This window comes from Hippoglossus stenolepis, chromosome 3 (assembly GCF_022539355.2).
Source record: "Hippoglossus stenolepis isolate QCI-W04-F060 chromosome 3, HSTE1.2, whole genome shotgun sequence".
Taxonomy (NCBI): Eukaryota; Metazoa; Chordata; class Actinopteri; order Pleuronectiformes; family Pleuronectidae; genus Hippoglossus; species Hippoglossus stenolepis.
Window position 1 is genome coordinate 22,286,192 of NC_061485.1, and position 72,089 is coordinate 22,358,280.

The following is a 72,089-nucleotide window of genomic DNA, read 5'->3' on the forward strand; positions in this document are numbered from 1 at the left end:
TACTATTTCTTATTCTACCTGCTCCACTATATTGCTGATCTGCTCATATACTATAAATAAAGATGGACAACGCATCTCCACTCCTTCCCACTTTCCAGAGGTGAAGCCAAAATAGCCTGGATACGGATGCCATCATCTTTCACATTTGGAACCACAGTGGTGATTGAGGGATGGAGCCATGATGGTGAGGTTCTGTCGATACACCCCGTTTTTATAAATAACCAAATAATATTTTATAATAACTAATAAAAATTAAAACCAAATTGACCAACAATAATTTGACATGTGCTGTGACTTCTTTAGTTCGGCCCATGTCCCATCAACTAACATAAAGGAGGTAGGAATGACAAATACTAAAGCCAGCCACCAGGTGGCGATCAAGATGCTTTGGCTACAGTTTTGGACAGCAGTCATGTCGTCCATCTTTATACAGTCGGATTTTACTCCACTATGTTTATTCCAGAGCTTTAGTTACTTGTCACTTTGCAGACTGTATTAAGAAAATTATATTATTAATATACACTGAAGCAGTTGAAATTAGGTTCAGTTCAACATTAAAGTGCCACTTTTTAATGCTTTAGTGATAATAATTGAACAATGTCTTTTGCACATGCTATTGACCTTTTAAACAACCAGACCATTATAAGATCCTGTATAAATAAGTTTTGTCTGTGTAGCCAAACCCTGGTTTGTATTTGCTAATCGTTTATTTCCAGTCGATCTCTTAGACACACTTTCATGTTGCTTTAAATACTTATTAGTGCCCCAAACCATCAGCTAATGACAAGAATCCACACACATCTGGACTAATGCTTTGGGAGTATAGCTTGTGACAAATACACTTTTCCTTACTAACTCAATCAAACAAATAAAATCCAGCACAGACACAAATGAGTCAGAGAATGATCCTGTTCCAGCCCCATGTCCTGGCAGAGCCCGGAAAATGTCCACGACGGTGTTCAGTCTTTTAAAGACTTGTATTAAATTAACCATATTTAAAAACAGATCACTATGAGAACCGTGCCTTACGGTAATTTATTCATTAACATATTGCCATAACATTGGTTTTGACAGTGCAGTTTAATAATACAACCATCCAGTTGCGGCTGCTCCGATGCTTTGCTTTCAAATTGCTCATCAAACAAGGCTCGGGGTAGAAATAAATTAATGCACAGATTGTTTAAAGTAAAGACTGTTCCCAGGAAATATACAGTCTATGGTCAAAACTTTAATTCATCTTTAGTATAAATCCTGCATGTGTTCCCTTTATTTTGTCCTAAAAACGCTGTTGGCAAACATCACCAAGCTGTTCTGACAAACAAATAGTGTTTGGATAAATCTCCTGCTTCAACAACTTTGCCCCTGCAGTTTCCACAGCACTGTTAGGCTGCCCACTAACTCAGTGATTTGGCCTGAAGTCATGGGATTAAAAGAGATAAGCACTTGTGAATATTCCACTCCCTCGTCGATGAAGGTCCCTCATTTATCACCCAGCGAGACCAGTGAATAATACATGGGCTTGTCCTGTCCACACACAGTAAAGCAAGGGCACTTGCAGTAAAAAAGTATCACCCTTGTCTAACCAGTTAGGCCTCCCCGAGGCTGATTCCGACAGGTCTATTTGGAACAGTCTTGTTTGACCTCTCCCTATGTCTTCCCTTGGAGCCATGTGTGTAGCCGATCAATCAAATGATAATACACACACCTCCTTTCTATGCATGCACACACACACACACACACACACACACACACACACACACACACACACACACACACACACACACACACACACACACACACACACACACACACACACACACACACACTCCCTTTTGACTGTCTATAGCTTCCTTCGGACACACATCAAGTTACTGTATCTGTTCCTGAGCAGACGTGAACTCTGCGGCACTGAAACATGAAGCAGTGATGTCCGGTGTGCATGCAAGCCAATATCAATAAAGCCCAGCATCAGTCTGCTTCGGCATGCATGGTCCTCCTGAGTGGCACAGCAGTCATCACACCAGAAAGACTCTGATTACCGTGCACTCCTCAGTGAGGAGTCTAATCTAAATGTTTCAGCAGGTGTCGGCAGGTAACATCGCGTCCAGCTGGGGTCTTTTTCCGCATGAGCTGAATTGACATACGAGTGCAGTTCTGAGGCAGAGTATTTGCTGATCTTCAAATGTGAAGGTGGGGGAATCGGAGGGGGAAAGCCCTCAACCATGGGGGGGATACACAACAACATGCCCACCATGAGGGATCTGGTTTCATATTGTGTGGAAAACCATCCCATAGAGCGGTGCAGCAGCTCTGGGTGAGATGATTAAGTGCTAAAGTTGCATTTTCTCCTCTGAGCAGGCAGCCCTGAGGCCATGAGAGGCTGCATGATTGCCTCTGTGTGCTACATTACATTGACATGATGGAGAATATTCTCCTGGGGCCTGAAATAATGTAACAGGAAAGTGGGAGGAGGGAAAAAAAGCCTTTTCTGCTGGGACTTTAGAATTCTCTGCCTGCAATCGGATTTGCTGATAGATCTCCCCATGCCTCTGCCTCAGTATTGATGACAAGCAGAGCATTCGTGCACGGGTGCATGGCAGCACACACCAGGGGAGTCCTTTAATCCGATTCTGCTATTAGAGCTTCAGACCTCCCCGCTGGGTGTCTTGAGCCTCCCGCCCCGCTCTGGCTCACCCTAAAACAGAGAACACAACCCTGCTGTGGACGCACAGGTCTGCAGAGAAAACCTCAGGAGGACAATTTAGAAGGAGGAAAAAAGAGGCTAGTCAAATCTGGTAAAAATGTATAAAGTGCATGTTTTTTTCTCTCTTAACTAATTAGGGGGAGGCTATAAAAAGCTGAAAATTTATAAAACCAAATCCATCAGCTGGACAAGTGGAACAAATGAGTTGACCTCACAGTGGGAGGCAGCACAACCTTATTTGTTTGCTTTTAGAACTTGAAGGGCAGCCGACTGGAACTGTCACCAAAGTTACAGCGAATGTGAGTCTTGGCCTCCTACTAGTCACTGTAGTTTATGGCAGTCGGCAAAAAACACATCTGCTTTTATCCAGTGTTTTCAGTGCAGTTATATTTTCAGCACAGTTTCAACACAGCAGGACGTTTCCTTTTTGGGTCTATATCGGCTAAACCATGGGGTTTGTCTTCCATCTTCCATCTATGAAAGCATGAATGGTTAATATCGCCACATGAAAAGCCCTCCCACTATGATCGCAACAGACTGGATAATATTCAGGCTTCTTCCAAAAGACTCTGATATTTGTACAGTCGTATATCTCCTCTAATGAACTCAACCTTGAGGAATGCTTGCTATTGTCTAGGCTGGAGTTTTAAATATATTAATTGACTTGTGTCTGTTAACCTCTTGGCACAAATAAAGAGTAATTTAAACTAGACAACATTTAGCCAAAATAACAGTATGACATGTTGGTCTTAATAAAATGAAAAGATTCCTACTACTATTACTACTACTTATATTTGTCTGTTAAATATTTACAGCGACCAACTTGTTAGGCTAGCTCATAGACTTTATTTAAAGATAGACGATGTGTCTCCACTTTCCTTCCACTGTACAGAAATGAAGCTAAAATATCCCGGATACAAAACAATTTATAGCATCAAATAACTAATATAAAAAAACTCACTGGAAAATTAACACTTGAACATACACCACTGTGATGAACTACCTAAAATGACAGAATCCATCTTTGATAAAAATGTATTAGATGTATGTAACTTTTTTGTTTGGTCCATGTTCCATCTACTAACATGGAAAAGACATGGTTTATAACCTATAGTACAGCCAGCCACCAGTGGGCGATCAACATGTTTTGCCTTCACCTTTGGGGAGCTGTTATTTCGGCCATCTTTATATCTTTTTTAGGTTCATATAAAAAGATACCATGCAATAGCATTGTTGAGCTAACTTTAGCTACATACAAATGTGTTGCTAAAAACATAAAATTCTGTTCTGCCAATTTGCAGCCAAACGTTGACCCAGCATTTAGGATTAAACATTAAAATCTTTGAGAAATATGAATTTGAACCGTACCTTGACTTTTTAGTTAAGTCCTAAAAAGTTCTAAAGTTCAACCAGACACAAGGTGGCGATCAAGTGCTTTGGCTTCACTTTTGGGGAGCTGTCATGTCGCCCATCTTTATATAAAGTCAGTGTGTTCGCTTCCAAACTTCCAAATCTAGTAATGCAGCTAAACAACAATCATTAGCAAACACCTTTGTCAGCAGTTTCTACTGTTTTGGTGGGACTATGTGGAAATTAAGCTGCACTGTGGGGGACTCAGACAATCTGCTTATCAGCTCCACAGGTGACGTATGTGAGAAAGAAAGTCAGAGTGAGAATGGGACTTTCTAAACATGGCAAAGGACTTTCAGGTCTGCATTTACAGCAGCCTCCCATAGTGCTCCTATTTGTCTCCTCCTGAGTAGCAGGTTGGGGGAGCTTGTGGCTCCTTGCAACATCTGCAGGCATTCTTCCACTGGCCCCCGGAGGCATATAATAACCCATTACCGCCATCTCTGACAAAAACACACATTTAAACTTCAATTACACCCCCTGCCTCCTCTTCCTCATGCATCCAATCTCTTCTCCTTGTTGTTGCACCTGGGACTCCACCATTTAACATCCCATTCTGCCTTTCTCTCATCCTCCCAAGAGATCACAAGAGACAAGCTGAAAACTGAAGAGCCGCCTTATGAGAACACTTATTATAAATGTATACCCTGTCTTTGATTATTTATGTACTACACGGAACAAACACTCACAAACACAATTCATTACTTAGATATATCACACATTTTCAACAGTGAACATTAGCGTACACATTTACTTTCAGTGGAACCTGATAATAATGTACATTAAGTCACACACACATATATATTACAAAATAGAGTTTGAATTCATTTTTCCTTGTTAGTCTGAATCAGAATTTATGTTTGCAAATTTATTAGAAACAAGTATTCAGACCCTTTGAATTTCAGACACTTGAAATTTAGATCAACTGCCTCCCTTTCTTTGTCATTGAGATGTTACTATAGCTTGGTTGAAGTCCACCTGTGGTGAATTCAGTTGATATGACATGACTTGGAAAAGGCACACACCTGTCTATATAAGGTCTCACAGCTGACAAAACATATCAGGGCAAAAACCAAGCCACAAAGTTGAATGAACTGCAGAGCTCAGGCAGGAATGTGCCAAGGCACAGATCTAGCTACTAAAAAAAATGTTGCATTCAAGGTCCCCAGAAGCAAAAAAAAAGGAACAACCAGGACTACTCCTGGATCTCGCTGCTTAGCTTAACTGAGCAACTGGGGGAGAAAGGGCCTTGCTGAGAGGGGTCACCAAGAACCCAATCCTTGAGTGGCCCAGCCATAGTCCTGACCTGAAGCCAATAGATCATCACAGGAGAGACGTGAAAATGTACACTGTCCAAAAATAGCCCCCATCCAACCTGACAGAAGAGCTGGAGAGGATCTGCAAAGAGAAATGATAGAAAATCCCCAAATCCAAATCCAAGTTTTTCCATTTCATACCTGTGAAAATGTAAGGAGGTTATCTGTGCCGAGGGTGCTTTGACTAAGTACTGAATAAAAGGGTCTGAATATTTATGCCAATGTGATATTTCATTATTTTTCATTACATTTTAAAATATTTATTAAATTCCTATGTCAATTGAATGGGGGTAGATTGCATGAGGCTGCACCATAAACTATGATAAAGTGAAGGGGTAGAATACTTTCTGAATGCACTGTACATGGGAGGAAACACCAAACCGTGGTTGTGTTTCTGGATCTGAGGGTGATCATCAATAGATGATCCGGTATATCCCTATATCGTCACCTCTTCTAATTTCATTGGTCGCAGCCTTTCTCGCAGTTTTCCGGCCTGAAACGGTCTCATATTGTGAACCACACTATAATAATAGATCTCTCGTTCATACTGCTGTGACCAGAAAATTCTTCGCGAGATGGGTAGAAAGCAGAAAGTGCAGATATCAGGTTATCAGTTTCAATGTATCAAAGAAAAGGGGGACATCTGTGGAGGGGTAAACAGAAACCAGAGCTATCATCAAATAAAAGCGGCCCCAGGAAGCCTTTTTCTCTCATTCAGCAGTAGCCGGGCCCAATTTCACAGGCTGTGCTGTGGCTGAATGGGAAGAAATTGGAAAAAAAATATGAAATCGATTGCTTAGATTGCAGTTGTACTTTTATTTGTCTCTCCTTCTGTCGTTTTAGTGTTATGCAGTGTTAGAGTGCATTTCCAGCCTACACAGCAGTGATAATGGAACTGCAACAATGGCGCTACTTTTAAGTTTGCAACAATCTCCTTCAGCATGCAACAAATACTGCTGAAATAATGCAGGAATCTATCTACTAATTCCACAAATGCCTGTCTGCCTTAATGTGGCTTGCATATCTCGAAATCTTTTCTGAAAAACTGAATTACAGAGCTTTTTTTTTTAGCTTGGGTCTGAAGTTTGTGTCGTTCAGACCTCAGACTTGCAATGTATGAGACAATAACACCAGTTAAGTAAATCATTCAGATAGGTATAAGCCACACATGTGAACAACAATTAAAACATTACGTTTCATTTTATGAAAAAACGCAGACTATAAAATATTTGTAAAAACAAAGGCAGAATCGGGTTGATCATAGATGCTCAACAGCTTCATTTCAGACAAACAAGGTAGGATGGATGCAACGTTTTCAAACTTCACTCTGCACCATAGACTGATTGAGTGTTGACATCATGCATGTTTAAACAGACACCGTCAAATCATATATAAAATGTAACACCATCATCAAATCACAAAGACGTGATAGACATTACCTTCAATGATTATAGTTACTCTGTTGCCAAAACACACAGTGCAGCCCATAGGTCATTGGACAGTGTTGCATTTTCTATTGCTTGACTTGACAGTGCACTCCAGCTCTCTGGATCTGAAATGAAACAATATATAAAAGTGCTGACTGTTTGAAAGTGTTCAAATTCATAGATCTTTTTCACAGCAGACATATTGTCATGTCACAGTTGGAAAAGCACATTAACAATGGTTCTGTTCTATCCAGAACCACAGTCAAAGTCGGACACGGCTGAGCAAGCATGAAAAACACCAGGGACCCTGAAACTGAAGTAGCTAAATGGAATTCAGTCGTCATTCATTTTGTTATTTACACTTGTGCTGTGTAAATAAAAAGACTTTATATTGGATAAACAGGTGAACAATGTACAGTGTGGTGTATACATAGATTTACATAGAGTCCTGTATTTTTGAAAAGTGACAGGGTCAACTTTCCAAGATTTGAGAGTCAGCACTTCACCCTCAGTCACTGAGTCACTTCATATTTAATATGTGCTGAAGTACAGAGACAGCACACTGAAAAATGTCACTGCCCAAGTACTTTTGGACTGCACTGTGTTATATTTATAAGTAATACATTTATGACAAGAAAAAGCAAGGTTTTCTAAAGAATAGTTACTTGTGAAAATTAGCAGTTGAAACCATCTGATATTCTGAAGACCATATCAGAGGCCACGTTTTAAAATAGACTCCACCTACTGCTAGACGGTGAACCGACATTTAAAAAGGGAAAGCTGGAAGAATGTTCAGATGAGGTGAAAGTGCTGAAAGGAGTTGATGATTCAGCTGAAGTCCAAGCACTGAAAGGATATGATGGATATGTGTCAGTATAGGAGCTGAATTCCTGACAGAAATTCATGTGTATAAACTTACAGACAAAATCAGCTGAAGTGCAAAAACCAAAGCAGTTGGAGGGAGGAAGCGTTCTTGTTTCACTGGACGAAGACGTGACACCTGAAAGGCTTTGAAGCGTAAGTTAAAGTGATGAATGGTGTTGAGGTGTCAGATGAAGTGTAATCAAGGAAAGCAGATAGTGTGTGTAATAATACAATGATAACTGGTAAAGGCATGTGGTGCCGTGTTTAGTACTATCGCCTTACAGCAAAAAGGTTGTTGGTTCAACTCCTGGTTTGACGTAGGGTCCCTCTGTGTGGAGTTTGCATGTTCAGGTACTCAGCTTCCTCCGACAGTCCAAAGACATGCAGTTTGGGGTGGGTGAATTGGAGACTTGCATGATTCTTGCTGTTCTGGGTTTGTACCCTCATGGTTGAATGCACTTATTATAAGTTGCTTTGGATAAAAAAAAGCATCAGCCAAATGTTATATAATGTAATGTAATGACTATAACTTGATTGTGGATGTGAATATTAGTGTGAATGGTTGTTTTTCTCTGTATGTTGACCTGGCAATATGCTGTCCAGAGCGTACCCCGCCTCTTACCTAAAGTCAACTGGGATTGGTTCCAGCTGCCGCCATACAACCCTTAAAAGGATAATTGTATAAATAATGGATGGATGGATGGAATAAGAGGTAAAAGCAGTGGAGCTCTAAGATGTCAAGAAAAATTAAATAAATATGTTGTATTTTGTAAGCTTCATATTTGATGTTACCTAACTGTTATGGAAAAAACATAATTACTTTATTTGACGCTCCATATTAGATTTACACAACACAGTTATGATATTATTTGAAATAGATATCAGCAGCAGGATAGTGCATTGGGTATTCTATGAGCACATTGCTCGGTGCTTAACAATACCATCATCAGCAGGACTTATGTAATTATATTTACAAATCCATTAGTGAATGATCTGTATAATCAATACAGATTAAATGATAACATGTTATTGCACACAATCTATTTGTCTTGACAAGATGAGGTTGCAGGTGCAGTGTTGTGAATGTCAAAAGACCCACACCAGCAAACTCCCCAATTCGACTCTGTTAGCGAGTTCAAACTGCAATGAATTATCAACTGTCATCACCACAAATGAGCTTGAAATATGCAATCAACATAATAATAGAACATTTTAATGAAACACTTAGGTTGGAATTAATTGTCAAATGAAAAATGCATGTTTCCCTGGGCAACTATAAATATTTAATTTTAAAATATACCTTTTCAAGGAGAGATTTAGTAACGTAGCTTCTTTGTTAAAGCAAATCCATTCCTGAGAGTCATGTTGTACATCAAGCATACAGTTTATCACAAATAACATATGTCAGTATTCTTCCTTCTTCTGTCGTATTCAAGCCTTATTTATCTCATAAAAAACTACAGAGGCATCTGAGAAAGGGTCGGGCCTTTTATAATCACTGTGTTAAATAAATCTATAAACACAACAGGCACATTATACAATCTACACATGATTGGATGTGAAATCACTAAGAAAAAGTCAGATAGATATATACAATTGTCAAGTTTGACCGAAAGATAATTTTTACTTCCTCTGTCACCGTTAGTACAACTTAAATATTCCACCTTCTTTTCAAGGTTAGGGCAGTGATGCCATGCAAAAACCTACCAGAACTCAATTTGTTCAACTTTAATAACAGAAAATACAGTTTACGTGTTTACACAGCCAGCATAGATACGATTAGATAACTGAACAAAAATATGAAAACATGCTGGAGGCATAACAAGTCTACAGCCATTTAAATTTCACTTGTTTTTATTGCTGTGAGGTATGAAAACCAACTTAATGAGACAAGTCAGAGTAAACAAGGCTTGTTTTTTGTAATGTAGGAAAAATTGTAGACTGTGGAACAATACAATCTTTAAAAATGTCCTTCGAGCAGCGCATCAAATAATTGACCTATGGTGCGAATTGGACTCCGACCTGTACTAGTGATAATGTGTTCCTGCCAACTAGGCCACACAAGCACACTAGGCTAACAAAGTTGTAATTGACAAGAGTTGTGCAGGGCCACAGCGCAGCACATATCCTGAAGCAAAAATATTTTTTAAAACTGTTATTTGAGCTAGCTATTCTGAGCTAGTGAAAATAAATGCACAATTAAGTTAGTCACCACAAACAAGATAATTTCTATGCATGTTGAATTATGGAATTATAAAATCATTAAAGAATGTAACACATTGTAATAGTGAATATACACTATTGGTAAAGAATGTCACATTGGTTTTATATTAGCTCATTCAAAGCACATTTTGCTTTGAGGGTATTTAACGTCTTTAGATATTATTCTATAGCAGATCAGCAATTTTCTCTTTTTGACATGTTGTCTTTTTTCGCTTGGAAGAACTCTTTCATTTTCACTATTATTATTATTTTGGGTCTGGACTCTGACTACACAGATCCAAATTTTGCTCAGGCACGTTTCAGACGCACATGCTTGTTGAAAAAAATCGAACTATAGAATTTCAAAGAGGAGCAAGAGTCCTCCAAAAATATCTCTGTATCTGCAGCTATTTATAGCTTTCTCCCCTCTCTCCTGACTATAGTCATCACCCCAACTCCGAAGAAACACATATCTGGAGTGTAAGGCTGTTGCTATCATTGTGAGTTGTGTGGCTTAAGACCAATGTTCGTCCTTATATATATTGGAAATACAACCGCAGGATCTGCAAAGGTTGCAGTGGAGCAGAATAATGTTTGAACTTTTGTTATTTACGATTGAATAACTTGCTTTTAAACAAACATGAATTAGTCATAAGCAGCGAATATTACAGAGAAATCCCTTGTTTGCCAAGTTACTAAGCTATCTCCTGAATCAAATTGTGAATAACATAACTTCTTAAGTGAAATACATTTATCTCCCTTACATTATAGATAGAAAGATAGATAGATTGATCTATAGTTAGATAGATAGGTAGATAGTTATATACAGTATATGTATATAAATAGATATATATAGATATATCTATCTATATATATATCTATCTCTATATATAGATAGATAGATAGTTAGATAGTTAGATAGATTGAGATGTTTTATTGATCTCGAAGGAAATGTAGGCATCCTATAGATTAAAACACAAATACAGGACACTCAAGAATTACAGGGGTCAAAGTATGTGTCTATAGAGGCTGTGCAAATAGTCAACAAATTGTCGATTATCATATAAGAAATACTAAACTCAAGTAAAGAAAAATATAACCTAAATTTTGCATTACTAATTGTGCATCAGTATCAATGCTGGGGATCCTGGCCCTGGAAGGTTTGAAACTGAAACCAGTTTTGTGGTGTCACACACCCATATTGATTATCTCCATTTGATTTGCCATCTAGCCTATATGAGTATGTATATAGTAGAAAATGGACTTGTCATAGGAGTGGTGTCTCCCTGACATGATCACACACAGCTTCCACTCAGAGTGCTGTGGTTTGTACCACCTGTTCAAACCACAGGTTAAACCGGGCTGTCCTGACTGGTTTGGCTTGATTTCCCTGAGAGTGGTTCCCTCACTGGTCATCATTTACCCACACACATTAACTTTTTCCCTATTTCAGACGACAGCGCGGTGATTGGCTGCCGGATCTGCTCTCCGCTCCCTGATTGGCTGCCCGTTGTTTCCGGGGCTCCGCTGTGCGCTCACTGACGTTTCTCGGTGTGAGCCCCCGAGACAGACTGGAGAGAATGGCTGCCAGTGGAGGTTAGCGAAATCTTCCTTGTTTTCGTCTTTCAATCAGACTTCAATGACGCCGTTCGAGCGTGTGGTTTGTGTGTCGGTGTGTTAGCGGGGTGTAGCTCTGCGCAGCGACGGGCAGAGTCGTGACGTGTTGGCTTCTTGTTGAACGAGGTCAGCCTCTAAAACGACTCCTCAAAAGTGTTGCTTGTCGTTAGCCGGGCTCCGCTGCTAGCGTTAGCTGTGTAGCTAACTTTCGGCCGGTTAGCTCGCAGTCCACAGCTGATTGTGTAAACACTTGTTTGTGACAGGAGACAAAGGGTAGACAAGTTGTTCTTACAGCTACTATCATCGGTATTAACGGCCCAGCCACTGCGCTAGTCACTGTTGTGTTTTTAAGAGTTAGAAGTGAAGAGTTGGGAACAACCGAGGGCTTTATCGCCCTTTATATCTCGCAATGTTGTGTCAAAGAAAGCTTGCTAACATTAGCTCGGTCCGTAGCTGTCTGCTAAAAGTTAAGCTTGCATGTCAGCTAGCTCACTTAACCACGAGCGAGCTCTGCTGTTTTTCGTGGTAAACAAACATTCAGAGGGTCATTTTTGCAGACTGACTATTTAATATTCTGTATATTCAAAGTTGGCTGTAGTCTGCGTAGCTACCCACAGTATCACTGTGTGTACCGGGCACTCATGCGAGGAGTTAGCAAGCTAGCTACCACCTGGCGAGGCAGTGGTTCTCTGCTCACTCGTCGGGAGTCTTTGTCCTGATAAGGAGTTAGCCCCGTTCAACACGAGGTGTTTGTTGGGAAAGTTTCTCCTCGTGTGTCTCCGAGTGTACTTGCGTGTAGCGGCACATTAAAGGAGGTATTACGTCGGGATGCCATTTGTATATAAGTTGCCATGACACGTCTGATAAGAAACATGTTTACTTTGTAGACCCTCGGTGTCGGGGAGCCACACGAGTTTCTAGGCCCACATGTTATCCCTATGTCTTAAGTCGCTCTGTGACAATGTGGGCAACTTCAGCTCAAAGTTACAAACAAGCAGATTTAGAGGAAACGACTGTTTTGCAGTGGCAGTTCATCATTATTATAACTGGGTCAGATATACTCGTGGCCCATATTGTAAATCAACTTTGATAATGTGTATTTTTGGAGATCAGAGTAGATACAGGACCTTTCTCACTTAAACACACTGCTTCAGTAACCTTTTGTCAGATTATTCTACATTGACCTGTCTTGATTAACATATTGCAAATCTTTTTTTGAACGCAGTGTAGATTAATAATCACTGCATTTATCATTTAAAGTAGTTACCTTTGTGTCATGTATCATGTTTTCTGATAAAAGGTAGGACAGTGTAGATATGTTGTCATCAACTGGTGTTTTCACAAGACTGGACAACTATATACATTTATTGAGTGTGTCAAAAATGCTTACAGGAATATTATAAAATGTCTGTTTTCCGAATAGGAGTCTGATCAAGTCTTCAATACTTTGTTGTCATCATAGGTATCAGTTTTTGAAATGAATGGACAGTGTCTGTCAGTATAACACTTTTACTTCCTCTTGTGTTGTTTTTTTTTGTTGTCACAAATACTGGAGTCCTTGCATAGTGCATATTGTAATATTTCCAAGTAACTAGTACACAATTAAAATAAAATTGTTATCATAAAAAAAGATGATCTTGAAATTGTCAATGATTCCTCACTATATGTTTTTAGGTGCATTATCGCCACCCATTGATCTAGAGTGTGGACTCACATTAGTCTGTCTTTTTCTCTGAATTCTATTTTCTCACCAGATGTGCTCTCAGGTTCAAAGGTTTTGTCCCTGACAATTTTGAAGTTAATGAAAATTAGTACTCTGATTCAAAAGTAATATGCTAACGTTGTTTATTTTTCTCTCTCTCTCCCTATACTGTGTTGTCCAGAGGTAGGGAAGCTGTCACAAGTACAAAATGGGACACCTCCAACAACTAATTATAACGGGGTAGATGCTGTTCATGCCTGTAACGTCCTTCAGCAGCTCAAAGCCTTGTTCGATGAAGCACAGCTCACAGACATTGTTGTAGAAGTGGACCATGGCAAGACTTTCTCATGTCACCGAAATGTCCTTGCAGCAATCAGCCCATATTTTAGGTAAGCTGGATACAGGTTATCTGATTCAATGTAATGATATCTAGATCACATTTACTTGCCGAGTTTTAACTTGAGAATCGTTTACTATAGTTAAAGTATTTATATTTCCTCTACCATCACCACCAGGTCCATGTTCACCAGTGGCCTTACAGAGAGCAGCCAGCGTGAGGTCAGAATCGTCGGGGTGGAATCTGAATCCATGCACCTTGTCCTGGACTATGCCTACACATCCAGGGTCACACTCTCGGAGTCCAATGTACAGGCCCTGTTCACCGCAGCCAGCATTTTCCAGATTCCTGCACTTCAGGACCAGTGTGCCCAGTTCATGATTAGCCGGCTAGACCCACAGAACTGTATCGGGGTCTACATGTTTGCTGATGCTTATGGGCACCAGGAGCTGAGGGACAGCTCGCAAGACTACATCCGCAAGAAGGTTAGTATAACATGAGCATATGGTTCTTATCGATTGTACGATTATGCCTCCCTCTTCTTAAATCCATTTTTTACTTATCCATTTCCCCCCCCAAATATATTATTTTACACTCTAATAACAGTGTTTGGTGTCTGTCCTGTATGTTTACCTGCAAAAAACGGAACTATTTTATGTTTTTGTGATAGTTCCTGTGTGTGTCGTGGGAGCAAGAATTCCTCCAGATGACCAAGGAGCAACTGGTCAGTATTTTGAACAATGACGACCTCAACGTGGAAAAGGAAGAGCATGTCTATGAGAGCATTGTCCGCTGGCTAGAGCATGATCTGTCTGGTCGTGAGGCCCACCTAGCCGAGGTTTTTTCCCAGTGCATCCGTCTACCCTTGCTGGAGGAGGCCTTTCTCAGTGGGATACCTGCCCCCTTTGCCTGTGCCCTGTCCCTGTCTAAAGACCATGCTGAGGCCAAAGCCCGCCTCACCGGCACCAATGGTTGCCCACAGCGCCTGGGTATGACCGCTTCTGAGATGGTCATCTGCTTCGATGCTGCTCACAAACACTCAGGGAAGAAGCAGACGGTGCCTTGTCTTGACACAGCCACAGGAAGGGTGTTCAAGCTCTGCAAACCACCCAATGATCTCCGGGAGGTCGGTATCTTGGTGTCCTCTGAGAACGACATCTACATCGCTGGCGGTTACCGGCCAAGCAACAGTGAGGTGTCTATAGACCATAGAGCAGAGAGTGACTTCTGGCAGTACGAACATGCAGGCAACCGTTGGCTTACACGTGCACCTCTACTGCGAGCGAGGATAGGCTGCAGGCTTGTGCACTGTTGTGGGAAGCTTTATGCACTGGGAGGCCGAGTCTACGAAGGCGATGGGCGGAACGCGTTAAAGTCAGTAGAGTACTATGATGCCAGGGACAACTGTTGGACAGCAGTCAACCCCATGCCAGTTGCCATGGAGTTTCATTCTGCTGTGGAGTACAAAGATCGAATTTATGTCCTCCAAGGTGAGTTTAATCTGCTATGTAAAACTATTTCCTCTCTACAGTGGACTGAAGACGGGGAATCGTGTTATATTTATCATTGATTCAAACAAAACTGAAAATGGGTGAAGTATGTTAAAGCATTTGATTTCACATGAATTATGTTTCTCTTTCTTTTCCGCAGGTGAATATTTCTTCTGCTTTGATCCGCGTAAGGACTACTGGAGTCATCTGGCCCCTATGAGTGTCCCTCGGAGTCAAGGTCTGGCTGCCTTGTACAAGAACTGCATCTACTACATCGCTGGCATCTGCAGGAACCACCAGCGCACCTTCACCCTGGAGGTCTACGACATAGAGAAGAACACTTGGAGCCGCAAGCGAGATCTCCCCTTTGACCAAGCCACAAGTCCGTACATCAAGGCCATGCTGCTTCAAGGAAAGCTGCACCTGTTTGTGCGAGCCACACAGGTCATGGTGGAGGAGCACGTGTTTCGCACCAGCCGAAAGAACTCCCTTTACCAGTACGACGACAAGGCAGACGTATGGACCAAAATCTACGAGACACCAGACCGCCTCTGGGATTTGGGTCGCCATTTTGAATGTGTGGTGGCCAAACTTTACCCACAATGTCTCCAGAAAGTGCTTTGAGGTAGCTCATTTTTTGCGAACCTAATCTGTGAGGCAGATGGAGTGGTGTGATCCTGCCTGCCTTGTGCCTGGTGTTACCTTGGGTTTGCACCACAAGGATCATTTTTGGTTAAAGTCTTAAGTCGTTCAAACTTTGGTTTAACATGATCAAAATGGGGGTGCTTTTAAAGATTGCAGTATTTTTTTCCCCCAGACGGCACCAACTACCCACACCAATGCTCGTTTAACAAAACCGTACAATGAATCATAAGTGCAATTATCCTATTTTCTTATTTTTTTCCCGCTTCTTGTTGAGCCATGTTGTTGTGTTTTTGTTTTAGATACATATATAGGCAACGATTTTTACAAATGATAAGCATGCAAATGAGGGTGTTGGCAAAATAAAAGTGCCCTCTGGTGATATGGATGCTACGTGTCAGCATAGAGTGAAAATCTATATATATAAATAATTATATAAACTATATACATACGGGTAAGATGAGTACCGTAGCTCATTAGTAGGTTGTTGGCTCTGAGGTTTGTGTGTTTTTTTTTATTTTCGTTCAGTGCTCAAGTCTCTCTTTAGCTTATTTTATAGATAAGTTTAAATTTGAAGTGTGCTTGTGATTTACATTACCTTAGTGTTTTTGAAGCTTGAATAATATTTTTATGGCCCTCTCTTCCTTCACAAACGTCAGTGTGTCAAACAATACACTATGTGTGGCTTCCATGCTATTTTTCTTTTTAACTTTGAGATTCCAGTTGCATGGGGGCTCCTAACTCCCACTCTTTTGAGTTGGAATCCATTTTGTGTCACATGCAAAGACAGCTTAAGTGAAATGCTAGAGTACACGTTCTCCACATTGGAGAAATATGGACGGAGTCAAAATTGTGACAACACTAAGTGGAACATTCAGACCAACTAACAGGCTTACCTCAGACACTTCAGAGATCTTTGATTAGGAGAAAAGGGACATTTCAGGCCGTCATGTTGACAAAGCTACTGTGTGAAAGGCTTTGTTCAGCATTGAGCTCCGTTAAGGTTGTTTTTCGACATTGTATTACACAGGGTTGAAAGAGCCTTCCTCTTAAATGCCAAAAAAAGCATTTGAGGTCTTGTTATCATTGATCTGGACATTGAAAATCATTTTGTGGTAGCAATAACTCATGGAACTGTGATTAGGCTGTATTATGTTATATTACCTTAGTAAAAGTGCATTAATTGTTTTGTCTGTCTGCTAGTGAAAATCACCTAGGTTCCAATAATGATTGTTTGGCTGTTGCATGGCTGCAGGCTTGAAGTGATGTGTAATTTAGTGCAGATCATTTGGGATGCCAATGTGCCTGTGGCTAGAAAAGTGGCATCAGAATCAAACGGGGAAAAAAAACTACCTTCTGATGAAGAGCATCTGAAAAGTCTTACTCAGCGTTGCACTGAATCACTCTCCACTTCAGCGGTCCTTAAACTGCAAACTTTACCAAGCACCCTCAAGCAGACTATAAACAAGCGAGGGTGGCCCCGGTTGTGTGCTAATTTATCTACCGGCCATGAATCTGTCTTTACACGCCATCACACAGAGGACACAAACTGTTGGTGCTGCTTTTTTTTTGTTGACAATCTTGTATAGAAGAAGTAATACCACCACTGAGGGGGGTTCCCTGTCAAAGTGTGACATTTTCAGTGCCGTCAATTTCCTCATGCAGGTTCCTGTGTCATCTTTGCACTACACATTTCCCTTGTATTTTATCTTGACAGAGTGCCCCTCTATTACAAAAGAAAGGTTTCAGCGACCGCATAGCAATCATCTTAAGAGATTTACATGGAAATTAATACTAGAAGAGTCGCATCCAGGAAGGACTTGAGGATATAACTTCTCCAAGAGAAGATTCACTGTTGACTGACTTTGAGCCGACTCTTAATCGTCCCAGCTTGAATGATCCTCATCAAGGGCGAGGGACGGTTTGAGCTTCATCCACATGTCCACAGACGGCCATTTGTGAACCAGGAACGGAGAACTCTCAGGATTTCTACTGATACACAGTACTGTATTTAAATGTTTTTGTTATGTGTAATATACTGTACTATAGGTTTGCTGTACTTGCACAGTTTTTTAAACTTCAGTTTCTTTTATAACTTGAAAAAAAATAGATGTGATTTTCTTTTTGTTGTCTCCAGTGGCTGTTTTTTTTTTCTTGTGTAATTACCTATTTAGTTATGGTAGAGTAACCCTGCTCTGTTGAGAGAAAAAAAAAGATGATCGACATGAGTTATACATTTTTGATTTTCCTTATTTTTCCTCCCCTATCTATAGTACAGTAGTATTTCTTTGTAACATCTCACCGAAACTTAAGCATTACAGATCAAATAATAATATTGTTAGGTCATGTTTCAAACACCAGTCATGTGATACAACAAGCTACAAAATAAAACTATTTGTTCAAGAGTTGGTGGCCTTGGGGCTACGATACTTAGCTTCTTCTGGTCAACTACACGCATCGCCTATGGGTGCTATTCCATTGTGTTCGTCATGCATTTCTCTCCTCACTTTTTACTTTGCTGGTTTTGTCTGTTTTTGGGGTTTCGGGTTGTTGTGGTTGAGCTCAACTGTGAAATTCACATTGCACATAATTTGAAAAATAAAACTGTTAAAAGTGTTTTTTGTTGTTGTACATATTTAGTATATTATAGTTTCCCTATCAATTTACTGTTAAGTGAATTATAGGATGTTACGAGAGTGGGAGGCTGTGGTCACTCCACGGACAGAAGCAGTGAGACCTGCAGGGTAAACAATATGAAGAGGAGATGAAGGTCTAATACACTAGTGATCCTGAATCTAGTCTTTTTTTTTTCCCAATTAATTTACAAACATTGCAGACAGAGAAAATAACCAGCGGAAGTGACAGTGCGATTAATTTAACAGATAATGTAATATTAGTTGGAAAAAATAAAACTACATTATGTCAAAAAAATTATTTAAACAACATACATAGGGCGGCTGTGGCTGAGGGGTAGAGCGGTCGTCCTCCAACCTGAAGGTCGGCAGTTCGATCCCCAGTCTTCCCCATCTGCATGCCGAAGTGTCCTTGGGCAAGATGCTGAACCCTGAATTGCCCCTCATAGAACAACAAAGTGCTGCTAATAGATGCACTGTATGAATGTGTGTGTGATTGGGTGAATGTAAAACTGTACTGTAAAGAGCTTTGAGTGGTCATCAAGACTAGAAAAGCGCTATATAAATACAAAACCATTTACCATTTACATATTAAATAGAGAAATTAAAGGAAAAGGGGTGAACAGTTTCTTACCGTTCATTGAAAATTTCATTTTAAATTATTTGAATACACAGAAATCCTGCATTAACATCCTTGAATGGGTTATAATTAGGTTTATCATTAAGTCAATGTTGCGACTCCCATATCTCAAATATGAATTAACATCTCTACAGTCAAAAGTAACACTAGGGTTAGATTGATGAATGTAGTCAAACCCCCATAGGACGTCGCTGTGCCACGTGACCAGATGTGGAGTAAAGTAGGAGGCTGAAACTTCGTGGGCAAGCCGCCGAGCTGTGGAGACGCTGAATGAAAGGTAATGTCCGCTCACACTTTAGAAAACACACGAGCTAATCCGTCTTTAACAATAATAATTCACACTGAGAGTTTCACACCGAGGTCAATGTGTTTGGTTCATTCCAGTCGTCCACGTGTATCTCCTTTACGTCTTCGTCTTTTCAAACTAAAGCGCCTGAAGTTTAAGAATTCACACGCTAATTTTTCACACGAGGATAATAAGTGAGCGCACTGTCTTTTGTCGTAAATATTTGTTGTGGTTTTTTTCGTAAATAGCGTTTAATATACGGAACTAACTACATGTGGTGTGTGCGCGTGGGCGTGTGCGCGTGCGTGTTGTGTAAAAATAACGCTGTGGTCTTCATTAGCCACACACACTGTCACATGCTGCCTCTGCACTAGATGTTAGTAAAAAATAAGATCATCACTTAAAGGTCACATGTGACCACCACACTCAGAGTCAGTATAACTGAGAGCTTGATGTGATGAGTAAAGAAAACTTGTGTGACTCACCAAACTTGTCATAGTTTCTATCAAATGCTTATGTTATGGTTAGTTACAGTTCCGCTCTTGTTTTTGCAATCATGATATATGAAATCAAATCTTTCCCAAAATCAAAACAATGAAAAAAAAGTTTTTGTTTGCACATGTAGCAAAACTATGTGCCATTTTACTTGGGTTTGATATGTTTAGTTTGTTTTCAGTCTTTTATTTTGAAATTCATTCCGTGCTATGATTTTTAGAGATGGTACACTGTCGACTCTATGGCAGAGGTTCTCCATTTTTTTCTCTCTAGAAGATACAAAATAATCTGTGGACACCCTCATGTTTGTTCCTTGGAATAATTTGTGAAAGCCCAATATGCTTCACACTTCTACTTTAGTTAAATGCAAGAACAACACAAGACAAATTTGGAAAGATATTAGACATGGAAAAATATCAACACAGAATACACATATCATAAGTTGCTTTCAGACAAAGCTTAGGCTCTTTTTGTTCCAGGTATAACATATATTTTGATAATAAAGTGTCACATATGTTTGTTTCCCCTGTCTGAACAGGAACATGCCACCCTCACCACCGGACTCGTTGGGCTACAAACCTCTGGATGGCGGTTGGGGCTGGATGGTTGTGTTCGGGGCTCACATTTCCATCGGGTTCGCCTACTCCACGCCAAAAGTCCTGTCCATTTTCTTCACAGCAATCCAAGAGGATTTAGGGGCCAGCTACAGTGAAATAGCATGGATTTCCTCCATCATGCTGGCAGTCATGTATGCAGGCGGTGAGTTGATTCAGTCAGTAAATGCTCTAATGGTCAGAAAAATTCCCATTGGTTTAATCATTTGGAAAAATAATCATGATTATCAGCAAGATTGTCCACAGATTAATGATCTTTGATAATGAACTTAATACTAACTTAATGGTTATGGATAATGTTCTAGTCCAGAAACATGTCTCACAAAAGCTAACTCAGTTCAACAAATTATTTAAATTAATTTATTGTTGGTTTTCTTTCTCCAAGCTGAATTAAATACAGTATCAAAGTTTATTCTTTATCTACTTGCTATCAATGACCAATCAGTAGCTGGTTGTCTGGTGCAGTCACAGCCATTGTCACTCACATCACAGCATTTGTAAAGCTCATATGTTCATTATTTAGTTTTCTCCCCAAATACCTTGGTTTTCAATTGTATTTCATGATCAAATAATTCCAAAACTTGTTATGAAAATAGTTTTTTTTACTACAAATGATTTGAATCGAGGTCCTACTGTGGTGATGGCAGCGCGAAAATAGCAAATTTCAGTTCTTGTATGTGTGTTCCCCTCTAATGGGCTTATCTATTGGTTAACCCCTTTGAGGCTAGCAACTGCACTCAGTGCTCCCCATAAAGCCCCAGTCTATTCACTGCTCAACGGCTTCTGAAACATATGCCCCCCTCCAAGGAAGTCCAAAACACAGAAATGAGACACAGAACTCTCCTTCTTGTCTTACCTTCCATTCTCATCTGGGGAGCATCACTTGCTCTCAGGGAGAACCGAAGAGGACATTATACATGTACATCCCCCTCCTCGGTTACTGGCTGGATGAACTGCTGTCTGATCAACGCAACCACACCTGGCAAGAGGCTCCCCTCGACCTTGAGTGCACCCCCGAACATCCTGTCTGAAATCAGGCCATTTCAGTATTTATAACCTGTGCAGGTGGAGGAACCTTACAACCCCCTGTGTGTTTAAGTAATCCACCACTGTGAAAGGATGCAACACCTTCTGAACCGCTAACAGCTCAAGCAGATTGATGTGATGGGTCAGCACCACCTACAAAGGACTGGTTGAGAAACCTGCAGCTGGACAGATATGTGTCTGTGAACATATGGTTCGCACCTTTTTTGCCTCACTCCCTCATGGCAACAGCTGGGTGAGATGTAAATCTTGTCATGGCTTGGATGTAGTTTGAGACATGTAAACCACAGTTTGAGGTTCCTCATGTGCAGGCTCATAATTTGCTGAGCTGTTGACATCATCCCCAGTAGCGACGTGATCCTTCCACTGTCCCAGCCTTTTTCAATCGGGGCGCCAGTGGCGTTCCAAAGTTCAAAGCAGAGCCCAGCTGTGTGATGTGCTGGATGATGCTGGGAACCCCAGCCTCCTGCTGCGAGGAGGCAGGGATCATCCAATCATCTATGTTGGTAAAAATCAAATGAGTTTTAGAGTGAAACGCACATACTTCATGTGCCTCGGCGCTGACCCACCAAGCTCACCTTCAAGCCATATCACCGATAATGGTATGCTGATCAAGAACTGTTTACATTGCCTTATAGCTTCTGTTTGAATTTGCACTTTAACAGACCACAACCTAACTATTGACTGCAGCCTTGCATATCTGTAAGAGCGAATAAGAAGTTAGTGGTTTTTATTTTTACTCATAAAGTCACATTATGGCCAAAATCTTTTAAAAAACTGTTTTAGCAAATGGAAAAATCCTTTTTACAATTTGGCATCTGTCCTCTCCCCATAGAATGTGTATGGTTGTGCTGTCGACTCATTTGGACAAGATAGAAAATGAAGAAATTGACTTCACATGACTGACTGAACCCACTAACATAGCTTGAGGCTGCGTAATAAGGGGGATGTTGGTCGCATGTACGACTCGCCTGACTTTAATTAAACTATCCACCCTGACACCGTTTGACTATGTCATTTGAGAGTTTAGTTTTTCCTGTTTCTAACTCATTCAAACAGAATATATTGTAATAACCTGACTGTTAGTAATGCGATGTGTGTAACAGAACTTGGAGGGAGTGTAATATAATATAAACCTTTATTTGTCCGACTAAGCAAATTTGCCATGCTACAGCCGCAAAGGGGATATAAGGTATAAGTACCTGGGTGTTCTCCTAAACAATAAACTGGACCGGACTTATCATGCCAGCACACTCTATAAGAAGGGCCAGAGCACACTGTATCTGCTCAGGAGACTGAGGTCTTTTGGAGGGCAGGGGGCGCTCCTGAAGACCTTTTATAACTCTGTGGTAGCATCGGCCAGTTATTTGGAGTTATTTGCTGGGGCAGCAGGATTTCAGCTGCTGACAGGAAGAGACTGGATGGACTGGATAGATTGATGAGGAGGGCCTGCTCGATCCTGGGATACCCCCTTGACCCAGTGTGGTGGGACAGAGGAGGATAATGGCGAAGCTGTCTTCTCTCATAGACAACCAGTCCCACCCGCTGCAGGACACCATCAAAGCACTGGGCAGCTCCTTCAGCAACAGACTGATTCACCCTTAGTGTCTGAAGGAGAGGTATCGCAGGCCGTTCCTCCCTGCAGCAGTAAGACTGTACAACCAGCTTTGTACAATCAGTTACTTTTCAGACTGATTGATTTATTGGTTGTTGTTTTTTTTATCAAGAGGTAAAGCTCTTTACCTGTTTTCAAAAAACTAAAGTTAAGATTTGAGAAAAGTAATACTTTGTGACTTCTCTCCGATAGATTTAATAATTTTGAGACCAGATAAATTGATTGATGAAACACAGGCTCCTCATCCATAGGAATGGAACTACTTTATTGATGCCAAAACATAGTCATTGAGCGTTTCAGATAATTGCCCCTTCCCAGTAGATTACTTAGTTATGGAACAGTGTCTTTCTTCTGTTTATCTTTCTTATTTCATCATTTACACTCATAAAATTAGCTTGGCTCTGTTAGAAATCTGAAAGCTATCTAACGTGTTTGACAGCAAACTCAAAACCTCTAGGTTGCTGCTTTACATCTCACCATTAATGGGGCATCTCAATCATTTTTGCAATATAATTTTCATCAATAGCAGTACAAAGGATCAATTTAGATATATGCTTTGTTTTGGTACAGTGAGGAGATTAAACACAGAATTGTATTCCTTAGATTTGTTAAATGTTTTGCTGTTTGTCAAGTGTTTGTCATTCTCTGCTCATAGAGAAGAGTTTAAAACCACAACCTTCACTCAGGAGAGAAAACCAGTCTTTAAACTAATATGAAATAATAATGTGAACATGATAGTTATCAATTACGACTGATATATTTTTATCTTGACACATTTTTGGCCCTACTGTCCAGACCTTGGCTAGCCTCAACTAATTCCACTGTTTCAACCATAAGGCAGTTTTGGTGGATTTGTGTCTTGAACATAAGGGCAGACCTTTTATCTTCCTTTAAATACAAGATACTATTGATGGGTCAGTGGTTAAAATGTTGCAATATGTCGCTCATTTATACAAAATAAAAGCTTGTTGTGTTGGACGGGTGAATGTCATGCATTTGTTGCAAAAAGATCTGCTCCTGGGCCTGTGTCAAATAAGATCCACATGGCTTACCACTGCTTCCACAAGGGGCAAAGCAATCAGAGAAATGTGGATCACTTATTTTTACAAGCCTGTAAACGTACTTTGGAGAACTCGTTAGATGACATGAAACGTGCCAAAATAAAAGTCGTGTGTCGTGTCACATGAATTCATCATTAGCCGCTTTCAAGGTTACAGAACAAGAGGGTGTGTGACTCACCTGCACTTAACTCGGAGAGGCCTAACTGGTGAAATATTCCCCTCCACTGTGGCTGAGGCACAGGGCTTTATCATATTGTCCTTGGCAAGGCTTCAGCAATGTCACCCAGTGGAGTAGAAAGACAGGGGTATATATCAGAGGAGGGTTCAGCACACTGGGGTCTGATGCCTCGTCCCCGTGGGAGAGGCATGACAGCCTTTTCAGAAAACCTCTGACTCAAGGAGTCCAAATGATAAAGTTATAATAGAAGTGGAAATGGTGAGAGTGTGGGAGATGCCCTATTGTGACACAGCTACAGTGAGGAAGATGATCTATGTTTGACCCCTGCAGGCGTCTGGTTAACTGTATAACAGCAGGATGGATATTTTTATTTCATGTACAGTAGCTACAGTGGTACAGCAGGTAAAGCTGCTGAGAGGTTCTTTACAGTTCAACATGAAACTAGAAAATCTAGTATTTCACATCCAAGCAATATCTGTTGATATTGGTCAAAAGGAAAATGTTCATTTTAAAAAACCCTCTTTATACTGTTTTTCTAAACTGTATTTTTTTTGGATTACAGTATTTTGCTGCCTTCTGTCTTATTTTCAACAGGAGGGCTGAATATAGAACATTAATATTAGGTAAAATGAGGACCATCAGAAATGGTTAAGTAGCATCAAGCATCCAAAACTGTGAAGTACAATTTTAACACAAATGCATTTGCAAGCAGCACTCAACAATATATTTATATTTACAGAGAATCAAATGACTGTGTAATGTGAAAGAAGTTGCTAGTGGTAGAACCGGCACAGAACTATAACCAGACTCTGCAGACCACCTCAGGTCGACAGTATTTTCTCACATTTTTAGCTTCTTGTTCTGGTTTCATGGCCAACAACGTAATGTTTTGGTCAGTCTCGCTGCTCCCACCTGGCTGCAGAGGTTTACTGTAAAGAAGCTATGTGACCCATTATTATTATAAACGCCATTGTTGTAGCACCTCTCAGGGTTTGATTTGATTTCTACAAAATAGACATCTTGCAGATCATACAGCCCTAACTCGACCACTTACACCAAGAAGCCACTGCAATATGACGTTTAATGCAAATGTGCATGTTCACTGAGAGAAGATGCAAATGTCAGAATTATTCTGCAGTTAAAAAAAACTAAACGATATTGGATCATTCAAAACTGGAAATCTTTCATCCATATGAGATATGTACAGTACAACAAGTAATGTAAATATAAACAAATATTTGATTAATGCCATTAGAATAACCTTTTTGTGCTCATACAGATATTTCAGCATTTAGCAGGTGATGAATCAGGTATTTCTATCAGAAACTTGTAGAGACTGGACACTAAAATGAATATATATTAATTTAGATTTGTGTGTGTGTGTGTGTGTGTGTGTGTGTGTGTGTGTGTGTGTGTGTGTGTGTGTGTGTGTGTGTGTGTGTGTGTGTGTGTGTGTGTGTGTGTGTGTGTGTGTGTGTGTGTGTGTGTGTGTGTGTGAGAGAGCTTGTTGTAGAGTTCTGCCCCTATGGTCAAAAACAGATAAGTTGTAAAGTAAATACTGTTACTGAAACATTATCTACGTCTGTCTACCTTAAGAAATTGACAGGTAATTATAATATATAAACTTGTAATTAAGAAGGAAATGTAAAGAATGATTACAGACATGTTGGCACATTTGAAGTAATACAAAACATACACAGATAAACATATTTAAGACAAAAGTGGTTTTATCACGTGCGGAGAAATTGATAATCAAGTCTGGTAAACATCCTGGTGAAGACAGTAGGTGTTTGTCTAATATTGAATCATCTTACTGTTGACCGGGCTGTTTTCAGTTATCACCATCCACACACACCTACCACTGCCGTGAAAAGCAGCAGCATGTGAAGCCTTCAATAATCACGGCAGCCTTTGTATTAGTTTGAACCTCTACCAATTTTTCTATGTTTGACTTAAATTATTATGTATTCAAAGGATTGGTCTTGGTACCGAGGAGAATAATGACTTTTTCATTATGGCACGCTGCTGAAAGGCTGGTGCTGGAGCTTCACTCTTTCAGGCAAGGTTATGAGATGGAGGGAAGACTGACAGAATATAAAAGGCTGTTTAATTGCTGATTGATCACAGAGTGTAGTATTCGACATTATCAGGGGGAGTATAATGAATTGCCAAGTTGCTTTGCAGTAAATGCGAAAGTACAGAGGTGTTCCATCACTCAGTCGATTGAGGACTTGTTCTCTGAGTCCTTGAACACTAACAGAGTGGAAGCTAAATGTTAAAACTGTTGTATTGAGATGTAACCTTTTTAAATGTTGATCCTTTCTCCTCTTCTGTGCAGGACCTGCGAGCAGTATGTTGGTCAATCGCTTTGGAAGCCGACCAATGGTGATGCTGGGTGGACTGATGTGTGGGGTCTCTATGGTAACGGCTTCCTTTGGGAACTCCCTCGTTTACATCTACTTTTTCATCGGCGTCATTGGAGGTACACTTCTTGGATATTGTTTAATGAAATATTGGTCTTTTTTTCCAGTTTCATGTGACACTGCTTCACCAGTTTTATAGACTCTACTACTTCGATGTTGACCTTGAGAATCCATAGAAAATTAGGCCTTGATCAGACCTGGTATCAACATCCGTCCTGAGGGATCTGATCACAAGTGGACAAGTACATGTGTTCACGCCTGGCATTACCATGCGCCATGAATGTGTCTCCTGTGACCACTTGTGATCACTTCCCTGCTCTATAGGCAAATAATCACTTACCTTATTTCTGTTCATAAAGACTAAATGATGTTGTTTTTACCCAGTCTGCGTTTACAGATGTGTCAGAGAGAGAGAGAGAGAGAGAGAGAGCGAGGAGTCAGGAGGGGCTGAATTAAAGATTTTACCAATTTGAGAAAAAGTATCAATCACTATGTATTGATCAAAGTTGATATTGTGGCCGCAAACAAATTAACGTATGGACACTGAGAGGCATGAAAATATGTTTGATTAATTGTGAAACTGTAGTGGGCCAGAGGACACCAGCGAAAATAATGTGGCTGCATGCATCACAGACAACTTCTGAATGTGGTTTGAGATATCGGATCTCAGGACTCATTCAGGATGCATATGGGTGTGTTCAGACCTGAACTTATTTCTTACCACTTGCGATTGGATCACTCTGGACGATTGTTAATGAGGTGTGAACGGGATCTTGGTTGACCAAGAGATCTGAGCAATCCAGTAAACGAGCCAGCTAATTTCACAATATGGATGACCGTCTTACTCACTTTCTTTCTTACCATTCCCATCAGCCCTAGTGAAGCCCCCATGTGGTTGGGAGGTTGGCAGCCTGCCTCCTTTCAGATTCTGTCACGACAACAGGGTTACCACACCAGCCTCTCCTGACTGGGCTGCTGTGCAGTTTGTCAGGGGCCCCTGGCACCTGCCCCGGCTCCTGGGGTGCGGTTAGAGCACTGAGGGGAACAGAGCCAGGACAGTAATTAAGACAGAAGTGTCCCTGATCCCAGAGAGCATGGTCCTAACGTGGCCCTCTGTACTCTCCCATAGGCTACCATTATGGATGTCACATGGGGCTTCCCTGCCACCCAGTGAGGCTCATTACCCTGCCAAGGACTGCTGTGAAGGATTAATAGGCCCAGCAAGTGGCCAGACCACGTGTGGTGCCTGGGAGCATGTGTGAGCCCTGCTCTGCTCCCCGGTGCCCTGGCACACTGACACAAAGGCATCGGGAAGACTTACCTAGCAGACATGCTCACACGTGCACACATGCATGCACAGATGCTGACGGATTCAAAGAGATAACCAATTAGTTGAAAAACTTTACAGAATCAGTGAGTGGCTTGCAGTAAGCAATTATCCTCATGTCCTGTAGGAGAGGATGGATTCTGAAGTAGGCATGAACAATGAAGGTCAGGCTTATTGTCATTATACAAGGTTGCAGAAAGCAGTTGTGGATTCATACGAGGCGCAGAGGTCGGTGTATAGACATTCAATCTCTGAAAGGTTCATATTTTAAAGTATGTGGGTCAACAGAGGACGTTCAAGTGATAAATTGCTCAAGAAATAGGTTTAATAGAGAAAAAAAAGTTGTAATAGTGACAGGAGACATCAAAATGGTAAAAAAAAAAAAGCTGTTAGCCGTGCAATGCTAAAGAAATATTGTGCAGGGGATAGTGGATTCTTTAGTAAAGCACTTACACATGGGATATTTGAGAGGCAGTGGTTTATTAAGCTGTTTTATTGCCTTTTGTTACTAAAGAGGTTTGTGGTTCAAATCCCAGGTGGCAGTTCCTCTGATTTGGTCGCCTGTGTTTCCAACAAATGGAGATAGAATAAGGGACGAGCAGTTCCGAGATATCATCCCATCAATGCAGTGGTTTAAAAGCAAATTCAATAATCTTAAAATCCATCTGTACTTGTGTAATTCTCTACGGTAACCAGTGAGGCCAGTTCAGAGAAGAGAGGGCGATCTTTTCTGCATGTTGAAGCAGCGTCAGGTGAAACAAGGCTGGCTGACTTTATTTTTCCTGCATAGAGAGACCTGCAGTAGTCAAGGAGAGAGGAAATAAAAGCATGAATTATAGCATATACACCTATAACAACTTTGATTTGAATATCTTATTGTAAATCTGAGGGGTCGTGTCCTTGTTACTGCACCTTTGAATATGTATTAAAAAAGTATGCTTGAATAGACAGTGAAAAAGATGAACCCTCTGGAGTCTACGGTCACATCAGCGTGATGGAAGCATGTGATGTGTCTTTTTGTGTTTTTTAAGTCCAATGTGCTGATGTACTGTATTAAAGTCAAAAATGAATTGGGTGGTCATATAGGTAATGTTGTGGGAAAATATATCAATTACTAAGGCAAATTGTGTGTGTGTGTGTGTGTGTGTGTGTGTGTGTGTGTGTGTGTGTGTGTGTGTGTGTGTGTGTGTGTGTGTGTGTGTGTGTGTGTGTGTGTGTGTGTGTGTGTGTGGGCAAAATCTAAATCATTCAAAGATAACTTGAATGTCAAGTCACCAAGGCCTAACAGTCCTTATGAAACCACATTTAAATTCACTAGATCCATACTTTTGTTTGTATCTGCATCACATTGTATACACTCATACATATCAGTCCCCTAAATGAATTTTTTGTCATCAAGGTCCATGATTTACAAAACTATGGAAAACACCCAAACTCACAATGTTAAAGAAAGCGAAAAAACTCCATAAGAAATCCAGGATTCGCCCCCTGATTTGGATCCTCACCAAAATATAAAGGGTTGTTCTCTGACCCACACCACATCTTTCATGATGATCCATTCAGTAGTTTTTGCATAATCCTGCAAGCTAACAGAGAGAAAGACAAACGCATGTTTGCCTACCTTTCACAAATCTGATTTCATATCAAACAAACACAGTGCTTAGAGTAACTTGTTACGTAACACAGTTAAAATATTGATCCAGTCACTCAGAGAAGCCACATTATTTGTGATTACATAAATTAATAATAACCTTCTTAATAATAACTTTAGTTGTATAGCACCTTTCAAAACAGCCATTACAAATCAAAGATAGCAAATAATACAAATCTAAAATATAGGACAGTGGATAAATAATCCAACATCATTTAAAAGTGATGGCAAAAGAAAAGGATAAAAGAAACAAGTGATAGCAAAAAACTATCATGCAAAAGCCATTCGGTAAAAGTACCGTTGAAACGATGATTTAAAAACAGACTGAAGTGTCTAGTCTGATTTCCTCAAGTAAAAGATTACAGAGGGTCATTTATTAAATTATTTATAATAATGTTACACTTCAACTTTTATATTTATATATAATGACATTGTAAAATCAAGACAGCTGTTTCCTCTTCATGGAAGAAACTGTTTCTGAATTCCACATCTATGAAACTTCCTCTGCTAGTCCTCTGTTTGGACAGACTGAGAGTAGAACAACTTTTTTCCAAGAGCTTTCTCTTGGAACCAGAGGAATGAATCGACAGACAGAATACAGCAGCCCGACACCAACCTGTAGCTCTCCATCTTGAATTGATTTATTGGTAAAAACACTGGAGAGTGAACATGTTACCCAGACTGTCTAATTTCTCTCCATTTAACTGGAGAAGTCATTTCTGAATTAATTCAGTTTTCTGTGATGAGATTTTAGCTGGCACAACTGAAATGAGATGGAACCTTAATGAGCACCATGCCGAATCGCTCTTAATTTGATTTAGCAAGTGCCCTTTGGAGTTTGGGTTCAACAAGAGTTTCTTACTGAATATTTTTGGAAAGTTACTGTGTATTTATTTATTTTTCTTCACACAGGTTGTGGACTTTCCTTGAATCTGAATGCATCCCTCACCATCATCAGCAAATATTTCCTGGCCAGACGTCCTCTAGCCAACGGACTGGCCATGGCCGGGAGTCCGGTGTTTCTTTGTTTAGTGGCTCCTCTAAACCAATATTTACTGGATAGGTTTGGCTGGAGAGGAAGTCTGCTCATCCTCGGGGCTCTGATGCTCAATTGTTGCGTCGCCGGGGCCCTGATGAGACCAGTTCTTCTGCCCTGTAAGCCAAACTCTTCTGCATCACACAAGATGGTGGAAGGAGAGCCGAACAAGTGCAGCACTAAGGTAAAAGGAGGCTGCATGAAGGAGGCTAAGAACTTCTTGAATGTGTCTTTATTCAAGGATCGAGGTTTCGTCTTTTACCTCATAGGAAACATGATGTTCATCTTCGGAGCCTATGCGCCCATCATGTTCCTGCCAGCCTATGCCATCAGCCAGGGTGTAGACGAATACTCTGCGGCCTATCTGCTCTCTATAATGGGCTTTGTGGACATGTTTGTTCGTCCTGGCACCGGCCTGTTGGCCAACAGCAAGTGGATCAGGCCCAGAATCCAGTACTTCTTCAGTTTTGCCATGGTTTTCAATGGTACGTGCCACTTACTGTGCCCGCTGCTGAAGTCCCATGCCTTCCTGATAGGATACACAGTGTTTTTCGGCATTGGTTTTGGCATGGTCTTCGCCCTCATATTTGAATGCCTGATGGACCTGATGGGAAGTCAGTGCTTCCCCAGTGCTGTTGGAATGGTCACCATCATCGAGTGCTTCCCCATGCTACTGGGACCACCTACTGCAGGTAACTATACACACTCAACATAAACTATCCATTTCACAAAACACAGAATCAGTCTGACTGGCTTAAAAACACAAAAATGCTTTTCAATTACCATTTTACATGAACACCAACATGCTGATATAAAACAGATAAAGACAATAGTCTGAATAAGACACTAACAAGTAAACAGCATTTTCTGATGACCTTACGTTTTTTTCCGCACGGGAGCTCCAGCAGTCATGTCTCCTTGATAACAGCACTGCCTGTCACAGAGCTCAACAGATCATATATACAAAATGGACATTATTGATTTATAGATTAAATGATTCTCTGGATAGGTATTATAAATGGGGATTTGTGTTATTATTTTATTTCACAGCATAAATTCAGAATTACTGAACTTCTTTTGCTTAAAAGAACAAATAGGAGAAAAAGCTCTTATCGTCTGCTGATGTACAACTCCAGCACTCCTGTGTCTGAGACAGCTTTAGATGAAAGTGTTGGACGCATATCTTCACGGTCAGAATTACTGCATAATCAGGTTGATAGTTTACCCTCTTTGCTTCCGAGACATTTTCAAGACTGGTGCAGTTTTTGAAAATCCCACTGTAAAACATTCTTCTGTTGATTCAGTAAAAAGAGAGGCTTTGAATGTAATGATAGACACTGTCTTTGAGAAGGGAGCCATTAAAGAAAATATTTTTTCAGTAAGAATTTCTCATCAATAGAGCAAAAGCACTTTGAATTGAGGCAGGCAGAGAAGAAGTTCTTCAAGCATGTGAATTTATTGATGCTTAATGCTAATGCAGCTACTTTGTTGTGAAATGGTCTTTAAAACCATTCAAATGGACACATGTCTAACAAACTGTATAACAAGTACAGCACAGCTCCAGATCTGGAGTATCAGCGCATTTCTACAAAGTGACATCACTGATACATATGGATATAAGGTGGTAAAGTAAAACTTCATAAAGGTTATGAAACAACTGAGTATAAAAGTATTTACACTGATTGTTTTATTGTATTGACTGAATGAAAACTTGTAAGTGCTTTATAGACCTTGAGCAATTATGGCTTTGTCGATGACAGTGTGGTACAATAGCTTGGGAATCCTTTGCACTTTTATTTGTTAATAAAATGGATCAATCGATTTGGTTAAAGGTCCAGTGTGTAAGATTTAGGTGAAAGGGATCGATTTGCTATTGAATATAAAATAATCCTAGTAATGTTTTCACCCGTGTTTGAACAACTTAATTGTACAAATGGTTGTTTTCTTTACCCTAGAATGGGCCCTTTATATTTAAATACCTTATAGTTACAACAGGAGCAGGTCCTCTCTACAGAGACCACCGTCGTTTTCACAGTCATCCAAACTGGACAAACTAAACACCCTTTGAGTTTTCTATAACAACTGAAGCTACCACAGGTTCTCTTTCATGTTTGGAAGGGGAGGGTGAGGTGAGGGGTATTCAACTGCAACATGCAGCTTTACCACTAGATGTCACAAAATTCTACACACTGAACCTTTAATCAGTGAATCTTTTGCAAAATAATAAGCATCTTTTGATTAATAATTGTCAGCCTCCAAAATAGGCTAGATTTGTTTTAAATGACGATCCATTAATTACTTTCGAAGAAATCAATGAAAACGTTAAAATGCAGTCTTTATCTCGTAATGTTAAAGACGGTGCGAAAAAAAGTCCTGGATCCACCCCCTGATCCACACCAAATTTTAATGGGTTGTTCCCTGACCCATACCACATCCTTCCAACGAGTTTAGTTCTAGTTTCTGCGAAAAGCTGAAAATCAAACACAGACGAAAACATAACCTCCTTGGCAGAGGTAATTATAGCCTGCACAGACCAGGAGGTGAAGATTTTGCTGGATTCACACCAATGATGAAACAAAGACGATGCTCATAAAGTTCAATTCAAACATGTTGCAAAGTTTACCAGTTTGTTGTCTGGTGATTCACCATTTGCTGAAACCATTAACTCTTAACCCTTTTCTCAAATAGGTGAAAATATAATTACAAAAATATAAACATTAAGCATTACAGTAACCACATGTCTTTTAATATTCTTTGTCTCTATAATCCCACACACTGCCCTAACAGAGGTCCACATTAAAACATCCATCTGCACGTGTAATGAGTGTTAGTGTTATGCAGTTTAAATCTGTTTAATGGCACACAGAAGCTTCCTCACCAGTAACTGATGTGCTGTCAGTGCAACAATCAGTATGCCAACTCTTGAGTTTGTTCAGTGTCCCTGACAAATACACAGAGGACGTCGAGTACCTGCTCATCAGCTGTGCATATCGTCCCAGTGACAAACTTCTCTTTTGCCTCCAACCCAGGTTTTAATGAGGTGAAAATTTATAGGCCCCCAGTTTGTCTGGTGCGACTGTGTTCCGAGGCGCTCATTTAATAGGGTAAATAAGTGCCTCCCTGCACGTCTAACGTTCTCCTCCAGAGGGCACAATCGTTATTTCTCCCCCAACTCCGCTGCTTGTTACTGCTCCCTCAAAACCTGCGGGTCAATCCAATTAGGAGAAAGCGAGGTAAGTGGGTGTAATTAGCCTTTTGCTTTGGGTGTTTAATGACGCTCAGTTCAAACTCTCGTCGTCAAAGTCCTGTACCTGGGCCATAATTAAGCTGTGAATGCATTGAAAAGAGGTGACTACACCAAATGGACTTAATTACTGCTCAGCCAATCAGGGATAGTCTTAATGAGGCCAGCGTACATGCATCAGATGAGTGCTATCAATCAGACGATGCAGCTGTCATTGAGATTCTTGGAACTGATCCAATTGCAGAGTGACTCCTGCCAGTGTTCAACTGTAAGTGCACACACGCACACAAACATCAACATCATCACGATCTGTCGTAAAGATGATAATTAGTGTACTTAAGATGAACGAGGAAGGAAACTGCCCTATAAAATTAATCGATTGTATGGTACGCAATAAAGGTGCCTCTTACAATGTTAAGTAAAACTCTCAGCAGTCAGAACAAAAGCTGAAGTTTGCTGATGAGGTGAAAATAAATTGCAGTGATGTAACAAAATACATTTACTTAGTTACACCTAAGTACATTTTTCAGGTATCTGTACTTTACTCAAGTAGATTTATTTTCTGGTACTTTTCACTTTTACTCTTCTACATATACCAGCAAATATCTGTACTTGCTACTACATTTTCTACAAGACACAGAGTTACAAGTTTTTCGATTTTTAGAGGTCATCAATGATGAAAGGAGAATTGATTCAATCAAAGGGGGCCGAAAACATAAGACTCCGCCTCCTTTAACGAGAGCAAAGCGCAGCAGCAGCATCATCACAACATCAACACACCCACGAGCCCTAATGATGTAGTAGATCACAGATAATTGCATTAGGGAGCAGGCTACGCTTGGCAAGTTACTTTTACTTTTATTACTTTAAATACACTAAAAGCAAGTACTTTTTCTCAAGTGGAAAACTTAATGTGGTACTTGCACATATACTTGAGAACATCTTTGTCTATTTATGTGTACTTTAACTTAAGTAAAATGTTAAGCACTTCCTCCACACTGAAAAACTGAACACTTTTTTTTTTTATTATCAAATGATGCAGAGGAATAAACCCCAGTCTCTGATTAGCAGGAGCGAGTGTCTCACTATAGGAACGCCTCCTGACCTCATCAGAAGCTCAATAACATTTCCGCTTCCCAAATTGGCTGGCTGACTGCCTCTGTCAGGAAGAGACTTCATCTTTATATAATATATGATAAAAGGAATTTTCTCTTATCGATTTCTGTCAGTTCCATTCCAGAAAGGTCATTTATGAGATCACTCTAGATCTAAAGGAACAAAGAAAGCAGAGGAGTGTGACACTTCGAGCCATTTGATGTTTAAAACCACAATTTATGGCAAAAATGCAAATATTCATGCTCACTAAAGGTGTGCAGCTTCACATTTTCCTCCAGCTTTTCATCATGAAAACCTATGGGAAGCAGAAACTCTGGCTGCCATCCAGACAACCGTCTACTCATTAAAGTCCAGCTGGCTACTTCATCACACACATTTTTGGTTCTAATAAAACAGTTTTGATTAACAATTCGCTATGCATGTACATTTTACATCAACTAGCTTCCATAAAGATGTGAGCCTGATGACGATTTCTAAATGATTAGGGAAGGGGATTCATTGCTTTCTAACTTATCTCCTTTAGCATAGGCAACATCGCACAGGAAACACATCCTCACAAATATACAAAACAAAACAGCTAATTTATTCTCATGACATGATACAGAACTGAATCCTCACATGATTGTTTGAGCTCCTGATTTCTTCTGTCACATCTGTCCAGTCAGGAATCATAGTCAGCAACAAGCTTATTGTAGAAAGATTGTAGAAAGCACTGAAAAAATAATTTTCTCCACTTATATAATGTTTTCTCCGCGTATAATCCTATCATTATTATATTATTTCAACATTTTAGTCCCGTTTGTTTTATTTTCATTTTCAATTAAATCTATTTGGTTATTTCCTGTGAGTTGGTAATGATAAAATATTCCCTCTGTATAAACTGAATCTTTTCTGTTTTAAAAATGAAACTTTATTATAACTGTCAGCACACAGCCTACAGCACAGAGTACCGTACATTTATTGCGTATCTGCTGTTATAAATACAGTTGTTTAAAAAAACAAAACAATCGCAGAGTGTAAGTGGAATCAGATTTTCTCCGCACAGTGGTTCTCCTTTCCTTACTCCATATGGCTTCTCCTTCACATCTTTCCTTGGTGGTTAGGAAAGGAGATTATTTGGACTTTCCAAACACACCCATTGGTCCATATCAGTACAAGAAATTTAAAGTTATGACAAAAAGATGATTCTAAGTCAGCCCATAGACTGTACATAAAGTTGGACGACATGATAGCTCTCCAAAAGTGAAGCCAAAGCATCTCGACTACCCCCAGTGGCTGGCTGCAGTATAGATCATAAACCCTGCCTCCTCCATGTTAGTGGGTGGGACATGGACCAAACAAAAAAGTCAAAATTGACATCTAATAATTTTTTCTCAAAGATGGTTTCTGTATTTTTTGGAACATCTTATCACATGTTCAAGTGTTAATTTTTCCACCTAGTTTGACTGTAGCTGTGTAACTGTGCAAACTGTGGTTCATTTATCTTGGCTTCACTTGTAGATAGTGAGAAGAAGTGGAGATATGCTGTCCATATTTATATACAGTCTATTTGTCAGCTTATTATATAGGCTGAGGGTCCCATCCCCTCCTCACACTAGCGCCAGTCAATTAGGGCCCATTCTGATGAGGTCACACAGGAGGTGTTTCTATAGTGAGACATGAAACAAATGCAAGGAAGGACAACTCTTTTCCTGTTACTTACTTTTTTGAAATTTTGTCTGATAGTATGGGTCCTGACTATTGACCATGAAACACATATTCTTGATCGAAATGATTCCGATATTAAAAAACCCTTCCACTCATTTAATTATGTTCTGAAATGATATAAATGGGGATTTTAATTGACCTGAACACACAGACCATCATAGATTCAGAGAGATGGCAACACTCGGCCATCGATCCATATCTGGAGGTGAGTGGGTGTTGGGGGGTCGGGGAGGATGCAGTTAAGTCTCTGAAAACCTGGAAGCTTACGTCTGATCTACACCACATTTGTCACTTGTCTGCAGATCTGGTCTCGGTATTTATGGCTCTCAGAATGGGCCTCTCCTCTGATTCGTTTTGGTAGCAGCCGTCCAAATAGCCTTCCCAGAGATGCAGTGAGATCCAGGAAGGGTGTAATGGCCCTCTGTCGTTTCTGACACGGCTCTTGTCAGTCTGGCTCCACTTCACGCTCTCTCTCTTTCACACATAAGCCAAATCTGAGTTTGGTCCTGCTCGTCCTCTCCAAACGTGTCAAGTTGGTCAAATGAAGATACTATTCAGTGACATATTGTGTTTTGCTTGTCATGATGGACCAGTAGTTTGAAATATCATAATTTCTCCGCACAGGTTTATTGTTGGACATCTCCAGCGACTACAAGTACCTTTTCTTCATGTGCGGCTCGGTGATCACGGCCGGCGGACTCTTTCTCTTCGTGACAAACATCTACAACTACCACATGCTAGATAAAGAGAAGACGGAAAAGGACAGGGAGCAGAAGGAAAAACCCTCAGAGAACCAGGAGCAGGTGAGCCTCTCAGTGGTACAGATATAACGTACGCCTGAGGCAGTGACGGAAGGAACTGAGCCCGTGGCTGAAGAGGTGAATCCACCGAAACACAACTACTGTTCCCTGTAGTCTGTTTACATTTTTGTGTTACTCTGCACTATGTCACATATTTGTTACTCTGATTGGATGTAGGTCTGATCCGCCACCAGTGATAACACCCCCTGAAAATCGAGGCGAACTGGTCTGGCAATGCCCAGCTAGTGTAGTCATTGACATTGACGTAACATTTCTTGCTGGTCTGGTTTCTCTAGGCGTGTCATTGGCCTCTGGCATCCTTACAAAAACGACCTTCCATTGCATTCCAAACACAGACCTTTTAGGCAACTCTTCACACTTCATCATTTGTTTTTACTTCAAATTGAATTCACTCACCAGTATTAAATAAATAAGGTGCAAGTTCTGCAGGAAGCTCCCATCACTTTCAGTGGAGTCTAAATGTAGATACTTTTAACATGAATCATGGAAACTTTTTAGGAAGTCTACCTTAAACTGAAAGAATGAATTATAGACATTTTTGAAGGATTCTGTTTCTTAAAATGATTTTAGTCATGCAACCTTTTATGTTCTTTTCTTTTTTTTTTTTAAAGAGAATCATCCTTTCATACCTCATTCAGCTGTATGAAAAAGCAGATGTGATATTTGATAGTTATGTACAGCTAACAACAGTTTGGGTGATTGTGGCACTTTTAGCAGCAAATACGACCAAATTACAATAGTTATTTAGCAAACAATTAACAACAAAAGGCAAGATGATGTCACTGGTTAATACTAATGACCAAATATAAAGATGGAGGGCAGGTCTCCATTTCCTCCCACTGTTCAAAACTGAAGCCAAGCTAACACGGATAATAATTAATGATTAATGATGCAAACATCACAGTGGCAAGAAATACCTAAACTGACAGAAACCATGTCCGAGAGAAATTTTACATGTTTTTGTATTTCATGACGTCCATCTTTGTATACAGCCATTGGTTTATATAAAAAAAATTGCTTCTAGTATTGCTGATCTAACATTAACCACACCATTTACATTTAGAATCTACCTCCATGTCCACATGCTGGTGAGAGATGATGAGAACAGCTGACTGTAGACATTTTTTCTTGGGGAGGGCTTGACAGTGAGAAGGTGCTTTATGTAAAAAGTACTGTCTCGGCTCAGTTTACCATCCACCTACTGTTGTCCATTTGTTTGTTTGCACCCTAGAGGTCATTTTAAGGAATAGCCGTGTGTGTGATGACACACTGCCTCTTTCTTACCACTGCTCTTTATTGCTACCACTGGATTGCGTATGTGCTGTATTCCCTTGGCTTCACTGTATTACATTGAATGACTGTGGCTAATAAAGGCAGCTAGCCTCAATATGTGAGGGTAAATCTGAGTGAATGAAATGCAGGAATTGTTAATTTTGTTCTGTCACATGGTCATGAGCGCACGTCTGCTTTTGTTTTCTGTTGTTCCTCACCGTTTATATCAGAATAATCTAATCCCTCTATAAAAAATATTAAAATGCCCATATTATGTTCATCATGCTTTTCCTTTTAGTTGGTCAAACAGCTTTTATCTGAATATAAAAGTTCTGCTCCCACAGTAAATGCCGCACACGAACATCCTGAAATGCCTGGTTTGCATTTCTGACTTTTTTTTTTCTCCATAAAGCATCTGCGTCATCATAAGATTTCCACCTCCATGCAGTTTTTACTCTGATGTAGATGTTACAAAGTTCTAATGTTACATATGAAATATAAGGGCTACAAAATACAAACTGTTAAATGTCCCCCTCAAGTTTCGTTTGGTCTATCAGCTGGTTCACGAGAACCAACACTGTTTCCAACATTGCTACCATGGCTACAGTATTGAGCTTTTTGGGAGGCAGGCCCAGAACTAAAATCTGTCTTAGACTTTGAAGTGTGTACTTTATAAAATCAGCAATACATTTTGTTCATGAAATACTTTACCTGCCATTAAAGTTTTTTCCTTCTTTATTTACTGTCAATTTATTTTACATTCAGTACTGAAGTGTGTAATAAACATAAAGTAACTGGAGGCAAACAATACTTTTTTAAATTTGTGTATTTATTTTCACATTATAAACTATGTTGTCTATTAAAGCGTATATATTTGAATGTGATCACAGTGTAGTGAATTGTGGTTAAGAGGATTTAATAGAAGCTTTAGTTTACTAAATATCAAAAGTGTGATTGTTGTAGCTTAATTAAAACTTTTGACATATCTTACACATTTGGATAACAATGAACCATTGATACTATGATGTCAACCTTTAAAAAATACACATGTATCTTTTTTATAGATGCATATATATATATATATATTTTTGTCATATTTCAGAAATTTGTCTTGCATATGGACCTATTTTAGAGAAAAGTCTGTTCTCATTTCCTTCATCACCTTCTGCATTGTCCAGGACGCATGAAAGCAAACATTTCATCAACCATTCAGGCAGCGACGCAAGTTAAACTCAGACCTGAGAAAATCCCTCAAATCAGAATCTACCACACGACCTCCCAGTGTTGGTGGCTTTTTCCAATTTTCCACGACAATTAGAAGACTGGGGAACAAGTTTGGAAATGTCAGCAGCTTAAGGGCGTGAGCACCTAATGAAGCAAGGCCCAAATGTTCCGGGCTAGTGCCCTGAGCTGCATGGAGCCTGACACACATCAGCAAATCAGTGGGCCAATAAATTAGAAATGCACGGGCAAACACACACACACACTTTTTTTTGCCATCTACTGTCCCTTAGCTTTGTATTATGCAAGGTCTTTGGACATGACAAGGTGGAAAGTTACCCCTGAGACGAGGTGATGGGTGCTGCTGCGGCTGGGAATCTGTTTATCATTATTATATTTCTCGCTCACCCCCTGCTTCCCTCTGGCCTGCTGACCCTCCTCTGCAGGCTGCCCTCCCCATATTGTATGTTCCTGCGGACCCTCATGACCGTTGTCCTCCATGCTCAATGCTAAAGAAGACATCTGGGTCTCCAGAGGGTCTCGGAGGTGGTCGGGTGACTTGGCAGTGCTGGTTGAAGAATAGTGTAGCACAAACAAAAAATAGAATTATGAATAACATGCCTTTGGGTAGTTACAGTAATGTTGGTTATGTCATGTCTCATGTATGTTTTTCTGTTTAAAGGTTAACATGAGCCTCCTCAGTAGAGAAATTCTCCCCGTGGCGTCCACAGCTCTTGCTCAAGACACCTCATTCACTCAGATAGTCGCTCAGTTCAGAGGTTGTTTGCTGACTCTGCTGCAAAATGTAATTTAATTGCAAAGCAGCTTGATGCACACTGACAAAAAGTGGAGCTGATAAACAAGAAGAGCTCTGATAGAGTGTGTGTGTGTGTGTGTTTTACTCATCCCTTAATGAGGACTACAATTAGAATGTATCACCATGTACCAGCTGTAATTGACAGCTCTCAGTTAACTGTCAGCTGGTGTTAAACAAGTACCCAACCATCAGGAGCCTGGTTGTAATTGGGTATCAATCTTCATGAAAACATCCCAGCTTGTGCCCTATGAACATATTCTTTTTTTGTGTTCAGCAGCATCTACCTTAACAGAGTGAGTGCGGACAGGAGAGCGCTGTGTGGATGTTGATTATCAGCCCTTCTCCTGACCTTTGGATTTGTGTGAGTCAGATCTCGGCTTGTTTACAGTAGGGGGCTGACCTGATGAATCTGGAGTGGTCTTACACAAGCGAAGAGTCTGAGACAAGCGGGGAGGAAGGAATGTGCTCCCAGAGGGCTCAAAGAGCACTGGCATCTATCAGCAGAAGAAATTGAATGGGATGTTTCAGAGCAGCAGAGATTAGATGGGCCCGGGGTGTTGAGCAAGCACAGGCTACCAATGTAATGCTTCTATCGCCGGAGTGGGATCAAACTTACAGAGCACGGTGAAGTGAGGACAAGTGTGCACACACATACACACACATACACACACACACTGAGGATCCTGCGGTGGCCTTTAGATTTGTCGAAGAGATGTGTTGCTCTGTTGTTTGCTCAGGGAGAACACTGAGGGATAATGCTAGATATCACCTGAGGTGTGCTATTTCCACATTAGAGATGTCTTCATTAGAACTTTTAGATGTCAGGTGTCATGTGATTCCCACTGGAGACCCAGTATTAACAGTCCAGCAAAGGTTCATCAAAGAGGGCTTACACAGTAAATGTCACAACACCTTCCCACCAACAAGGTGATATTTGTTTTCTACAGAATGTTAAATCCAATTTATAGTCATACATGTCATAACTTTAAGCACAATGTAAAGTATGCAGATATTTAAATCAACTACTGGCTCCATAAAGTAACATGGTCACATTTGTTCAGTCACTTTAGCCCAAATGACTTTAAAAGACATGAGCATCAGACATTGTGGCATCCAATAAAATACTGGATTATTCAGTTTTCTCCTTTCCACAGGAGGCCATGAAGCAAAGTTGCATGCGGGGAAGAGACAAAAAGGAGAAAGAGGAGCCACGAAACGTGGAGGAATTGGTGCAAAATCAAGAACGACCGGGTTAGAGAAAGAAAGAGAAAGGCCATTTACTACATGGGGGAGTTATAGTGAACCGCTTTCCATCCATCATCCCCGTCTCTATCCCGTCCACTGAGCAAGGGGAGGTAATGAAAGTAATTTAACGTACATCTATAATTAATATGCTCTCTTTGGGTGGTGTGGTTGAGGCGAACAGGTGATGGAGTGTGTTTATTATGTGTGTGTGAGGGAGCTGGCATGACGGGGCACCGGGCCACTGACATGGTAATTCACTAGCCATCACTCCTGCCGCGCCGAGGTCAGATTGTTACAGCTATATGGGGCACCGCCGGCTTCAGCTCTCCCATAGGTACGCATGGAAAGTGTGTTTTTGTTCTTTTTCGACTCCTCATTTTCTTTCCTCCTGCCGAAGAAAGGGGAGAAAGGAGGCGCAGCACGTAGCAGCGCCCCGGGCCAATGTTCTTCCTCTATGTGTCCTGCTCTTTCTCTTCCCCCTGTCTTTCCTTTTCGCCTTCCAGTCCCCGATTCCCTCCTCTCTTTCATCGCTCTATGATTGGTCAGTAAACTCCCTTTCTCCCTGTCTGTCTGGCTCCGCCACTTCCTCCAAGAAAACCCGGCAAATGCACTTCAGGAATTCCTTTTTTTCTTTTTTATTAAAAGGCAGACTGCTTTTCACAAACACAGTTCAAACCCGACTGCCCTCAGTGCTGTCTCCTTTTGAAACTCCCTGCTCTTTGAATACCGTCTGTTTGAAGAGAATGCCCTCTGCATTTCTTTTACACACTCAAGCACCCTCACACACTCACACTCGGAACTACACACACATATTAAAAACACACAGGCACATTAGGCTTCAGCAGAGATATGCTAGCTATTGCTCGCGCATACACAAACACATGGATACATTCACACGAGGCCTTGCACCAAAATGCACATGTACACTTACCTTCACACTACAGTGTCATTGACAGATTTTCTTTCACTGTTAACTCTCAACTCCCTCTCTCAGGCTACACTCACATATACCCTGCGTTGCTCTGGCTACCAGCCGTTTAACATTGAATCCGCTGAGGAGGTTATGTTTTCATCTGCTTTTGTCTGTTTTTTTTTTGTTTTGTTTTTGGATTGTTAGCAGGGTTACCCAAAAACTACTGGATGGATTATCACACAATTTTGTGGAAGGATGTGATATGGACCAGGGCATTTTTTTGACATTTTCTTTGATATTAATGAACAAAATCAAGCATCTGCAGAATGCTAATGTCTATGAGCAGGAATTTGGTGCAGATTTACTGAATTAATTAAATGAATGAATTTATTTAGGGGGATGATCTTTATTCAGTTCTGTAAGGTAAGAAACATTCCTTTCAACTATTTCAGAGAATGGATATTTTTCCTGTGTTTAATGTACAGTTTACAGACCACCTCTCTATACAAGGAATATGCACTTGATCTCAAGCCATGTATCTGTGACATGGTTATGAAGTGGTCAATGAGCCCTGTCGGAGGAAGGCACTCTCTGAGTGTCCTTGGTTCAAATAAACTTGCATGCATCTTTTATACTCCAACACTGAGTATTCTTATTTTTGCCTTGAATGAAGCAGATAAAGGGTTGGTTCCTTCAAACGATAAAGGAACACATTCTTCCTACATTTTAGCAGTATTCCAGAGACGAGGATTGTTTGGGTTCATTTGCCCTGCAGGGTTGTGTCGTTCTGGAGACGATGATACTGTTTCTCAGACTAATCCTGAGAATCTGCTGTAGGCTTCACAGGGACTGATCATTGACTGTCACTGCAGCAAAACTACAACATTACATTACATTACATTTCATTTAGCTGACGCGTTTATCCAAAGCGACTTACAATGTGCATTCAACCATGAGGGTACAAACCCAGAACAACAAGAATCAAGAAATAACAATTTTCTTCAAGAAAGCCAAACTACTGTACAAGAACAGATACATATATATATATATAGAATATATATACATTATGAATATATACTGTATACAAATGAACTATAATAAATAGCCATGTGCACCAACATAAATAGTAAGGAACCCCAACTAAATTAAACAGGGAGAGAGGCATTAGCTTTTATTTTCACTGTAAAGTAAAGTAATCCTCATGAGTAACTACTCACAGCAACAGTCATTTATCAGTCATTGTATTTGGTGAGATTTATCTTTTTTATTCATTGTTATAAAGTGTTTAAAGTCTGATCAGTGTGGACACAGTCAGTTTATTCTATGATGTAAACATCTATTCCCCCAAAACTACTAAAAACACATCAGAGAGTCTCACTATTGGCCTGTGTGACAGGGTCCTTCTTTATGATGAACATGGGTATTCTCGTTTATTCAATTGATCCTTCACACACTATTCTGCTGCCACAAATACTCACTAGCACGTGTTCATCAACAGTTAAAAATAGTTTGTTTAGAATTTTTGCTAAAAACTACAATACAAAGCTGTTTTAGGAAATGACAAAGATCTTTTAAAAAAATAGATTTGAAGCCTATACAGTAGAGATTCATGGGTTTGAATGGGGCTGAGTGCTATACACAGGGTAGGAATGTCACAAAGTTGCAGGTCTTGGTTGTTTCATGGGATTCGTTAAAGCTAAAAAAATATAAAAATAACACTGACGTCCCCTTTACAACCGTGGTTAAGATAATCACTAAAGGTAAGTGGGCAAAAGAAAAAGATCTTTAACAAACAAAACATTCTCCCTCATTCTTTGACAGTAAAATGTAAAGAACTTCTTGTAACTAATGGGAACCCCAGAGATGATCTCTCGCTCACTTTCTCCAGATCATTATACCTCCCTCTTACGGTTGTGTGTTGTATCATAATGTAACCGATGATGAGAGGAGGTGTATTTGCTCGCTGACTTTAATAAGCAGAAAAGTTAATTCTCAACATGTAAACATGGCTGCTGTTCCTCTTTGCTTTCCTCCCCCTGTTGCCTATCCTCTCCCCCCACTCCGTGCTGCATGTGTTTAAGGTTTTTGTCAACAGATGTGGAGAGGGTCACTAGGTGTGTGGACTCTGCCAGCCCGGTGCCCACACGTCTCGTTTTAATGGGCAGCATATGGAGGTGGTGACTGATGAGTCGGACTCGGCCGCTGACAGGTGCTGAGTCGTCTGTCGCACTGACCCCCCGCCCCACAGCGGACCAAATCAGAGGACACCTTCCTTCAGCAGGCCTGACCCTACACACACACACACACTCACACAGTTATTGCAGTTATAGAAACGTTGTTAATACTCTGTGCTGCACATGAAAAATGCATTGTTGGTTTTCTCTGTTTCAAATTCATCTGAAGTCTAAGTTTTTTTCTGTCCAACACCTTGTTACCTTTAGCAAAGAATTACATGAAGCTTCAGAGTATGGTTTCAAATGTAGTAACACTGACATATTTCTAAATCAGATCTTATTTTCTCTTTTTATTTCTTTTCTCTTTCCATGTAATACTTTGGTGTCATGACACCATTTCGGGAGAGCTCTCTCTTTGTGTTGGAGCAGAGTTTTGCCCTTGAGGTGAATATAATCTCATTAATAAAGCACACAGTCGAAGAAGGTACAGCCTTAAATATTTGCACAGAAGTTGTGCATGTGGTGTTTTTCTGCTCTTGAGACTGTGGAAAGAACTGAAACTGCCTCCTGTCTGAATATTACGCTGCTTTAGCGGATGGTTCACGAGCAAACTGTTGTAACGCTGTCAGATTAAATGTTTTTACACAGCCGGGAAAACAAGTCTGTCTTGCAAGTCAGTGCCTCCATTCTGTGCAAGGGGATTATCGTGTGTGTGCAAAGTAATTCGTCTTTCTGAGGTAATGACCTTGCAACTTCACATCCGTCCCTTTGCCCCCTCAACACACACACACACACACACACACACACTTTTCTATGATTCAGAGACAGGAGATGCAGTTTGACGCAGGCTGCAGTGGATGTTGTTGGGTTCTATGGCAACTGGTGCCTGCAATAAGGTCGCATAGGGGGTGTTTAATTAGTGGGCCACCGCCATCCCTGCGGAGGAGCTTTTTATTACCTCAATATGTCATAGAGTGCATCAGCTAGAAGCCCCACACATATGCACGCTTACACACACACACGCGCACACACACACACGCACACACACACACACACACACACATACACTCACTCACATACTAAGTCGTGTCTCTGTGACTTCAGAGGACATTAAAAATTACTCTAACCTTAACCACAGCAACTACTTGCTTAACCCTGAATTAACGTTAACCTAAACCTGAACTTAAACTTAACCTTAACCTTAACCTTCAGATGAAAATTGGATGATTATATAGGGACTTGTTTTTTTTCCTCATAAGGAAGACAAGTCTCCATAACATTACTGCGTCAACAGATTAAGGTCCTATACACAAACACACACACACCAGTGCTACCCAGCGACAGGATGGTGGGACAGAAACAAAAATGAAGCAATTTAGTTTTGTGTGATGTAAAAATAAAACAAGAGGAATTGAATGATAGAATGAGCGAGGATGAAACAGAGATGAAGAGAAGGTTCTGTGTTGAAGGTGCAAGGTTTCTTCATTGATGCCTGAGGGTTAATTTGTTGTGCAGATTTACAACAATACAGATTCAGAGGGATTAAAAAACAAACACACAATAAAACAAGTAGAGGAAGGTCATGATGATCTGTGCTCTACAAGAGCCACGTGCATGGCTGACGTTCATCAACTTGTGCTGGCTTTGTGTCGTGGTGCAAAGACTGCAGGTAGGAGAAAACAAGTGAAAAGAGACGGAGGGACTGAGTGAGGGTCAGCACCAAACACCGGCAAGAGCAGGAAAAGGACAAAGAGAGAGGCGGCCACTGTGGCGAGGCTCCACGCTGTGCTGTCACCCAGTGGAGCATTCACGCCTCTTGCTTCTAGCTTGCTGGGATTTTCTTAGGTGCTTAGCCAGCTGATTGCTGGGTCACTTTGGCCGGCACGAATGAGTGGCATCTGTTCAGTGCTGCCTGTGTGCGCACCTCCAAGCCAGCTGGATGTCTCACTTTACCGTGGGTGCGGGGTGCCAGGGCCATTAACACGTGCCAGTCCTGTGAATGGCTACGCCGCTACGCCCGTGCATGCCAGTACATCATTAGTCGAGGATGAGTGCGAGACAGGAATACACGCACATGCACGCACACACTCACACGGAGACACGCAGAGGGGTGTATGGCTCTGAAATCGTCTCTTGCACATGAGCTGGTTCAGTTTTTTTAAACTTTGTTTTTGTCACCGTGCCCCCCCCACGTAGCCACAGACATTAACGAGCACGTCTGGGCCTGCGAGGACCCCTGGGGTAAACCCTCCTCTGCTGTCAGCTTGAGGTGGCATCATCAGTGCCCGTATGAGAATCTGCTCTTAGTGGAGAATGGAGCCACGCCAGAGGAGCCTGGAGACAAAGATGAACGTTTCCTCTCTTCTTTGGGGGGGATCTGAATGACAGTGAGATCCCGTCTGGCTCTTCTCTTGAAGTTCAGTGAAAGGTGTGGACTGTAGCACTGTTATGAACACAAGTGCCCTGCTACCTCTCCCCACGGTGTTTCTTGTTCCTGTGGCTGGAGCTGTGGGGTGTTGAACGGTGGACTACGTTGTGGGTGGCCCACATTGGAGCGGGTGATTGATTACATTTTTATAAGAGCAACACGGAAGCTGAGCCAGTAATTGGCACAGTGCTTTATGTTTTTCTTTTCTTTTATTATTTCTGCTTCTCAACGCGCTTGATCTATGTTCCCTCTCATTCATGTGGAGGATGATTTAAGCAAGCAATTTTGAAGCCGGTGCTGGTGTGTGTAACGAGCACTGACAAGGGAGTTGAGCTTGCCAGCAGAGGTCAGTGTTGCTCCACTGATGAAGTTAAACTCCAGTTCCCTCTCTCCTCTTTCTGTCCGTCCATCCATCCTTCATCTTCTGTCTGTTTTCATTTGGTTTTCTCCTTCTCACGCTTTCCATTCATCCAACTCTCTGAATCACGCTTTGCTGGGAACATTACGCTTACATCACAGCGAGGCACATGCATCTCCTCTTCCTCACATACAGCAGATAGTTGCTCTGGCTGAGCAGTCGTGCACTGTAATTGCCTTTGACTCCACTTAATCTAATGGCTCTTCGAACAATGGAACATAAAAGACCGTGCTTTAAATGAGGAAACCAAATGAGCAGCGTTGGAGAGAAATTAATACAGTTGCGCGTGAGAGATGCTAACAGGATATTGGCACAGATAAAGACACACAAGAGAGAGGAGATTAAAACTCCACCATCAAAAGGATCCCTCCCATCTCATATTGATTGGTGAATGTGTTGTTGTCAACGTTTAGATTTGATTACCGCTGACACGCAGGGCTGAGGCGGAGACATGAGGCTGGTAATGGCCACGATGCCTCGCGCATATCAAATATAGCACGAATCCTACCGGAGTAATTAATATCTCACTGTGGTTATGAATTTCCTGGCATAAACGGCCAATCGGATTTGCATGGCTTGCACGGCGGTAATTAAGATGAAGCATCAGGGAAAATGTTACATGAATGTTTCAGCTAACTCTGCACCCCCCCCTTGCTGTATTTCTTTCCTTCCTTCTCTAAGGACTTCTCCTTTTAGTCACAGTTTTCTTTAATATTTACAGGAGAAACGAGGTGTTGACATTTTGTCGTTTCATCGTCATGCACCTCGGAGGAAACTCACAGGGGGCAATTTCACAGCTGTAATGGCGGGGAGTAACACCAGGCCATGTGGAGGTATTTCTTGCAGCCATACTTATTCATGCTCAGGGAAAAAAAGGCCTCTCCTTACTGTGGGTTGTCACAAAAAGCTTTTCACAGCTCTTGATTTTCACATATTTCGCCCCCCCCTATAGATGGCTCGCAGTATTGTGTGTCCCTCCTGGGGGATTCTGTCTGTCCCATTTGACACTGGATTGTATTTCCTGTGTGCTATTGGCACAAACCTCTGGGGGCTTTAATGGTGGTTTCTCAAAAATCATCCCATCAAAAAGCTGTCGGTGTAGTTTCAGATCAGTCAGCTGTCATCAGGTGGGGGCAGATATTGACCTTGTGGTAGGTAAGATGCACCACACACAGCTATTTCCAGCCCATCCCAGTGCAGATGTGGTGATTATCCGGCCGTGTTAACCATTGATTTTATTGCAATCCTGTGTCAGAAGTTGGTGTGACTGAAACATGATTACGAGCCCTTTAACTCAAACATATAGAGGCCAGATAATTACAAACGTCTTACATTACATCTTAATAATCTCTTTCTGAGTGGGATCAGGGGGCTTTGATACATGGTGTTAGTGCTGTTACATTACATTTGATAAATAATTCTCAAGCAACAGAATAAATTCACGCAATAAATAATAAAATATATAGATGATTGATATCATATCATTAAAATCTGATGTTTAACATGTAATAGGATCATAAAATACTAAAAGGTTCACAATCACATATAAATTAGTTGTCTATATTGTACATTTCTTACCATGAACTAATGTTGTGGTGCCCTGCAGCCAAGTTCATTGTGGGACTGCAGACAACGCAAGGTGAACCATGAGGCGCTTCTATTTTCATTCATTTAAGTTTTGTTCATGTCTGAAGTTTAAGAACAGTAAATGGACTTTAAGACAACTCTAAAAAACTTTCAAGGGACTTTTTCAACCTCTTTTCATGACAAGCGGCCAAAGAGGTATTTATTTAAGCTGTAAAATGTCCTTTTGTTTTATGTCAGCGCTGATAATCATTTTGTGTTCACTTTTGTACTAATGCAATATGCCTTATAATTTATTGAGTTGTTTTATACTGTATTTATTGATATAGTTCTCATGGCATTGTGTTTGGCGTCATGGCGTTATGGTGCAAAGGTGTCAGAGCATTACGAATGATTTACTAGATAGATGAGACATGCCCAAGCAATAACCGCCAGTTTCTGTGAACCGACCTGCATTTGTGTTGCTGTGAAGAGAGCAAAATAGTGTTTCTCACTAAACATAAAGTCCATTAATCCACAAAAAATGATCTAATTGACAGTCACAGCAACCTTTCATATTGACCCTTAAACCCAAAGCGACCTGCATGACTACAGACACCAGAGAGGTTAGTGAAAAGAACATGTCTGATATGCTTTTCTCATCTGGGCGAACAGAGCCTTTAAAAGCTGAAAATCCACCATCTATGTTTGCAAATGTGTGAGCTGTATGAATAAATGTGCTCCTGTGCTGGGCAGCTCTGAAGAAGTGCCCCTGATGTCCTGAAACCATAATTGGCCCGCATCATCCCCGGCATTAATCCCTCTCAAAAGCCATATTTAAAAATCACACATGAAATATTATATTCAGGTGTGTGTGAAAGAGAAATGGGATGCATGCATTTCCCATGGTGAGTGTGTGCGTGTGTGTGTGTGTGCCCGGCGGTGGGTCGATGCGTCTTTGTCCTTCCTCCTCTCCCCCTGCAGATGAGATGACTGATTCTTGGGTATGGGGGCTCTTCCTTCACTCCGTGTCATTTCCAGGCCAGCGGGCCCGCAGGGACCCTCCGCAACGTTCCCTACCCAGCAGCCCCCAGAGCCCCCCAGGCCTGCAACACACATAACACATTGGCTCTGTCACCACCACAGCTTATTTTAGAGCGGCCTCCTTGGCTGCTGGGAGAACTTAAACTTTCTGTAATTCATATTAATACATTTTGCGGGGGGGTTTGGGACTGTGGGGGAGGGGGCTCTGAGGCTTTCGGCACACATGCCAGTGCCAGAAGGTGAGCGGGACGGTGACAGTAAGTCAACAGATGAGCAGGAGGAGGAAGAGGAGGAGAGACAGTGCACAGATAGAGAGTAAAACCAGGTCAGGATAAAAATGATAACCTGCAGGTTTGAAACATGATTTTACAGGTGAACCAATGAAACTAAAGGGACGGGTATTATGGGACAGGTACACACATTTGGTTGTAGTATCTGAAAAAAAAAAATGGTGTTACAGTGGAATATCTTTACATTTTATTCAGAGCAAACGAGATGTGGTTATTTTTGTGTAAATAAATAGATGGAAGCATAACTATCAAAGCAAATCTTTGATCTGTGATTGTTATCAGGCTAATTTAAAGACCACCTCCTCATACCTGTCTGTGACGCCCAATGTTTGCATGTTCCTATTTATGCTCTGATAAAGGGCAGCATTCAGTCGGCTATGGGAAGTCAAGATGACGGCAGTGTTTCTATTTGTTCAATTGAGCCCCTGCTCAATTGAACAAATAGAAACACTGCGGACATCTAGGATGCGGGAGACAGTGAACGCTGGATGGTTGTCGAAAATCCGGGTAGGTGGAGGGTGTTCGGTAGAAGGGCTCAGAGGGCTGGTGGAGACAGGCTTGATGAGGGATGTATGGAAAGTGGGATGGATCTTGAGGGCAGATGAGAGCTTGAGGCGAACAGTGACTGGGTTGATGACCTTCTCAATCTCATAGGGGCCCACAAATCCGGTGGCCAACCTGCGTGACTCCACCTGGAGTGGAAGGTCCCGTGAGGACAGCCGATGGAGGAAGACCAGTGACAAAGTCCACAGCTATATGGGACCATGGACGGATGGCGATGGGCAGTGGTCGAAGCAGTCCAGAGAGAGGTTGGTGGGAGACCTTTCTGCGGGCGCAGACTGAGCAGACGGTGACGAAGGACTGGGTATCCTGGGCAATGGTAGGCCACCAGAAATGTTGTTTAATAAACCCCCACTTGCATTGGATTCACGGATGGCAGGTTAGCTTCGACGTATGTCCCCATAGGAGCACTTGGGGTCTGAGAGGAACAAGGACATAGATACGGTCATTCTGCTGGGACTCCTCCACCTGGGACTCCACTTCCCTGAATCTTAAGGGGAAGTGGATATTTGTCTTTCACCGTGATATTATTGTTGGGACCTAGTATTTGTGAACTACATTTCAGCCTACATGTTTAGTCAAAACCTGACCACATGTTTCTTTGTTCTGGAGACAAAGGAGAGCCTCCAGAACTCAGTCTCCCAGGGTGCTTCAACTTCACACCTAGGTGTTAAAACTGCCCCTGGACACAACTTTCAACCACTATTGGTCACTCTGGGCCCCATGATCCATGAGGTCACCAGGCCAATATAAGCCCAGTTCCCTCTCTTCCCTCTCTTTCGACTCAACTCTTCCAACTCAACCCCCCTGGAGGAGAGGTGTAGCTCTCCAGCTCACACAGCAAGGGAAACTTCCTCCCTACCGAAGCTCTACCAACCTTCAAGCAGGCCTGCCTCGAGCAGACTGCTGAAACCTTCCAAAAGGTAGTGACGCGAGAGCCTGCCTAAGAACTTCAGTACAAGAGCTGCATCACACAGCAGAACCACAACAACAGGAGCCACAAACCAGCAAGACCACCTCACTGGACTTCAAACAGCACATCAACCTTTTTCCCCTTTTCATGGATGGGTAACACAACTGGGCTTAATAATTATACTAGGCTTAGCAAAGACTGTTCAATTATATTAATTTGATGTTTATAAGTTTGATTTGTGTTGTTGTGATATTTGGTAGGAAGTTATTTGAAAGTTAGCAGTTAGCTGAGCAGCAGTTAGCCGAGCCCTCCCTAGCTGCATGGGCTCCTCAGTGGGTTCAGCAGGGGTCGAGCGAGGTAATTGATCAGGTGCTGGTAAACAGGGTGAGGTTCTAGTGAGTGGTGATGGGGTTTCCTGCTCTCTCTCTCTTTTTCTCGCTCTAATGCGATTATCTAGTCTGATAGCTAAAGAAATCAATCCATGTAATGATTCAGTATCATCTTTGACCGCTAATTCATCCTTAATGATATCAGCTAGACCCTGTGAGAATACACTCTGCGAAGTGAGCACATCCCAGCCGCTCTCCGCGGCCGGAATGCGGAACTCGACTGCATAGTCAGCGACGGAACATGCACCCTGTCGGAGCGAAAGCAAGCGACTGGCTGCCTCCTTGCCTGTAACTGGGTGGTCAAAAACTTTCTTAATTTCAGCTTGAAATTGATCAAATGATAAATTGAAACTTGAGTCTCGCCCACAGGCCACTGCCTGAGCAGCCCGACCCGAGAGGAGTCTCACGATAAAAGTTATTTTCACCGGATCAGAAGTGTCCATGCAAGGTTGATTATCAAACACGAGAGAGCACTGAAGCAAAAATCGTCTGCAAGACCCCAACTCCGGAATAGTGTTCGGGCGTGGGGATGGGGGAATCACAGGAGGAGAGGACAGGGAGAGCTGGCGACATCGGGGCTGACTGTTCCTCTGCTGACCGTCTAGGGGCTGGGTTAAATGGTGCGTGGAGTTGCGTTAGCATGGCTCCGACGGATTTCACAGAGTCCACTAATCCTTTTAGGGTCTGGTCGTGTTGTCCGAACAGGTTTCCCTGTACCGTGATGGCATGGCGCTGTGCTTCTGACTCTGCAGGGTCCATAGCTGGCCAGTTTGTCCTGTCACGTTTAAAGTGTCTTTAAACCCCAGCGCAGAGACAGAACGCAGAGCACGAGGCAGTATGGAAAGTTCAAGGATGTTTATTGATCCCAAAAAACTGGATCGTGGATGCGGTTTAGGTGACGGAGGGCGAGGGGATACTTCTCTGTGATGTCGCCAGCAAGGAGGGAAGGCAGGAGGACTGGAGGGTAGAGTCCTGGGGGAACAAGGTGAAGCATGAGAGAATTACTCTGATTACCAAAAACAGAGTGGCCAAGAACGAGAGACTACCGCTGTAGTGACAAGGACGAACTGGCGATGACTAGGAGAACAACCAGGGTAGATATCCTGCCGGTGATCAGCGAATGAGCTGCAGGTGAGGTGGTGAGCTGACCCTGGACGCACTTCCGTAGAGTCATCAGAGGGAGATGGCACACATGTGCGGAGGGGAGACAAACAAGGGAAAGGGGAAAACCACTTGGAGGCACATAGAAAAAAATACAACAGACCCCGAAACCATCGCGGCAGATCGCGAGCCGGCCGTGGCGCTTCCCGGTGCTTCCCGGCACTACGCTGCCGGTGCGAACAGCCCAATTATTTAAAATGGGCGCGGAAAGGAGGCGGACAGCTTTTCGTGGCGCTTCGCGGCACTTCTACCTCCGGCGCATCCCCGGGGTTAGAGGATGATGGTGTGAAGTTAAAGGGGACATAGCATGCCCATTTTACCACAAGTTGATATGGTTCCTTGGGGTCTTAATGAAATGTCTGTAACATACTTTGGTCAAAATACCACAAGGATCATTTAAAACAGCACCCTTTTTACCCTGTATAAAACAGCCCTCCACAGAGTGACCTGTTTTGAGTGCCTGTTCCTTTAAATGCTAATGAGCCAGCTCCCCCCTCCCCCCTCTCCCCCCATGATTTTAAACGATATAAATTACATATTTTATATGATATAAATTATCAAATATGCATCCCATACTTTGTATTCCCTCTGTTGTCCTGGAGTTTTAATTTTCCCAATCACATAATTAAATGTCCCCTCTGCCCATCCACTACAAGCACACAAGCAGACAGACAGAGAGAGAAAGAGAGGGGGTGGGGGCTATGAAGACCATCATTTACCCCGACCCCCGACATTCAACGGGTACAACAACAAGCGGAGAAAGCAGAATCGCGGGCTGATCATATATACAGTCTATGGGGCTGACCAGCGTGGAGAAATGCACGTCCCGTGTGAACAGCCAGGCGGCTGCGCTTGAGAACGGCGCTGCGCTGCCTCGCGAGCGGCGCTTCCGCATCCGGTGTAACCCGGCGTAACGAGTGGGGGGGCTCTGTGTGTTTGTGCCAGTGTTACAGTAGTGCTGAACACTGCGGAAGTCTTCCACACTGCTGGCTGTGTGGAAGACTTCCACAGTGTTACAGTAGTGCTGAACACTGCGGAAGTCTTCCACACTGCTGCTGTGTGGCGTTGGCACAAATTCCAGCTCACGCATGGGAGAGCGAGCGGTCGCGCCCGAGCAACTGCTGCAGCCTCCCAGTCCCAACGATCCAGACAAATGCCACGTGTGAGTGAATCGCGGGCTGACCAGCGCGAAATCGTCCGTGTGAACAGCCAGTGCGCTTGCGCAGGCAGGAGCGTGCTCTGCCTCGCAGCCTTGCTGCCCGGTGTAAACCAGCGTGCGAGTGTGGGGGGTGGATGAGGTGGGGGGTGGGCCAAGGCCATGTAGGGAGACTTCCAGTGCCTTGTTACGACACAAAACCCAGGAAGCTCAATCGAGTCACTCAAGCATGACGTTTCTGACTTAGAGGAACCATAACAAAACGCGCGAGTGTTTTTTTCCCAGAGTTTTTGGGTTGGTAGACATGCCAGATACCCACATTAACGTGTAGAAGCACTAACAAAGTGGAATTTGCATGCTATGTCCCCTTTAATGCATTGGTTTACATTGCATGTGTCACGTCATGATAAATCAGTCTCTTGTGCCGCCCTCTCGGCATTTTGCGCCCTAGGCAACCGCCTATGTCGCCTATGCCAGGAGCCGCCCCTGTCCAGAGGTCATGTCTAAACAAGGCTTAAATCACTTTGTGAGGGAAAGCTAGTGTTTAAAAAAAAACGAGTAATGAAGGTCCGATGCAGTAGGGCCTGAACACTACTGCTCGTACAGGCCCTGAAAGCAGGTGGCGCCACATCTGCCTACAGTTTTATCAGGAATTTATGTATTTGAAATTTAGAAAAACTTTTTAGGCATATGTCTGTCATGGGGCTGAGACACGCAAACAAATTTTTCAACATTAAAATTTATTCCCAGTCTAAAAAAAATAATAATCAAAAATGGTTGAGGTCGTGGGGTTTAACCACGGGTGCTGTTGCAGTTGTTTGAGCGTAGCTCGGTCCTGAGGCTTAGAAGCCAAACACCTCCTCAACAAGTCCTGGCATTCTGTGGAGAGGACAGACAAAGAGACAGTAAGACTGGAATCTAGAGTGAGGGATTGTAACATGAATGGAACATAATAACTGCACAGTAATAAACTCAGGCTTGTCCTTACCATAGGACAGCTCCATCTTAATTTGAATTTCCTTCTTGAGGAACCCTTGGGTGGAAAACCGTCTGGATGTATCTAGCATCTCAAAAACCAGTACCCCCAACTGCCAGACTGTGATGGGGCCGGGCGTGTACTCCCCTCTCTTGAGAAACTCTGGAGGAGCATGAGTATGGGTTCCTACAATATGAAAGATAAGGAGCAGATTGAGAATAGCTCCAGAGATCAAGAGATGAATGGAAAGAAGGATTAGGAGACACGCAAGTACCAGGCAAGTAGTAGTATCGGATGTTATTGAAAATGCAGCCAGATCCGAAGTCAATGATCCGCACTCGAGGAACAGCAGGGCTCAATTCAATCAGAATATTTTCTGGTTTGAGATCTCGGTGGAAGACGCCCTTTTTCTGTAAATCGATGGCTGCCTCCAACAGCTGTTTCATGATTATCTGAAACAGATAAAGAGACACACCTTGTTCTTACTTAGGTGCTTGTAAAGGGACGAGGTGGCACTGACAAACAAGGTTTATTTAGTAGCTGCTCTGGATCGTACCAGAGCTATGGTCTCATGAAATCATAGTTCAAACTGAGTTAAAATTTCTATTTTGTCCTGACCACTTAAAAGACTAAGCTGAGCTCCAAAGGCCTTTCTTAATTCTGGGAGCAGCAACTGAAATTACAACCTGAGCACAAGGTTTATTTTGTGGCTGTTCTGGAGCTTTTGATCATATCATATGATCTCCAATTTGTTTTGAAATTACTTTCTCGACCTTTCAACCAATAATAAATCCATTAGTTACAACTTTATAGTGGAGGTCACTAGAACATGAAACTCAAAGAAACACGCTCCACCAACATCAGTACCTTTGCCTTGCTCTCGTCCCTCAGATCAAGGTTCTCATTCATGTAGCGCAGGAGGTTTCCACTGAGGATTGGTCTCTCCATCACTAGAACAATCACATCGTCCACGTCATACCAGTCCAGTAAATTCACGGCCGCAGATTTGCCCACTACCTCTGGTCCACCTGCGGCTTTGTGCATAAGGACGACCTCTGTGGGGATACAATATCGCCTCCCATTTAACCTCTAAAGGAAAAAAGTACATGCGTTTTCCTCATCAACAACAGAGACACAAGGAAAACAAAAAAGCTCAAAAGTGATTTCAACAGTTTAGTGCTGAGTCGTCAGGTCACTCACCACTGCAAGATGTGGCACTTTGTGTTTTAGGAGGTATTTTATCACCACCTACAGGACAGATCATGAACATTTTAGTAGAAAAGTTGGTGACTGTGCATGTGTGTTGTGAGAATACACAAATTATACACAGAGAAGCAGGTAACCCTGGAACAATTTCAAAATATAATAAACTATTTGCTTTTTAACTAACGGCAAACAAGGAATGACTTAATGGTGCACCTTAATGAATCATCAATGCACAATGATGTTGGATATATAATTGGCCCCTCTGTGTTAATTGTGGCCTCTTTATGGCCCCTGATTTAGAAAAATCCTAGACTGGTTATACTTACTGATAATCCATCTGATCTTCTCATGCCAGCATTAACACATATAGAGCTTGACTGTTCAAGCCTTTGAAGCCTCAGGTATTTGGCCTCAAGGTCAACTACACAGACAAACACAGATACATGTTTTACTATAGTCATTAAAAAACTGACGACATCAGTACATCTAACTTAACATTTAATATTTTTCCAGGACTGACACAGCAGGAAATCCTCCACAGAATTCCCTGCGAGTGAGTATTGAGAGCAACTCAATCTGAGCCTGATCTTATTGCTTCAATTAAAAAGCAGCCCAAACATGTTCTTTTACACTACTACCCTACCTTTACAGGTGTGGCCCAATAGCAACTTGATCTCATCTTGGGAGACTCCACCTGAGCTTGGGACGCTCTCCGCTGGCACCTCGGCTGTTTCACCAGTGTTGATGTCAGTGTTGTACACCTGCACCTCAAGGACTATGCTGGAACCTCCCCACCTTTTGCCTGGTGAATCCTCTTCTGTGGTGGCTACTCTTTTCATGGGAAACGACATGTACTTATGGAGGGTCAGCCACCCCGCTCTACAGCAGTAGAGGCAGCAGTCAGGGCAAGCTCAAATCGTGGCAGCGGTAACTCGTAGAGGCACTTCTGGTTTCAACAGAAAGTGCCACTGATATGTAAAGGAAGCTGCCTTTGATGCCACACTGTTTGGAGAACTGCATTTGTTGCCACTCTGTTTGGAGGCAGCTGCATTTGTTGCCACACTGTTTGGAGGCAGCTGCATTTGTTGCCACACTGTTTAAAAGCAACTGCCTTTGTTGCCACACTGTTTGGAGGCAGCTGCCTTTGATGCCACACTGTCTGATGCCACACTGTTTGGAGGCAGCTACATTTGTTGCCACACTGCCTGAGTAAACTGTGACAAACAAAAGGAAAAATGTAAATTCGTATCCTTGCCTTAAATTCCACATAAGATGGTGAGTAACTCCATGACAGCAATGATGCACTGCTCATGTAGCAATTTATTGACTACAACTGTACCAAAGTAGATGGAATTACCACAAAGAAACAAAGTTTTTAGTAACATTAGGACCAGGCACACTCTCCATTTATATTTATTCTCTCTAGGCTGAATAAATGTATTCAGGGTTTTTGTGTTACAAGACAACAAAGTGAGACTCACAAAATTTTACCTTCCAATTGCATATAAACCATTTACAGTTTTATTTACTATCGGAAGTTGACTTTGGCCCAAATGTTTTCCTTATGACTGGATCTCATTCTCCAAGGACTCTTAGTTAAATACACTAACATCCATAAGGAGATTTAAAATAGACTTATTGTTACTCCTTCAACTTCAAAATATTTTGTATTAGTTATGAACTTCTGTGGTATAAAAGCATCAGTGCATGTACTAGACAAATAACAAACGAAGCTGTACACAACAAACAGCTGCTGACTTACTACTTTTTAACTAAGTTTTATTCTCATGTTTTCAGTATTTATATGTATAGATGTACTATCTATCATCTGTCTATCATCTATTATCTATCATCTATCTTCTATCTATCATCTATCTTCTATCTAACTATCATCTATCTTCTATCTATCTTCTATCTAACATCTATTATCTATCCTCTATCTATCATCTATTATCTATCTTCTATCTATCATCTATCTATCATCTATCATCTATTATCTATCATCTATCTTCTATCTTCTATCTATCTTCTATCTATCATCTATTATCTATCATCTACCTTCTATCTATCCTCTATCTATCATCTATCACCTATCATCTATCTATCATCTATTATCTATCATCTATCTTCTATCTATCTTCTATCTATCATCTATCTTCTATCTATCATCTATTATCTATTATCTATTATCTATTATCTATCTTCTATTTATCATCTATTATCTATTATCTATTATCTATCATCTATTATCTATTATCTATCTTCTATCTATTATCTATTATCTATTATCTATCATCTATCATCTATTATCTATTATCTATTATCTATCTTCTATCATCTATCATCTATCTTCTATCTATCTTCTATCTATCATCTATTTTCTATCTTCTATCTTCTATCTTCTATCTATCATCTATTATCTATCATCTATCTTCTATCTATCTTCTATCTATTATCTATCATCTATCTTCTATCTATCATCTATCTTCTATCTATCATCTATCTTCTATCTATCATCTATCATCTACCATCTACCATCTACCATCTATCATCTATCTATTATCTATCATCTATCTTCTATCTATCATCTATCTTCTATCTATCATCTATCTATCATCTATTATCTATTATCTATCATCTATCATCTATCATCTATCATCTATCTTCTATCTGTCTATCATCTATCATCTATCTATCATCTATTATCTATCATCTATCTTCTATCTGTCTATCATCTATCATCTATCATCTATCATCTATTATCTATTATCTATCATCTATCATCTATCTTCTATCTATCATCTATCTTCTATCTATCATCTATCTTCTGTCTATCATCTATCTTCTATCATCTATCTATCATCTATTATCTATCTTCTATATATCATCTATTATCTATTATCTATCATCTATCTTCTATCTTCTATCTGTCTATCATCTATCATCTATCATCTGTCTATCACCTATCATCTGTCTGTCATCTATTATCTGTCATCTATCTTCTATCTATCATCTATCTTCTATCTATCATCTATTTTCTATCTATCATCTATCTTCTATCCATCTATCATCTATCATCTATTATCTATCTTCTATCTATCATCTATCATCTATCTATCTTCTATCTATCATCTATTATCTATCTTCTATCTATCTTCTATCTATCATCTATCATCTTCTATCTATCTTCTATCTACCATATATCTTCTATCTATCAATTATCTAACATCTATCTTCTATCTATCATCTATCATCTATCATCTATCATCTATCATCTATCTATTATCTATCATCTATCTTCTATCTATCATCTATCTTCTATCTACTATCTATCATCTATCATCTATCATCTATCATCTATTATCTATCATCTATCTTCTATCATCTATCTATCATCTATCATCTATCTTCTATCTACCATATATCTTCTATCTATCAAATATCTAACATCTATCTTCTATCTATCATCTATCATCTATCATCTATCATCTATCATCTATCTATTATCTATCATCTATCTTCTATCTATCATCTATCTTCTATCTACTATCTATCATCTATCATCTATCATCTATTATCTATCATCTATCTTCTATCATCTATCTATCATCTATCATCTATCATCTATCATCTATCTATATATATATCTTATCTATTATCTATCTTCTATCTTCTATCTTCTATCTTCTATCTGTCTATCATCTTCATCTATCTTCTATCTACCATCTATCATCTATTATCTATTATCTATCTTCTATCTATCATCTATTATCTATTATCTATCATCTATCTTCTATCATCTATCTTCTATATATCATCTATTATCTATTATCTATCATCTATCTTCTATCTGTCTATCATCTATCATCTATCATCTGTCTATCACCTATCATCTGTCTATCATCTATCATCTATCTATCATCTATCATCTATCATCTATCATCTATCTTCTATCTATCATCTATTATCTATCATCTATCTTCTATCTATCTATCATCTATCATCTGTCTATCACCTATCATCTGTCTATCATCTATTATCTATCTATTATCTATCTATCATCTATTATCTATCATCTATCTTCTATCTATCATCTATTATCTATCTTCTATCTATCATCTATTTTCTATCTTCTATTTTCTATCTTCTATCTATCATCTATTATCTATCATCTATCATCTATCATCTATCTTCTATCTATTATCTATCTATTATCTATCTATCATCTATCTTCTATCTATCAATTATGGAACATCTATCTTCTATCTATCATCTATCTTCTATCTATCATCTATCTTCTATCTATCATCTATCATCTATCATCTATCATCTATCTATTATCTATCATCTATCATCTATCTTCTATCTATCATCTATCTTCTATCTTCTATCTATCATCTATCTATCATCTATTATCTATTATCTATTATCTATCTTCTGTCTATCTTCTATCTATCATCTATCTATTATCTATCTTCTATCTATCATCTATCATCTATCATCTATCTTCTATCTATCATCTATTATCTATCATCTATCTTCTATCATCTATCTATCATCTATTATCTATCTTCTATCTATCATCTATCTTCTATCTATCATCTATTATCTATCATCTATCTTCTATCTATCAATTATGGAACATCTATCTTCTATCTATCATCTATCTATTATCTATCTTCTATCTATCATCTATCATCTATCATCTATCATCTATCATCTATCTTCTATCTATCATCTATTATCTATCATCTATCTTCTATCATCTATCTATCATCTATCATCTATCTTCTATCTATCAATTATGGAACATCTATCTTCTATCTATCATCTATCTATTATCTATCTTCTATCTATCATCTATCATCTATCATCTATCATCTATCATCTATCTTCTATCTATCATCTATTATCTATCATCTATCTTCTATCATCTATCTATCATCTATCATCTATCATCTATCTTCTATCTGTCTATCATCTATCATCTATCGTCTATCATCTATCATCTATCTATCATCTATTATCTATCATCTATCTTCTATCTATCAATTATGGAACATCTATCTTCTATCTATCATCTATCTTCTATCTATCATCTATCTTCTATCTATCATCTATCATCTATCATCTATCTATTATCTATCGTCTATCATCTATCTTCTATCTATCATCTATCTTCTATCTTCTATCTTCTATCTATCATCTATCTATCATCTATTATCTATCTTCTGTCTATCTTCTATCTATCATCTATCTATTATCTATCTTCTATCTATCATCTATCATCTATCATCTATCTTCTATCTATCATCTATTATCTATCATCTATCTTCTATCATCTATCTATCATCTATTATCTATCTTCTATCTATCATCTATTATCTATTATCTATCATCTATCATCTATCATCTATCTTCTATCTGTCTATCATCTATCATCTATCTATCATCTATTATCTATCATCTATTATCTATCATCTATCTTCTATCTGTCTATCATCTATCATCTATCATCTATCATCTATTATCTATCTTATCTTCTATATCTATCTTCTATCATCTATCTATCATCTATTATCTATCTTCTATCTATCATCTATTATCTATCATCTATCTTCCATCTTCTATCTTCTATCTTCTATCTGTCTATCATCTATCATCTGTCTATCCACTATCATCTGTCTGTCATCTATTATCTATCATCTATCTTCTATCTATCATCTTTCATCTTCTATCTTCTATCTTCTATGTATCATCTATTTTCTATCTATCATCATTTTATCTATTGTCATCTATAATCATCTATTACTTATCTATCTTCATCTGTCATCTATCATCTATCTATTTCTATCATCATCTATTTATCTATCTTCCATCTATCATCTGTCTATCTTTCTGTCTATCATCTATCATCTATCATCTATCATCTATTATCTATCATCTATCATCCATCTTCTATCTATCATCTATTATCTTCTATCTATCTTCTATCTACCATATATCTTCTATCTATCATCTATCATCTATCATCTATCATCTATCATCTATCTATTATCTATCATCTATCTTCTATCTATCATCTATCTACTATCTACTATCTATCATCTATCATCTATCATCTATCATCTATTATCTATCATCTATCTTCTATCATCTATCTATCATCTATCTTCTATCTATCATCTATTATCTATCATCTATCTTCTATCATCTATCATCTATCTTCTATATATCATCTATTATCTATCTTCTATCTTCTATCTTCTATCTGTCTATCATCTTCATCTATCATCTATCTATCATCTATTATCTATCATCTATCTTCTATCTTCTATCTACCATCTATCATCTATCATCTATTATCTATTATCTATCTTCTATCTATCATCTATTATCTATTATCTATCATCTATCTTCTATCATCTATCTTCTATATATCATCTATTATCTATTATCTATCATCTATCTTCTATCTGTCTATCATCTATCATCTATCATCTATCATCTATCATCTATCATCTATCATCTGTCTATCACCTATCATCTGTCTGTCATCTATTATCTATCTATTATCTATCTATCATCTATTATCTATCATCTATCTTCTATCTATCATCTATTATCTATCTTCTATCTATCATCTATTTTCTATCTTCTATTTTCTATCTTCTATCTATCATCTATTATCTATTATCTATCATCTATCTTCTATCTATTATCTATCTATTATCTATCTATCATCTATCTTCTATCTATCAATTATGGAACATCTATGTTCTATCTATCATCTATCTTCTATCTATCATCTATCTTCTATCTATCATCTATCATCTATCATCTATCATCTATCATCTATCATCTATCTATTATCTATCATCTATCATCTATCTTCTATCTATCATCTATCTTCTGTCTATCTTCTATCTATCATCTATCTATTATCTATCTTCTATCTATCATCTATCATCTATCATCTATCATCTATCATCTATCTTCTATCTTCTATCTATCATCTATTATCTATCATCTATCTTTTATCATCTATCTATCATCTATTATCTATCTTCTATCTTCTATCTATCATCTATCTTCTATCTTCTATCTATCATCTATTATCTATCATCTATCTTCTATCTATCAATTATGGAACATCTATCTTCTATCTATCATCTATCTATTATCTATCTTCTATCTATCATCTATCATCTATCATCTATCATCTATCTTCTATCTATCATCTATTATCTATCATCTATCTTCTATCATCTATCTATCATCTATCATCTATCTTCTATCTGTCTATCATCTATCATCTATCTATCATCTATTATCTATCATCTATCTTCTATCTATCAATTATGGAACATCTATCTTCTATCTATCATCTATCTTCTATCTATCATCTATCATCTATCATCTATCTATTATCTATCATCTATCATCTATCATCTATCTTCTATCTATCATCTATCTTCTGTCTATCATCTATCTTCTATCATCTATCTATCATCTATTATCTATCTTCTATATATCATCTATTATCTATTATCTATCAACTATCTTCTATCTTCTATCTTCTATCTTCTATCTGTCTATCATCTATCATCTGTCTATCACCTATCATCTGTCTGTCATCTATTATCTATCATCTATCTTCTATCTATCATCTATCTTCTATCTTCTATCTTCTATCTATCATCTATTTTCTATCTATCATCTATCTTCTATCATCTATCATCTATCATCTATCATCTATCATCTATCTTCTATCTATCATCTATCATCTATCTATCTTCTATCTATCATCTATTATCTATCTTCTATCTATCATCTATTATCTATCTTCTATCTATCATCTATCATCTATCATCTATTATCTATCATCTATCATCCATCTTCTATCTATCATCTATTATCTTCTATCTATCTTCTATCTACCATATATCTTCTATCTATCATCTATCATCTATCATCTATCATCTATCATCTATCATCTATCTATTATCTAGCATCTATCTTCTATCTATCATCTATCTTCTATCTACTATCTACTATCTATCATCTATCATCTATTATCTATCATCTATCTTCTATCATCTATCTATCATCTATCTTCTATCTATCATCTATTATCTATCATCTATCTTCTATCATCTATCATCTATCTTCTATATATCATCTATTATCTATTATCTATCTTCTATCTTCTATCTTCTATCTTCTATCTGTCTATCATCTTCATCTATCATCTATCTATCATCTATTATCTATCATCTATCTTCTATCTTCTATCTACCATCTATCATCTATTATCTATTATCTATCTTCTATCTATCATCTATTATCTATTATCTATCATCTATCTTCTATCATCTATCTTCTATATATCATCTATTATCTATCATCTATCTTCTACTGTCATATCGTCTATCTGTCTTCATCTATTATCTTTTCTGTCTATCTGTCTATCATCTGTATCTGTCATCTATCTATCATCTATGTCTATCGTCTGTCTTTATCATCTGTCATCTATATCTATCATCTATCATCTATCATCTGTCTATCTATCATCTATTTATATCTATCTATCTATTATGTCTATCTTCTATTTTCTATCTTCTATCTATCATCTATTATCTATTATCTATTATCTATTATCTATCATCTGTATCTATCTATCTATCTATCATCTATCTTCTATCTATCAATTATGGAACATCTATCTTCTATCTATCATCTATTTTCTATCTATCATCTATCTTCTATCTATCATCTATCATCTATCATCTATCATCTATCTTCTATCATCTATCATCTATCATCTATCTATTATCTATCATCTATCTTCTATCTATCATCTATCTTCTATCTTCTATCTATCATCTATCTATCATCTATTATCTATTATCTATTATCTATCTTCTGTCTATCTTCTATCTATCATCTATCTATTATCTATCTTCTATCTATCATCTATCTTCTATCTATCATCTATTATCTATCATCTATCTTCTATCATCTATCTATCATCTATTATCTATCTTTCTATCATCTATATATCTATCATCTATCTTCTATCATCTATCTTCTATATATCATCTATTATCTATTATCTATCATCTATCTTCTATCTTCTATCTTTATTATCATCTATCATCTGTCTATCACCTATCATCTGTCTATCATCTATTATCTATCATCTATCTTCTATCTATCATCTATTTTCTATCTATCATCTATCTTCTATCTATCATCTATCTTCTATCTATCATCTATCATCTATCATCTATCATCTATCATCTATCTATCATCTATTATCTATCATCTATCTTTCTATATCTATCATCTATCTATCATCTATTATCTATCTTCTATCTATCATCTCTATCATCTTATATCTATATCTATCATCTATTATCTATCATCTATCTTCTATCTATCTATCATCTATCATCTATCATCTATCGTCTGTCTATCACCTATCATCTGTCAATCATCTATTATCTATCATCTGTATCTATCTATTATTTATCTATCTTCTATCTTCTATCTATCAATTATGGAAATTTCTATCTTCTATCTATCATCTATCTTCTATCTTCTATCTATCATCTATCATCTATCTTCTATCTATCATCTATCATCTATCTATCATCTATCATCTATCATCTATCTTCTATCTTCTATCTTCTATCTATCATCTATCTTCTATCTATCATCTATCTTCTATCTATCATCTATCATCTATCATCTATCTTCTATCTATCATCTATTATCTATCATCTATCTTCTATCATCTATCTATCATCTATTATCTATCTTCTATCTATCATCTATTATCTATCATCTATCTTCTATCATCTATCTTCTATATATCATCTATTATCTATCATCTATCTGTCTATCATCTGTCATCTGTCTATCACCTATCATCTGTCTATCATCTATTATCTATCATCTATTTTCTATCTATCATCTATCTTCTATCTATCATCTATCTTCTATCTATCATCTATCATCTATCATCTATCTATCATCTATTATCTATCTTCTATCTATAATCTATATCTATCATCTATCTTCTATCTTCTATCTTCTATCTACCATCTATTATCTACCATCTATCTTCTATCTATCTATCATCTATCATCTATCATCTGTCTATCACCTATCATCTGTCAATCATCTATTATCTATCATCTATCTTCTATCTATCATCTATCATCTATCATCTATCATCTATTATCTATCATCTATCTTCTATCATCTATCTTCTATATATCATCTATTATCTATTATCTATCATCTATCTGTCTATCATCTGTCATCTGTCTATCACCTATCATCTGTCTATCATCTATTATCTATCATCTATCTTCTATCTATCATCTATTATCTATCATCTATCTTCTATCTATCTATCATCTATCATCTAATATCTTTATCATCTGTCTATCATCTAGTATCTATCTGTATCTATCTATCATCTATTATCTATCATTATCTTCTATCTATCATCTATTATCTATCTTCTATCTATCATCTGTTTTCTATCTTCTATTTTCTATCTTTATCTATCATCTATTATCTATTATCTTTATCTATCATCTAGTATCTATCTTTATCTATCTATCATCTATCTTCTATCTATCATTATCATCTATCTTATCTATCATCTATTTTCTATCTATCATCTATCTTCTATCTGTCTATCATCTATCATCTATCTTCTATCATCTATCTATCATCTATCATCTATCTATTTATCTATCATCTATCTTTATCTATCGTCTATCTTCTATCTTCTATCTAACATCTATCTATCATCTGTATCTATTATCTATTATCTATCTTCTGTCTATCTTCTATCTATCATCTATCTATTATCTATCTTCTATCTATCATCTATCTTCTATCTATCATCTATTATCTATCATCTATCTTCTATCATCTATCTATCATCTATTATCTATCTTCTATCTATCATCTATTATCTATTATCTATCATCTATCTTCTATCATCTATCTTCTATATATCATCTATTATCTATTATCTATCATCTATCTTCTATCTTCTATCTTCTATCTTCTATCTGTCTATCATCTATCATCTGTCTATCACCTATCATCTGTCTATCATCTATTATCTATCATCTATCTTCTATCTATCATCTATATTCTATCTATCATCTATCTTCTATCTATCATCTATCTTCTATCTATCATCTATCATCTATCATCTATCATCTATCTTCTATCTATCATCTATTATCTATCTTCTATCATCTATCTATCATCTATCATCTATCTATCTATCATCTGTCTATCACCTATCATCTGTCAATCATCTATTATCTATCATCTATTATCTATCATCTATTATATCATCTATTATCTATCTATTATATATCTATCTTCTATCTTCTATCTATCAATTATGGAACATCTATCTTCTATCTATCATCTATCTTCTATCTTCTATCTATCATCTATCATCTATCTTCTATCTATCATCTATCATCTATCTATTATCTATCATCTATCATCTATCATCTATCTTCTATCATCTATCTTCTATATATCATCTATTATCTATTATCTATCATCTATCTTCTATCTGTCTATCATCTATCATCTATCATCTATCATCTATCATCTATCATCTGTCTATCACCTATCATCTGTCTATCATCTATTATCTATCATCTATCTATCATCTATCTATCATCTATCTTCTATCTATCATCTATTATCTATCATCTATCTTCTATCTATCATCTATCTTCTATCTATCATCTATTATCTATCTTCTATCTATCATCTTTTATCTTCTTCTATCTATCTGTATCTATCATCTATCATCTATCATCTGTATTATCATCTATCATCTATCTATCTTCTGTATATCGTCTATCTTATATCTATCATCTATCATCTATCTTGTCTATCTGTATCTATCATCTATCGTCTATCATCTGTTATCTATCATCTATCTTCTGTCTGTTGTCTGTCATCTGTCTATCGTCTATCATCTGTCATCTGTCATCTATCATCTGTCATCTGTCTATATCTGTCATCTATATTGTCTGTATATCATCATCTGTCTGTCTGTCGTCTATCCATTATATCTGTCATCTGTCTATCGTCTGTTGTCTGTCTTCTGTCTGTCGTCTGTTATCATATCTATCGTCTGTCTTCTATCTTCTATTCTGTCTGTGTCTATCGTCTGTCAGTCTGTCTATCATCTGTCTGTCTGTGTCATCTATTGTCTGTTGTCTGTATCATCTATGTTCTATCTTATCATCTATCATCTGTTTTCTATCATCTTCTATCTGTCATCTGTCATCTGTCATCTGTCATCTATCGTCTATCTTCTATCTGTCATCTGTTGTCTATCATCTATCTTCTATCATCTGTCTATCGTCTGTTATCCTATCTTCTGTGAATTATCTCTGTCTATCTATCTATCTTCTGTCTTTATCTATCATCTGTTATCTATTATCTATTATCTGTTATCTATCATCTATCTTCTATCTTATCATCTATCGTCTGTCTATCACTATCATCTGTCAGTCATCTATTATCTATCATCTGTTATCTATCTATCGTCTATCTTCTATCTATCTATCTATCATCTATCTTATATCTGTCGTCTATCTTCTATCTTCTATCTATCATCTATCATCTATCGTCTATCATCTATTATCTATCTTCTATATATCATCTATCTTCTATCTATCATCTATCATCTATCATCTATCATCTATCATCTATCTTCTGTCTATCATCTATTATCTATCATCTATCTTCTATCATCTATCTATAATCTATTATCTATCTTCTATCTATTATCTATCATCTATCTTCTATCATCTATCTTCTATATATCATCTATTATCTATCATCTATCTGTCTATCATCTATCATCTGTCTATCACCTATCATCTGTCTATCATCTATTATCTATCATCTATCTTCTATCTATCATCTATTTTCTATCTATCATCTATCATCTATCATCTATTATCTATCAGCTATCTTCTATCATCTATCATCTATCATCTATCATCTATCTTCTATCTATCATCTATCTATCATCTATCATCTATCATCTATCTTCTATCATCTATCTATCATCTATTATCTATCTTCTATTATCTATCATCTATCTTCTATCTTCTATCTTCTATCTTCTATCTTCTATCATCTATCTTCTATCTTCTATCTATCATCTATCATCTATCATCTATCTTCTATCTATCATCTATCTATCATCTATTATCTATCTTCTATCTTCTATCTATCATCTATCTTCTATCTTTATCTATCATCTATCATCTATCTTCTATCTTCTATCTTATCTATCATCTATCATCTATCATCTATCTTCTATCTTCTATCTTCTATCTATCATCTATCTATCATCTATTATCTATCTATCATCTATCTTCTATCTATCATCTATCATCTATCATCTATCATCTATCTTCTATCTATCATCTATTATCTATCATCTATCTTCTATCTATCATCTATTATCTATCATCTATCTTCTATCTATCATCTATTATCTTTGATCTTCTATCTACCATCTATCTATTATCTATCATCTATCTTCTATCTATCATCTATCTTCTATCTATCTTCCATCTATCATCTATCATCTATCATCTATCATCTATCATCTACCATCTATCATCTATCTATTATCTATCATCTATCATCTATCATCTATCATCTATCATATACCATCTACCATCTATCTATTATCTATCTTCTATCTTCTGTCTATCTTCTATCTATCTTCTATCTATCATCTATTATCTATCATCTATCTTTTATCATCTATCTATCATCTATTATCTATCTTCTATCTTCTATCTATCATCTATCTTCTATCTTCTATCTATCATCTATTATCTATCGTCTATCTTCTATCTATCGTATACGTCTATCTTCTATCTATCATCTATCTATTGTCTATCTTCTATCTATCATCTATCATCTATCATCTATCGTATCATTATCTATCGTCTATTATCTATCATCTATCTTCTATCGTCTATCCATGTCTATCATCTGTCTTCTGTCTATTTATCATCTGTCATCTATCTATCATCTATTATCTATCATCTATCTTCTATCTATCATTATGGACATCTATCTTCTATCTATCATCTATCTTCTATCTATCATCATCTATCATCTATCATCTATCTATTATCTATCATCTATCATCTATCATCTATCTTCTATCTATCATCTATCTTCTATCTATCATATATCATATCTATTATCTATCATCTATCTTCTATCTTCTATCTGTCTATCATCTATCATCTGTCTATCACCTATCATCTGTCTGTCATCTATTATCTATCATCTATCTTATATCTATCATCTATCTTCTATCTTCTATCTTCTATCTTCTATCTATCATCTATTTTCTATCTATCATCTATCTTCTATCCATCTATCATCTATCATCTATCATCTATTATCTATCTTCTATCTATCATCTATCATCTATCATCTATCTATCTTCTATCTATCATCTATTATCTATCTTTATATCTGTCTATTATCTATCTTCTATCTATCATCTATCATCTATATCTATCATCTATCATCTGTCTATCTATCATCTGTCATCTATCTTCTATCTATCATCTATTGTATTCTATCACAATATTCTATCTACCATATATCTTCTATCTATCATCTATCATCTATATCT

General features: G+C 39.1%; 2 protein-coding genes across 3 annotated transcripts; both read left to right on the forward strand.

Moving 5' to 3' along the window:
- Nucleotides 1–11,404: 11,404 nt before the first annotated feature.
- Nucleotides 11,405–18,327, forward strand: kbtbd8 (kelch repeat and BTB (POZ) domain containing 8). Its single transcript, XM_035152588.2, has 5 exons — nucleotides 11,405–11,519; nucleotides 13,424–13,631; nucleotides 13,758–14,064; nucleotides 14,250–15,069; nucleotides 15,230–18,327. Exons 1-5 carry the CDS (start codon nucleotides 11,504–11,506, stop codon nucleotides 15,691–15,693), a joined length of 1,815 nt encoding a protein of 604 aa, XP_035008479.1. The 5' UTR covers nucleotides 11,405–11,503; the 3' UTR covers nucleotides 15,694–18,327.
- Nucleotides 18,328–19,166: 839 nt separating this feature from the next.
- Nucleotides 19,167–39,608, forward strand: LOC118105258 (monocarboxylate transporter 2). Of its 2 annotated transcripts, XM_035152801.2 has the most exons (6): nucleotides 19,167–19,261; nucleotides 20,304–20,524; nucleotides 26,616–26,759; nucleotides 30,591–31,406; nucleotides 37,406–37,659; nucleotides 37,759–39,608. In XM_035152801.2, the coding sequence occupies exons 2-5, from the start codon at nucleotides 20,308–20,310 to the stop codon at nucleotides 37,609–37,611; spliced, it is 1,383 nt and encodes a 460-aa protein (XP_035008692.1). In that variant the 5' UTR covers nucleotides 19,167–19,261; nucleotides 20,304–20,307; the 3' UTR covers nucleotides 37,612–37,659; nucleotides 37,759–39,608. The 2 variants fall into 2 exon arrangements, with proteins under 2 accessions (XP_035008692.1, XP_035008691.1); XM_035152800.2 differs by having other exon boundaries at nucleotides 37,406–39,608.
- Nucleotides 39,609–72,089: the final 32,481 nt, after the last annotated feature.

Bases quoted from the DNA above. Each gene is read 5' to 3' on its own strand.
- kbtbd8 (XM_035152588.2), top strand. The intron at 13,632-13,757 runs GTAAGCTGGATA...CATCACCACCAG, and splicing joins GCAATCAGCCCATATTTTAG to GTCCATGTTCACCAGTGGCC. The intron at 15,070-15,229 runs GTGAGTTTAATC...TCTTTTCCGCAG, and splicing joins TCGAATTTATGTCCTCCAAG to GTGAATATTTCTTCTGCTTT.
- LOC118105258 (XM_035152800.2), top strand. From the start codon at position 20,308: ATGCCACCCTCACCACCGGACTCGTTGGGCTACAAACCTCTGGATGGC. The intron at 20,525-26,615 runs GTGAGTTGATTC...TCTTCTGTGCAG, and splicing joins GGCAGTCATGTATGCAGGCG to GACCTGCGAGCAGTATGTTG. The intron at 26,760-30,590 runs GTACACTTCTTG...TTCTTCACACAG, and splicing joins TTTCATCGGCGTCATTGGAG to GTTGTGGACTTTCCTTGAAT.